This window comes from Capsicum annuum, chromosome 7, assembly GCF_002878395.1.
Source record: "Capsicum annuum cultivar UCD-10X-F1 chromosome 7, UCD10Xv1.1, whole genome shotgun sequence".
In the NCBI taxonomy this organism is placed as follows: Eukaryota; Viridiplantae; Streptophyta; class Magnoliopsida; order Solanales; family Solanaceae; genus Capsicum; species Capsicum annuum.
Genome location: NC_061117.1, coordinates 3273554 through 3339956, shown reverse-complemented (window position 1 = coordinate 3339956; position 66403 = coordinate 3273554). Strand labels below are relative to the sequence as shown.

The 66403-nt window shown below is 34.6% G+C and overlaps 5 protein-coding genes and 1 long non-coding RNA gene across 7 annotated transcripts; 5 read left to right on the top strand and 1 right to left on the bottom strand.

Moving 5' to 3' along the window:
• Window positions 1-12357: 12357 nt before the first annotated feature.
• On the bottom strand, window positions 12358-18844 carry LOC107877584. 2 transcript variants are annotated; one of them, XR_007057532.1, is made up of 2 exons: window positions 17798-18844; window positions 12358-12580 (listed from the first exon to the last, which is right to left on the bottom strand). It is a non-coding gene; the product is annotated as an uncharacterized LOC107877584 (long non-coding RNA). The 2 variants fall into 2 exon arrangements; XR_001676414.2 differs by having other exon boundaries at window positions 17870-18844.
• Window positions 18845-20825: 1981 nt separating this feature from the next.
• On the top strand, window positions 20826-22671 carry LOC124899991 (low temperature-induced protein lt101.2-like). The gene is made up of 2 exons (XM_047415122.1): window positions 20826-20997; window positions 22374-22671. Exons 1-2 carry the CDS (start codon window positions 20908-20910, stop codon window positions 22497-22499), a joined length of 216 nt encoding a protein of 71 aa, XP_047271078.1. The 5' UTR covers window positions 20826-20907; the 3' UTR covers window positions 22500-22671.
• Window positions 22672-38094: 15423 nt separating this feature from the next.
• LOC107877585 (UPF0057 membrane protein At4g30660) lies at window positions 38095-41215 on the top strand. The gene is made up of 2 exons (XM_016724262.2): window positions 38095-38369; window positions 40825-41215. Exons 1-2 carry the CDS (start codon window positions 38280-38282, stop codon window positions 40948-40950), a joined length of 216 nt encoding a protein of 71 aa, XP_016579748.1. The 5' UTR covers window positions 38095-38279; the 3' UTR covers window positions 40951-41215.
• A 2397-nt stretch (window positions 41216-43612) lies between these two features.
• LOC107877586 (pentatricopeptide repeat-containing protein At5g56310) lies at window positions 43613-45897 on the top strand. The gene has a single exon (XM_016724263.2). It carries the CDS (start codon window positions 43613-43615, stop codon window positions 45035-45037), a length of 1425 nt encoding a protein of 474 aa, XP_016579749.1. The 3' UTR covers window positions 45038-45897.
• On the top strand, window positions 45075-45668 carry LOC107876321 (pentatricopeptide repeat-containing protein At4g02750). Its single transcript, XM_016723269.1, has one exon. It carries the CDS (start codon window positions 45075-45077, stop codon window positions 45666-45668), a length of 594 nt encoding a protein of 197 aa, XP_016578755.1.
• A 1199-nt stretch (window positions 45898-47096) lies between the features above and the next one.
• LOC107877587 (F-box protein SKIP1) lies at window positions 47097-50199 on the top strand. Its single transcript, XM_016724264.2, has 2 exons — window positions 47097-47594; window positions 49511-50199. The coding sequence occupies exons 1-2, from the start codon at window positions 47245-47247 to the stop codon at window positions 50052-50054; spliced, it is 894 nt and encodes a 297-aa protein (XP_016579750.1). The 5' UTR covers window positions 47097-47244; the 3' UTR covers window positions 50055-50199.
• The last annotated feature ends 16204 nt before the right edge of the window (window positions 50200-66403 follow it).

Sequence of the window (66403 nt, the reverse complement as noted above, 5' to 3'; positions counted from 1 at the left end):
AATCTTTTTTCGGTCATAATCATTACTCATCTATAAAAGAAAAAAATGCTTCTTTATCAAATGGTTTTTACAATTACAAAGAGAGAAGAGAGGCAACAAAAATCCCATTTTCAGCACTGCTCACGTTATTAGCTGATTATGTGTGCTTAAATAGAAATTGTTCTTGAGTGAGATCTGATTTGTAATTGAACTACTCATGCTATAAGAATAGTGTTTTTCTTGGATGAGTGAAGTGCTTAGGTAGAGTTTCCTAAGCTTGATACTGATTAGAGTTAATCAGTGTAGAGGTTCCTTGACAGAGTTCTCAAGATGAGCTTGTTATTCCAAGCGAAAGGAACCTAGAGTTAGGTTCAGTGAAGGTTGTAATCAAGAGTTTGATCATAGTGGATTTTGAAGTGCTTGTGAGGGAAAACCATAGTTTTTTCGTTCCTTGAATAAAGGGGGTTTCCACGTTAAAATTTTGTGTTTTTAGTTTTCCTGCACTGTCCTTTGATTCCTGGTTATTTTACTAGTTATTTTTCTAGTTATTATCTGTGATTGATTTTGAGGGACCTGGCCCTCACTATGTGGTGCAACCCCAGGGTTTCAGCAATTGGTATTAGAGCCAAAACACTCTAAAAGATTCACACCTAGAGTGATTTGGTTATCATGGTTGCTCCACTTAATTAGGAAGAAGGGATATCTACCACTAGGCCACCTATATTTAATAAGTAGTACTATGGGTGGTCAAAAACCAGGATGTTTGACTTCATTAAGGCTGAAGATGGTGAGCTGATGGACATAATTTTTTATGTTCCTCATGTTCGTGTTAGAGAAGTCAAAGAAGGAGAAGTTACAAAAATGGCTATCAAAGGAAGGAAAGATAAAGATAAAAAGAAGATTGAAAAAAATCCTTTGGTTTGTGGTATAGGGCCTGATGAATACAATAAAATTTCTATTTGTGAAAGTGCTAAGGAGATCTGAAATTTCTTGAGGACTGCTTGTAAAGGTACTTGTAATGTGAAAGATTCAAAATTAGACATGCTAACTACTCAGTATGAGACCTTCACTATGAAAAAAGGAGAAATAATCCAAGAGATGCATACAAGATTCACTTCTATCACAAATGAGCATTACTGCCTAGGAGAAGTGATTTCTTTGTACAAACAAATGAGAAAAATTCTTGGTGTTCTTCCTAAGTCCTAGGAAAGCAAGGTAGATGCCATAACTGAAGCAAAGAACCTAATTGATTGAAAATTTGAAGACCCATGAGCTCAAAAAGCAGCAAAGGATGGAGAAGAAGGAAGTAAAAAGAGAAAAATCCCTAGCTTTGAAGGCTTCTAAACATGATCCTGATGATGGAGACATAAAAGTTGCCTATCTGGTAATCATGATTGTTAGAGCCATGAAGAAGAGTGGTCAGTTTCAAAGAAGAAGAAGCATTAACAAGAAAGGAAGTAATGTTGAGGTGTTTCACAAATGTGGAAGTCCTGAGCATTTCATTATGGATTGTCCAATACACAAAAAGGACTATCAAGATTACCTTAAAGCTACAGGTGACAAAGGAAAGTTAAGGGACCAGGTTCCTAAAAAATCAAGAAGGAAAGCTGCAGCTGGTTATGCAGTAAAGCAAAATTTAGCAAGATGGGGAGACTATTCTAGTGATTCAGGTGAAGATGAGAAGATAGGAGGTGTTTCTATGCTCGTAGTGAAAGACAATCCAGTTATCTGTGATTCTTTATTTGCATTTATGGAAGACACAGAGGATGAAAAAAGGTAACTCTATCTGATATTAAGGAGAATCTCGATAATTACACGGCTAGGAAAATAAAAAGGCTTGGAAGTGTGTTGATAGACTATGTATGTGAACTAACTACTGAGATAAAATCTAAAAATTTGAGTTTGACTAGTAATCTAAAGAAAATAAATGGTGTAGATGGAAAAGGGAAGAAAGTATCTTCAAGTTAATCTTAAGGAAAGATTGAGAGATTTCCCAAAACACTTTATGTCTGCACTTTACAGAAATGAAAAGTTAAAAAAGGACCTGGTCAGCTTAAGACAAGAGTTTAACAAGTCTCTTAAATGAACTCCTTCTTCACAGATCCTTCCTAAACTGATTAATCAGGGTGTTAATGATGGCAAATGACTGGTCTATCAAGGAGAATTCCAACTTACTAGGTGGCAAGAAAAGACTATCAATGGTGGTAGAAATAAGATTTGCATTCCTATATGTACTTATTGTGAAAAAGAATGGGCACATTAAGGCAAGTTGTCAGAGCTGGATAAGAGCTAAAATAAATGATTTCAGATATGTTCATCAGGAGAGTACACAACATAAGGGGTTCAAACCTCTGTAAAAGGTGAGGAACAATTCTCTACCTAAATGGGCCAAGAAAGTTCTGATCACACCATTGTCCTCTTTCTGAAAACTCAAACTCAAGTGGGTTCCTAAATCCGACTTGTGATCATGAATTCAGGTATGAGAAAGGGGATTGCAGTCAGGAAATGTCTATTGATAGTTGTGTTGTATACTCAATTTTCAAAGATCTAATTAAATTCTCAATCTCAAGACACTTCAACGCGGAAATGTCTCACTTTGTAAGAGATGATTACAAGGAACCTAGGTCCCAAAGAAACTCATCCTAAAAGAAGACTTGAGGCAGTATGAGTGAAAAACAAATCTAGAACCTAGTCCTCAAACCTATTCTAAAAGAGCAAATTGAGACTGAGCTTGATTAAAACGTCCTGACCTAACATCTGAGTCAGTCTCACTCCTCGAAATTGGCAATGTCAAGGAGACAGGTATTTATGATAAAGCAAGTGCATGTTAATCTAACTCAGCATCATACCTTTGCAGGTATACACCCAGAGGGACAGCTTCGGAAAAAAATAGTTTAAGCAATCACAAGTTAAAAATCCACTTAATAAAGAGAGGGACCTGGTCTTATCTCTAAGGTGAGTACCAAAATAATGTGCCTTAAAATTTTTATAAAATTTATGTTTTAAAAGGGCCACTTGTCCCATCCCATATGAACAAAAGTTGTCAATTTGGTTTAAATGTGAAGAATTACAACCTTTGTCATCAGATGCGCCATTTCAAAAAGGTATCTCTTAAATGTCAAATGGTCATCTTTTAAATTATAAATTCAAATCCTCTGAATTCATTCTCTTCTCAATTAACTCAGAACTTTATCAAAACTGGTCCCTCCTCTTTTCATCTCAAAAAATCTCAAAATGTCTGAAATTCCCTATTCTTCAAGCCCCATGAAAGATTTGCCCTCTGATCATTCTCAAGAGCTACAAAGAGTGTCACTAGTCAATCCTTCCCATAAGATTCTTGAGACCCTAAGTGAAATTATTCCAGTCGAAACTCTAAGCCCCAGCGAATGCTCTATCCAAATAGATTACCTAAACAAAGGTTATGGCTCTCCAATAGAGCAAAAGATTCTTCAATCTGAAGGACCTCATTCCTCAGAAAAATTAGAGTCCTCCAATGCCCCTCAAATCCAGGTTTTCTCTGAGAAATTGAAAGGTACTAAAATTTTAGATAATTTACAAGGACCTGGTTGTCCTACCCTGTCTGAGTCAAACTCTATATTTGCTAATCGGATTGATGAAGAGAATCTTGTAAAGAAATCTGATTCTCTCAGCAATACAAATTTGGTAGCTAAAAATTTACTTTTACTTGCAAATAATCCCAAGGAAGGTTCTGCTAGCGGCAAAGATCAAATAACAGGAGAAAAAGATGAGTTGAAAGAGGATAGAGAGTTTGTATTACTCCCAAATAAGGAAAATAAAAAGGATGAGGATGAACAACATCTGATTTGGAAAATGAAGAAACTTAAAGACAGTAAAGGAAAGGAGAAAATGATTGACAATGGTGTACAAGGCACTAGATCTTATTTCACTAGGGGATCTGAACAAAAATTACTAGTAGATGCCATGAAGGAAAGTAAGTTCTCTACCGCCAAAAGAAGAAGACTCCATAAAGCTGTCACAGTTAAGGAGGTAAATGTTGAAGTAGTGGGGGTTGGGGAAGACGAGGATACTGACACTGATATAGTAATTGCAACTAAGAAGAAAATACAAGAAGTTAATGTTGCTGAGAAGACCAGGTCATTTGATCCAAAGTCTGGCAGTCCTACTGTAAGCAAAAAGAAGCATATTGCAATCAAAGGAAAAAAAGTCTCTAAGGGGCCTGGTACTACTGAAAAACTTACAGCAGAAAATGAAAAACTCAAGGCCAAAATTACAGAGTTGACTGGCGAAATCCAAGGACTGATGTTGAAGTAAGAACCCTTACCAAACAATTACTGGATACACATGCATCTGGGGCTGTCGGAATGGACATGTTGCCAAAATCCTCTCTCCCCTAATCCCCCTTCTACCTAAGTCCTAGTGTGTCAACTTTTCTATTGTGTCCTTTGCAAACAATACTTTTTATAATTTTTTTGGGTATATTTTTATGGTATTTATCCTAATTAGAGAATGTTAAATCTAATTATTTTAGCTTTATTTTAAAGTTATTCTTTATGTTAGTGTTGCCCTAGCAGCTGTGAGTTAATTAGCTTGTACTTATCTTTACTCTTGGCATACTATTAATCCTTGTTAATGATGATAAAAGGGGGAATACTGATTTCATATATAAGGATCAGGTGTGTGTGTGCTCATGTTACTGATATGGTAAGGCACAGTGACGAGAAGAGCAAAACATGTGTTGTAAATAACAAAAGTGACATGGGGGAACAAACATATGTTGTAAATAGCAATAGTGATATGGGGAAGCAAACATGTGCTCAGAATTTTTTACTGGAAATGACAACAAGGGTCTAGGTCCTTGTATTGCATGATGATGGAAGCATGATGATAGGGGGAACATTCATCTCCAGAGTGGTAATCACACTGATTAAATATGATGGATGTGTATTGATGCTCAAAGTTGTATAGTTTGTTTGTCATCATCAAAAAGGGGGAAATTTCTATATGTAGTTTTGATAATGAGCGGCTAGCTGCAAGGGACTAGATCCCTCGATGTACATGGTACAACACAACTGGCAAGCGTGTCTGGACAAGTTTTGTCTTCTTGTGTAACAAACTTTCAGGTGTTTCTTGTACTGAATGGGGCACCTGGACCAATCTTTTTTCAGCCCTAATCATCACTCATCTATAAAAGATAAAAAAGGCTTCTTAATCAAATGGTTTTTTGCAATTACAAAGAGTGAAGAGAGGCAGCAAAAATCTAATTTTTCAACACTGCTCAAGTTCTTAGCTGATTATGTATGCTTAAATATATATTGTTCTTGAGTGAGATCTGATTTGTAATTGAACTACTCATGTTATAAGAGTAGTGTTTTTTTGTGATAAGGGAAGTGCTTAGGTAGAGTTTCCTAAGCTTGATACTAATTAGCGTTAATCAGTATACAGAATCCTTGGCAGAGTTGTCAAGATGTGCTCGTAATAGAGTTATTACAAGAAAAAGGAACCTAGAGTTAGGTTCAGTGAAGGATGAAATCAAGAGTTTGATTATAGTGAATTTTGAAGTGCTTTTGAGGACAAGCCATGGTTTTTCCCTTCCTTGATCAAGGGTGTTTCTACGTTAAAATCTTGTATTTTTACTCTTTCTGCACTGTCCTTTAATTCATGGTTATTTTACTACTTTTTCCATGTGATTGACTTTAAGGGACCTGGTCCCTCACTGTGTAGTACAACCCCCAGGGTTTCAACACGTATTCGCTTTCAGGTAACAATAATTGTCTCTCTATCCTAGTCATTTCTATCATAAATTCATAATAGCTTCTTGCATTTCACTATATTTTTGAAATCTCGGTTGCGAAATACGCAGTACCTCATCTCCATTGCTTGCTGGCGAAACTGAGCAACCAGTTGAAAAAAAAATTGAGGTGAATTTAGAGTGATTTCAAAAAATTCAACTCAAATTATGTGAAGGTTGATGAAGATTAGAAGTAACAAATTCAACTGAATCTAATACGACAACATACGATAGCAAAATCAACTCAAACTATGTGGAGGTGCACAAAGAATAGAAGTAACAAATTCAAATGAATCTAATACGACAATATACAATAGCAAAATCAACTCAAACAATGTGTGGGTGGATGAAGAATAAAAGTAATGAGTTCAACTAAATCTAATACGACAACATACGACAACAAAATCAACTCAAACAATGTACAGGTGGACGAATAATAAAAGTAATGAGTTCAACTGAATCTATACATTAGTTAGAGGCAATAGAATCAACTCAAACTATGTGCAGGCGAATGGAGAATAAAAATAACGAGTTCAACTGAATCTAATATGACAACAAAACCAACTCAAACAATGTGTAGGCGGACAAAGAATAAAAATAACGAGTTCAACTGAAATTATAAATTTGGAGAGGCAGCAGAATCAACTCAAACTATGTATAGGCGAATGGAGAATAAAAATAACGAATTCAAATGAATTTAATACTTTTGATAGAGACAACAAATTCAACGAAAACTATAAGTAGGAGGATGAAGAATAAAAATAGTGTTCAACCGAATATAATACGTTTGACAAAAAGATTCATGTGTAGGCAGACGGAGAATAAAAGTAATGGATTCAACTGGACCTAATACATTTGATAGAGACAACAGATTCAACTCAAACTATGAAAAAGTGAATGAAGAATAAAAAAGGACAAGTTCAACTGAATCTAATACTTTTGACAAAGACAACAGAAACAACTTAAACTTTAAGTAGGCGGATGAAGAATAAAAGTTAACAAGTTCAATTGAACCTAATACTTTTGACAGAGACGACTACTTTTGACAGTGACAGACAAATCAGCTCAAACTATATGGAGGTAGACGGAGAATGAAAGCAACGAATTCAAATGAATCTTATACTTTTGACAAATACAGTAGACTCAATTGAAAGTATAAGTAGGAGGAAGAAGAATAAATGTAACGGGTTCAATTGAATCAAATACATTTGACAGATATAATAGATTCAACTTAACCTTGTGTAGACTGACGAAGAATAAAAGTAACGAGTTCAACTGAATCCAATACTCTTTGACAAAGACAGTTAGATTCCACTTAAATTATATCTAACAGGCGTTGTATTTTGATTCTAAATTTTGACAATTCAAGAGACAAAGGAGTTTAATAGCCAAATGATATACATAGTAAAAAATAATAATTAAATCAACAGTAACACATCTGATGTAATCTCATAAGTAACTAAAATAGGTTACGACGTAGACAGATCTTAGTCCTATCTTTGTAGGATAAAGAGGTCTTTTTGGATATACATTGACTAAAAAAAGATGTAATCAAAGCAAAATTAAAATAAAAAAAATAATGGCAACAAAATAACAAGATACATCGAACAACTAAGTAAATGAGAAAGATACGATGAGCTGGAGGGAACTTAATAACATTGATCTATATCTTATGTTTGTCATTAAATTATTACTCCCTTCTTTACAATTGATGATTTGACACAAAGTTTAAGTAAATTAAGAAGATTTCTGAATTTTGTGATAGACATGTCAAATGTACTAAAATATCTTTAAACATGTCATGCGAGAAATTGAAATTAGAAAGTTGCTAAAAAGAAAAAATGAATTAAAAAGAAAAATAGTCAATAAATTGAATGGAATGGACTATTATTCTCATCATCATCATCATCATTGTTGTTGTTGTAATTATTGTTGTAATTATTGTTGTAATTGTGTGTTGTGCCAGCTTACGTATATTTTGACTTATTCCACTGAATGTCTTTCACCTCCTACTATCAATAGTTATCATCCATCAAGACTTGAACAGAAGGTAATAACCACCTAGTTTTTTAATTTATAATATTAAACTAACTCAGAATAGAATTTAAAATTTAAAATTCATAAGTTTAAATTCTGAATCCGTCTTGAAAAACTAAAAAGAGAAAAAGAAGAGACCTGGAATGGGTTGATTGATGAAAAAAATCAGATTAGAAGAGGGAGGCATCTACATAGTTGCTGAATATGGATAGGTTTTTGAAGATTTCGTAGCCCAAGCATTTGCAGGTTAGAAATTATCCAACAGAAACTTTTCCTTTACGTATCATCCAATATTTTATAGGCTACAGGGGGGCAGGGAAGGGGCAACAAAAATTTTGTAGTTTTCCAAAAAGTCATTTTTTGCACCTTTCTTTGCCAGAACATCCGCTACTTTGTTTTGTTCCCTGTAGCTATGTTGGACATGTGTCCACTTAGCCTTCTTAGCATCAACCTGCAATCATGAATGTAAGGGTTAAAGAGTGAATTTACATTTTTAAGCATATGGATCACGTCTTCAGAGTCAATGTTTATAACAATGGGGTTGAGATTATACTCCAAAACTAGCTGCAGGCCTTTTCTAAGAGCTAGAAGTTCCATAAAATTGTTAGTGGCATGAAAAAAATTCTGAGAGAAGCCCAAGATCCAGTCACCATTAGAGTTCCTCATAACACCTCCTATGCTACCCCTACCAAGATTTCCAAAACTAGTCCCATCTGTGTTGAGCTTATAGAAGTGCCTGGGGGAATCCAGTTGACTTCTATAGTGCTAATCATCTTAGGGGTTAGGTGAGTTTTTAGATAAAAGAATTTGACTGCCTCCGAGTAGGCAGTTTTGAAATACGGGGGTAAGGATTTGTTATTAAACATATTAGAATTTTTATTCTTCCAGATGGTCCAATGGAAAAGGGAAGTAAGGTTGCCAAGTCTAAAAGGTTGTCATAACTAGAATCCTTAAGCAACTTCCAAGTGTTATTCCATTTAGAAGGGTGGAAAAGTTGGGGGAGAATGGCTTTGTCTCCTTTATAACCTTGAATGAAGTCTTGCCAGAAGGAAACAACATGAAGACAATTGAAGAAGAGGCGAGAAATATCTCTCAGCTGATGGTTGCAATTATGACAGTAAGGAAGGATATTAAACCCCTATAGGCCAAAGTAGAATTGGTGAAAAGGTTGTCATGGTGGAGGAGCCAAGGAAAAACCTTGATTTTGTTAGGAATCTGGAGTTTCCAAATTCAACCTAGCTGAGGGTAGCTATGACTTGAATGTTGCCTTTAATAGAATATGTGATGGTAGATAATTTTGCAAGAAAGACTCTATTGCCCGTGAGAAGCCAGAGAGGAGTGTAGATTGACTTTTATATTTAGGCAGAAAGGGGTTTTGGAAGTTGAATTTAATTGAGTTGGGAATGTCAAAAGGGAAGGAATTAAGATTTCAGACTCCATTTTGCAAAAAGAAAGAAAGTTGCAAGGAGAGACAGGGTTTGGGGAGTGGTCCTTCAATAATGGAGTATAAAGGAGGGTGATTAGGGACCCATCTATCTATCCAACTATTAAATTTGTGGCAATTATAAACAAACCATTGGAAAAGATCATGACAGAGGTTTCAAGCTCTACGAACATTCCTCCAGATTCTAGAATGGGAAGAAAATGTGTATTCCGGTGTTAGGTGTGCTCTTTTGGGTAAGAACTCTTGCCCATAAGGCAGAGGGATTAGAATGCAGTCTCCAGGCTAAACTGCAAAGCAGAGTGTCATTCTTGATACTAGTTTTTTTTTATCCCCAGACCACCCAAGTGTTGGGGTTGGGTGATAATGTCCCACCTAACCATGTGCATTCTTTTTTTAGAGTCAGTAGTACCCCAGATGAAGTTTATTTAGGCCCTATCAATAAGGTTATAAATCTTTCTGGAAAGAAGGATTTATTGCATAACATGGTTGGGGATACTTCCCAAACTAACCTTGGCAAGAGTGGTCCTACCGGCCATGTTTAGGAATTTAACCTTCCAATCAGCTAATCTGGTACTTATATTATCAAGAATGAACTGGAAGTCATTGAGTTTAGGAGGGCCATGGAAAATAGGAAAGCCCAAGTACTTCCCAAAAAAGTTGTTGGCCTTAATGCCAAGAATAGATGAGAGATGATCCTTAGTAGAGGTGTGGCGGTTGGAGGAGAAAAGCACCTTAGATTTGGCCAGATTAACTTTTAGGCTAGAGTGAGTGTTGAAGATGGCAAGAGTTTTAGCAATGGTAGTATAACTGAGAATGACAGCTTTAGTAAATAGGGTAAGGTCATCCATGAAGAAAAGATGGGAGATTTTTAGGCCTCTAAGATTAATTTGAATGGGATTCCACTGAAAAGTGTCCACTTTATGATTAATCCTTCTAGACAGAAGCTCCATACAAAGGATGAAAATGTAAGGGGATAGGGGATCCCCCTGTCTTATTCCCCCAGAAGGCTTGAAACTAGATGTGTAACCCCCATTGACAAGAATGAAAATAGATTAGGTAGAGATGCAGGACATGATAAGTTTGGAGAGCCCGGGGGGAAATTGAAAATATCCAGGGCTTGCCTAGTGAAGGATCATTCCAGCCTATCAAAGGTTTTTTCAAGACATGATTGAGAAATGCTTATTATTGGTAAAGTGAAGGTCGAAAAGGAAAATGAGAAACTCCATAGACCCATTGACATAAACTTGCCCAATTTTTTAATCAATTTTAGAACTAATTTCAATTTTCCAAAAAATACAATTTCAAATGTGATTATTTTTTTATAAAAAGGTAAAATTTAATTGATAAGTTTATATTTTATAATTCGTCACCTTAAATTTTGCAAGAAAAATTATGCACGATGTAAAATAGATTGTTTATATTATATGGAAGGATTATATTAAAAAATAATCAGTTACTGTTATTGTTGAGTTTTTGAATGAGTGGATCTTTGTAAAATTATGTGTATTTAAGAAATTCATTAGGATTCTAGAAAAGGGGGTACTCGAACGGGAGTGATGTAGATAGTTTACACTAATATAAATTTTACTAGTAAATTATTTGATTGAACTCATGATCTTGATAATTATTGTGCTTGAATTTGTCACTCGGTAATTGTCTTTTCGGGTTTGTGAGCAAGTAACTGCTTACATAAAATCCGGAATAAGATTTGCCATTTCCATTCGGTTAGTGATAACTTTGTTATTACTTTATTTGAATTTGTGACCTAGTAATTACTTGCTTGAATTTGGCATCTAATAATTGCTTGTTTAAATTCGTGAGTTAGTAAGTATTTGTTCGAACTCGCGATCTATAAGTCATGACCCTTCATCTTTCATGAAAGCATGAATAAGATTTGCTAAGTTTCACTCAGTGAGTGATAGTTTAATTATTGTTTTAATGTATCTGAAGTTTTTCTAAAGTAAAATAAAAAGGGAGACCCAGCAGAATTAGAAAAAGAATGATATTGTAAGTGATACGATGTAGATATTCTATTCTAATGCTAACATCATTAGTAATGCTCGGTTGAACTCATGACCTAATAATTGTTTGGTTGAACTCGTGACTTATCGATTACACGACAATAGTCGATTGAAAGGTGTTCTTTTGAGGAAGAAGAGTTCAAGTCCAAGAGAAATGAATTGTTAAAATACGATAGCTATTTGGAGGCCCAAGTTAAAGTCTAAGAATAGAAATATTAGGGGATAAAATTTAGTTTTGAAGAGATCCAAAATTGCGTCCAAAAGAGCCCAAAAGGAAACCAACTGTAGCCTTTATGTGGAGCTAAAAACAACAGCCCAATCAAAATCCAGATAAGGCTCAAAGGCCACAACCAAAATAACCCAATACATCTTTATTTTATCTCAAATATTAGGGTTTAACTTCTAACTTCACTGCCAAACTATTATTTTTTTTTTGAAAGTTCTAGAATGACCTTTTAGGGATTTATAAGCCAAGGTTTTCTTTCATTTTCATAACCCATCAGTGCCGAAAAGTTGCTTCTTTCCTTATTCTTTCAAGCTATTCTCTCTCTCGGTATCAGAGCCATCATAGACTTCAAATCCAGTCCATTGTCTATGAAAATTCACCTAAATCCGTATATTTGAAAGTACTTCGTTCAGCTTTAACTTAGATGAAATTTGTGAGTATCTTCAATCCTCATTATTTTTCTTATATTTTGTGTGAGTCTGATCTTTCGTCTTCTTTATTTTAACCGTCAGATCCCATCTTTTATAAGCTTTGATTCTATCTTCTTTTCTTGTACAAAAATCTTTATTTAGGAAGTAATGAAATATTATCATTTAATATGTATATTTTCATTTCTATCATTTAATATCACAAGCCTTAAAAGTGAACTTAACTGAATCTTGAATGATATGTATCTTTTTATTTCTACGATTAAGATCAGTTGCAAAATCTCAAATAGAATGAAGAAAATTTGTTAAATCTATATATGATTTTTATTTGACTCGAAGAAAATATTTATTTTTTATTTAATTGAGTTTCTTTTTTTTTTGGTAAAGTAGAGATGCATTATATTAAAGCAAAGGAAGGGAGCTCAATCCGGCTCCAAAACAAACATAGTTTGACGTGTAATCGGCGTCTGAGAAGAAAAAACTGATCTAGAGAATCGTTTTCCTAACATATCATCCCAAACTGTGTGGGTTACAAAATGGGGCGGGGATACAAAAACTTTACAGTAGTCCAAAAAATTTCCTTTTGCGCCTTCCTTTGCTAGAGCATCTGCCACTCTGTTCTGTTCCCTGTAGTTATGTTGGACCGGAGGCCTTCCTAGTCTTTGCAGCATCAACCTGTAATCATGAATGTAGGAGTTAAAAAGTGTATTCCCAACTTGCAATATTTTGATGATATCCTCAGAATTAACATTGATGATAATGAGGGTTAAGTTTTGATCAATAACAAATTGAAGACCCCTCCAAAGAGCTAACAGCTCCATGAAATTATTGTTAGCGTGGAGGTAACTTTGGGAGTAGCCTAGCACCCAATTACCATTGGCATTTCGAATGACACCACCAATACCTCATTTGCCCGGATTACCCAAACTGGAGCCATCAGTATTGATCTTAAAGTGATTAGCAGGAGGGGGGTTCCAACCTGCATAAATGGTGGTATAAATTCTGGAAGTGGAGGTATGATTCAGGTGGTAGAACTCTATAGCTTCAGAATAAGCAAGTTTAAAGGAAGAGTAGGAGGATTTATTGTTGAAAGAATTTGAGTTTCTAGTATTTCAAATGTGCCAAAGGCCAAAGGGTAGCAGCGTTGACCAACTGACTAGGCTATCATAGTTGGAGTTTCATAACAGAAGTCAGGTGGTGTTCCAGTTGGAAGGGTGAAACATTAGGGAATTGATGGTAAGAGACTCTTGATAAAGTTGGAAGAGGTCTAGCCATAGAGAGTTGACATGAGGGCAGGAGAATAATAGATGGGGATGTCCTCATAAAAAAGAGAACAGTGATAACAATAGGGAGCCATGGAGAGACCCTTATAAGCAAAGGTGGAGTTAGTTTGGAGGTTGTTATGGTGAAGAGACCAGAGGAAGAATTTGAGTTTATTAGGAACAGAAAGTTTCGAAATCCACCCAACAGAAGAAGAATTATGGGTGGAAGGATGTTTAGTGGCAGCAAGGTAGTGGTAAACAGTCTTGCAAGAGAACATCCAATTGCCTGTCAAGGTCTAAAGGGGGAGATCAGTCTTGAGATGAGGGTCAGGATTGAAAGTATTAATCATACTGAGTTGAAGCTCTACAGGGATGACAAAAGGGAGGGAGCTGAGGTTCCAACTGTTGTTCTGCCAAAAAGAGTACAACCTAAGAGTGGTGCATGATTTTGGAAGGAGGCCATGGATGAGGTTAGCTAGGGGTGGATGGCAAGGAACCCATCTATCTTTCCAAATGTCAATCTTATGACCATTGAAGACAGACCATTGGATAATTCCTCTACAGAGGGACCAATCTTTTTGGATATTTCTCTAGGTTCTTGAGGAAAAAGAAGTAAGATTTCTAGTGGGATGACTTCTTTGGACCAGGACTTGAGCCCATAAGAAAGTGGGGTTAGAGTGGAGTCTTCAGGCGAGGCTACACAATGAGCCATTTTTTAGATAGGCTTATTATAAGCCTAGACCTCCCAAATGTTTGGGTTGGGTGATGGTGGTCCAGTTGACCATATGCATATTTTTTTCTCAATCCCCATATAAAGCTTCTTTGGGCTCTATCAATTAGAGTGTGGATCTTACTAAGTAGGAGGATCTATTGCATAACATGGTTGGGGATATTTCTCAAGCAGGATATGGCAAGGGTGGTCCTGCCAGCCATATTAAGAAATTTGGTTTTTCAACCAGCTAGTTTGTTACTAATGTTATCAAGAATAAAGTGAAATTCAGACAGTTTAGGAGTACCATGAAAGATAAGGAATCCAAGTTATTCCCAAAGGTAAGGCTGGATTTGATGCCCAAGGTGGAAGAAAGAAGATATTTAGTAGAAGAGAGGTAGTTAGAAGAGAAAATTACTTTAGATTTAGATAGATTAACTTTTTGGCCAGAGAAAAGACTGAAATTTTGAAGGGTTCTAATAATGGTAGCACAATTGAGGGTATCAGCTTTGGCAAAGAGAGTTAAGTCATCAACAAAGAAGACATGAGAGATCTTAGGTCCTTTATGGTTTATTTGGAGAATATGTCATTGAAGAATATCAACTTCATGGTTAATTCTTCTAGAAAGGATCTCCATGCAAAGGATAAAAAGATAAGGAGAGAGAGGATCTCCTTGTCTAATTCCTCTGGTAGGATAAAAGTAAGGAGAGAAGTTGTCATTCATAAGAATAGAGATAGAAGATGATGAGACACAAGACATAATAAGCTTAATGAGACCAGAGGAAAGGTTAAAGTAGAAGAGGGCTTGTCTAATGAAAGACCATTCTAGTCTGTCAAAGTCCTTCTCTAGATTAATTTTCAAGATCATATTGGGGGTTAAACCCTTCATTCTTCTAAAGTGGTCAATGTACTCTTGAACAATAATGACATTATCAGAGGCTCTCCTTTTAGTTAAGAAACTAACCTGGGTACTCCCTATGATGGATTGAAGGAAGTGCTTGAGTCTATTAGCAATAATCTTGGTAATGATTTTATATTGAGTATTGCAGAGACCAATAGTTCTGAAGTTCTTAAGGGTGGTAGAATTCTTGCACTTAGGGATGAGGCAAAGGTAAGTGGTGTTTACTTGTACATCCATAGTCCCATGAGTGAAAGTATGCGAGCAAAAATCCAGAAGGAGTGGGACAAAAGAATTCCAGTATTTTTGGTACATGAAAGGATGCATACCATCTGGACCAGGAGCTTTAAAGGGCTGAAAAGAGAAAACAACATTTAAAATCTCAGTTAAAGAGGGGATGGATTCTAAGATAGGGTGGCAAGAGGGGGGAAGAGATCCATTAAGGGAGGGGTTCCTCAAGCAATGTAAGTGGCCTTGAAGGTGGTCAGTTTTGAAGATGGAAATTAGTAGGAGGTGATAGCTAGCTTAATATGATCATGGGCATAGATCCATCTACCTTGGTCATGAAGGCAGTGAATGATGTTCCTTCTCCTTCTATTAAGGGTGGAGGTGTGAAAGAACCTTATGTTTTGGTCCCCTTCAATGAGCCAATTTATCCTGGATTTAAGCATCCAAAAGTCCTGCTCATTCTTAAGGATAACATTGTATTCCTTAGTGAGCTGATCCTCTAGCTTATGGAGGAAAGTACTAGTAAGGTAATTAGGGGACTATTGGATACACTTAAGCCTAGCTAGAAGATGTTTCTTTTTGTGGAAAATATTTCTAAAGGTATTCTTGTTCCAAGCTAAGGCAATGTCAGCAAAGTCCAATGTGGCTCTAGTAAGGTTGGACTCAGAGGAAAAGGATTGAGCCACAAGGTTGGGAAAGCCTGAGTGGTTGCACCATATAAACTCAACTCTAAAAGGCTTGTGAGGGATGTGAGGAGGTCTGCCAAAAGTAACCAGGAAAGGAAGTGGTCAAAATGAGTCCTAGGTAGATGGAGTATGGAGGCCTTAGGGTAAAGATGAATCCAATGGTCATTAGCAAAGCACCTATCCAGTCTCTCTAGGATAAGATTATGTCTATTCTGGTATCTCATATTGGACCAAGTGAATTTGCTACCTTTAAAAACAAGGTCTATGAGGCTGCAATGGTTCAGGCAATCCCTAAAGGTTGAAGCTTTGTAATTATTAATACTAAGACCCCCAAACTTCTCATAAGCAGTTAAGATTTCATTAAAATCACCACCTATGAACCAGATAACACTTTCAAGAGACTGAAGAGAGTCAAAAATACACCTTAATTGGTCCCAAAGGTCTCTTCTAAAGGAAAAAATATTACTAGCATAAATAACACTAAGAATCCAATAAGAAGGGGGAGAACTAACCTTGACAATCGCATGGATGACCTGGGGGGAGATGGAAATATCCTTTAAGGAGATGACATCATCCTTCCAAAAAATAACAATCCCTCCGAAAGAATCAGAAGTAGAGGATTGAAGAAATCAAGGGAAACTTAGCTCATCAGCATTCAATATTAGAAAATTCTTCATTATTGATTTTTTATAGTTTCCCTGAGAGATTTGCTTCCCCTTCTCCTGAGACCTTGAGAAGCTGGGGAAGTCCAGTCTCTTTCTTTTCCTCCAGAGAAGCGAGATCTTTGATTTGTAAGGAGCCCTATCATAGGGTTTGGCAGCTCTATACCTATTTCTACCCTTGATATATCCAGAGGGAGGATTACAACAACCAGTTCTTGAGTAGGCCCCTCGAAAACCAGGCTTACAGGTTTTTCCAAAGTGAGAACATCTGTCCTGGGTATTATCAACTGGCTGAGAGGGCTTCCATCTCCCTGTTGATCTCTTTAAGAGTTTCTAGGGTTTTATCCCTTACTAATACCTCTGTGTTCAGAATAGAGGTCTGGGGAGTAAGGTTTGGAGAGATAGTGATGGAATTGGTGGGTCTGCCCCACTGAGATTCACAGAAAGAGGGCCCATTGCCAGAAGAGAGGGGTATGGGGGTGGATAAAATTGGAGGTTTGAGCTCATGATGCTCATCATCTCTGATATTAACATTGGAGTGAGATCTTATTGGAAGGATGGATAAAAAATTTGAAAGAGTGTGGTCATCCACACATTTGGTCCAAAGTTTTGGAGACCCTAGTTGAGTCACTCCATAGCCAGGAGTGCCAAGTAGTGAGGGTCCTGAATCATCATAGTGAACTGGAATCCCCCCATTGTAGGTAAAGAGGGAAGGACCAAACTGGTAGACAAACCTCCAATCATGAGATAAAAATGTGGGTTGGAGATAGGAGAGCTGAGGTGAGAGTGATCAAAGTTGGAGTAGGAGTGCTCATTTTATGAAGTAGAAGAGTAATGCATGGCATTCTCCTCAATGAAAGTAGTTAGAGTAGAGGAGGGGATGTGAAGAGCCTCAGCGTTGGACATCTCAGAGGCAATTAATGCCTTGTCTGTGAGATGATTATTGGCCATCAAATCATTTATGGAAAGAAAAAAGATTGATGGCGTGGGGGGGAGTTCCAAGGTTGATGGGAGGTAATCATTTGAACATAAGGGTAGGTCCCATAGGACAAGTCTTTTTCTTTCTCTTTATTTGAAGGTAAAGAGGAGGAATGAGTAATAATAGGAGAAGGAGGGAAATTGGATAGCTTATTAGGTTGAAGTTGATAGGTAGGATAAGAGAAGGTTATTGGGCCGAACTTATTAAAGGCATAAGGAGGGGTGATAGTTGGGCCCAAAGTAAGACTGGGCTTAAGGTTGATTCCCAAATAGGAAAAACCCAAAAGTTGGGTAGTAGCATGGGCCTTAACAGTAGGAATAAAGTTGGGTTGGCCCCTATGAGGTTGAGGCAGCCCATCGGCAAAAGCGACCCAAGATGGCCCAATATCGTTAGAAGATCCTAGCTGGGGAGCTTTGCCGGCGTCCATGGGCGGCACCGTTGCTGAGGAGGTAGAATTAGGATACTTACCTGGAGTGGCGAGGGGCACACCGTTACCACATTGAAGGCCTATTCGGCGGTTGGGTGGATCAAAATTCTAACCAGATCTCTTGTGAAAAGATATTGTTTTCCACTCATTCTTCTCCTCTACAGCTGGAGTGTTCCCCATGGAGTCCGAAACAGCAGTTAAAAGCAGTGGAGGTGGATTTGCTGGACAAGAGGTCATCGTATGTCTCAAACAGCCACAAGATTTACACAGGATTTTCTCACCTTCATAGATGAGTTATTGTTTGTGGGAGCCAATAGTGACAGAGGTCCTTATTGGCTTTCCCAATTTGATTTGCACACAGATGTGTGCGTATCGACCACGTACAGTCGAGGATGTGCATGCGTCAACCCTGAGAAGGATCCCAATTTTTTGGTCAATTCGCTCTAGGATTGATCGATCATAAAACTCAGTGGGTAATTGCGGCAGGTGCACCCAGATTGCAGTAGAGTTAATCTTAGTGGTACTAGGGATGAAGTTGGGCTCCCATTTCCCAACGAAAATGAAGCTACCAGATACAAACCATGGATCATGATGTAGTACTAGTTCCTGGTTGTCCTTTCCTTTGAATTTCGCTGTGAAAAAATCATGACCCAAACCAATTAGGCATAATGGTTCAGAGAGTTTCCAAAGAGCATCAAGTTTAGTATTGAGATAAGGGTGGGTAAGTTTCCCTCTGAAAACCTTCAAAATGACCGAAAATTTCCAAGGAGAATAGATGCGGAGTTTTTCGTCCTGAGTGAGATCAATCGAATCTCCCTCCGACCCAAACAATTCAGTGTCAGAATCGACGAAAAACATTGGTTGATCAGATGGGATTATGGAATTTGAGGCTATATCTTTGTAGGTGGGTTTAGTCGCCATTGGAGAAGATGGTAGGTTGGGGCAGTAAAAGGAAAATAAGAGGAAAGTAGAGAGAGGAGAGGGTAGACCATCTCTCTCTACTCTATTGTATCCTTCACTTCATTTAATTGAGTTTCACTCCTATAGCAAGTTGTTGTGCTCACATTATGTTGAGAATGAATCTCAAAGTTAATAGTTGATAGTCCATATTTTTTTAATCTACATATCAACACATATTAAATAATTAGAAAATATTAATCTTATAACTTTATCTGCTTTAGATACTTAAATTGTTGGAAGAAAATGGCTCATAGTAGTGAAATTTTCGAGGACCGTGGATATAAAGGCATTAATATGATAATTGGTATAAATATGAAAATTATAGATTTTTAAGCATTCAATTTGTGCATTATCAATCAGACAATTATTTGTTTACATTAAGTTCCTCACAACTTTAATCGTATAACAGCTGCGAGGAACTTAATATAAACAAACAAGTATCTGATTGCTGATGCTCATTTTGTGTGTTTGAGAATTTATAATTTTTTCTTTTATCACGATCATCACATTTGCCTTCTTTACTATCCTCCCAAGTTTCACCAATATGAGTAATTTTTTTTTAACAGTTTAAGCATCCGAAGCAAAGTTATAAGATTTAATATAGTTCGATTGTTTAATTCATGTGTTTGATATACGGATTAGGATGATAAGAACTTCAACTGTTGATTTTGAGATTCATCCTTAACATCAATGTGAAAACAGTAATTAACTAAAGAATAAAACACAATTGAAGAAAAAGTAAATATTTTTAAGACGAAAAGATAAATTCTATTCGAGATATAGTGTAGTTCACTTTAAATTTCGTGATTGTACTTACATATTAAATAAAAATATATTATAACTTCAAAACTTGTTAAGAACCTAATAATAAAAATTTATATGCTTTTTTCACACATTAACAAGTAGAGACATGAAATTAAAAAAATATTTACTTTTTCAAATGGGTTTTGAATTGGGCCGGGTCGGGTGGGTGTTTTTAAAATTTTATTTATTGGATATATAAATTAAAAAAGAGTGAAAAAAAATAGTGGGTTGATTGGAAAAGTTATAATAATCTGGTCAATATGATTTTTGTTTTAGTTTATTCAAAGTTTAGTTATTTTTGTATTAGAAAAAATAGTTAAGTTACTTTTGTAAAAAAAAAAATGATAGTTAACTTACCATCTATAAAACTTACTTGTTACTCAGAACATGAGGATGAAAATCTCAATTTAAATTTTAAGCTTCAAAAAAACATAGATAATTGAGATATAACTTTTATCAATTTAATTAACATACGCTTTATTATTTTCCAAAGTTAGATGATTTATCTACATTTATTATTTAGGAGAAACTCAATTTTTATTTTTTAATAAGTTTAGTTTCTTATGTATAATTATATTTATCAACACGAGACATACGTGCAAAGCACGTACACTTGACTAGTAAATTTAAAAAGAGTGAAAAAAATAGTGGGTTGATCGGAAAAGTTACAATATCCTGGTCAATATGATTTTTGTGTTAGTTTATCCAAAATTTAGTTATTTTTGTGTTAGAAAAAATAGTTAAATTACTTTTGTAAAAAAAAATGATAGTTAACTTACCATCCGTAAAACTTACCTGTTACTTAGAACATGAGGAAAGCTATATATTAATCGTAGAATAAATAGTCAAAACACATTTAAATTATTATTTTTTTGTAAGTTTCACGCCTTGGCTATCAATTTTTTTTGTACTTGAATTATAACCATCTACCATCTACGTATTAAACACACCTCAAAAGTAATTACTAAGGTAAAAAAAAATATCTAAAAATATCTAACAATTAGAGTGAAAAACTTATAAAAAGTGATCAATCAGATATATTTTTTATCATTATCTCTTAGAAATGCTATATATCTAGGACATATGATTAAAAGTTGTCACATGAAGAGAAAAATAAGAAAATATAATCAAAAGAGTACTATAGTGAAGATGTTTCAATTGTCAATTAAATAAAAAAACTAGAATAGATCTTAATGTCAAATAGATCCTACATTTTGTGAGTTTGAATCTTGAATAAATTACTCCCTTAAGACTAGCAAAAACAAAAAAAATAGAAAATTCTTGTACTTATAGGAATTTGATCTATCACTTAATTAGAACTTCACTCTATTTCCGACGTTACAACGTTTATTAAAAAATTTATCAAATAAAATAAAGTATTTTAGAAATGGCTTCAAGATGTGAAGTTTTCTTGGAAATCTTGCTTGCAATCTTGCTTCCACCTCTTGGAGTTTTCTTTAGACATGGTTGTTGCAGTGTAAGCCCCCCCACCCCCCACCCCACCCCACCCACCCACCCTATTTATTTTATTTTTCATTTAATTAATTTTTTAAAAAAAAATAATACTGCATATATAAATTAAAAGTTATTTTTTAGGCATATATATTAAATCTCGACCAGCCTGATGAAATTTCTAGTTTTGACATTGTTCATGACATGTAATGTATTATTGAGTTGCACTCAGTGTGTCTTAACTGACAAGTAAAGCAGGTAAAAATCACGAGAGATGGTTCGGACGTGTTTTGGGTTAAAAATTGATTTGTGGCCCCCAGAGGGTGTGGAGCAGGTAAGGGTGGCCCGGTGGAGTCGGCGGGGCCGTTTGGGCGGTTAAATGGGTGAAACAGTGCGAACGAGCCATGCCCGGCGCACGGGCGTGTTTTGGGCTGAAAATAACTTACGGCCCCCAGATAGACTGAGGAAGGGGGGAGGGTAAGTCTAGATTATAGTGAAGAGAAAATACGATTATTAGCTGAATTGTCGATAAGAAACAACAGATATTTAATTGAATTCACAAGCACGCATATCAGATAATTTACTTTAAAAAGTTTAAATATATGAAAAGAAATTCATTTTGAAAATTGATTTCTAAGATTTCAATTAATATAAGTTATAGTCACACGAATATTTAGAACTTATTTTAAATCACAAATTTTAAAAATATATATTTTTTTTAATTTGGTGTACAATCAAATACAATAAATTTATTAATAACTTTTATTAATTTTTTTTCTTTTTGGTTTTGCAGTGTGAGTTCTTGATTTGCTTGATTTTGACCTTACTAGGTTATATTACTGGGATAATTTATGCAATTTATGCAATCGTTATCCGTGATCATGATTAAATTATATTTTGTAAAGAAAAATTTATTCAACTCTGTTGAGAATCAAAATAATAATAATAAAAAAAGTTAAATGACCATCTATAAACCAATTCGACATAGTACATACATGATTGAATCCACAAGAAAATATATCAGATAGCTTTGTACATAAATTTTCGGCAGATGACAAAAAAAAAAATCTACTTTTAATTTTGATTTTTGAAATTGATTCTCTATATTGTACATAAATGTTAAGGCGCCACGTTGAAAGTCTTCTCGAAAGAAGAGCTTCTAATAATAATACATCATGTCGCGAATTTGAATTAATCAGCGTCACAATGCATGTACCATATACTAGATGCGAAATTAAATGCTTATAATATCTTTTAACACAATAAATTTTGTTAATCACTTTGATTAATAAAATTTTAATTATATTTTTTTTATGCTTACAATCTCTTTCAACACAATAAATTTTGCTAATTACTTTGATTAATAAAATTTTAATTAATTATTTTTTTTTATTTTTGCAGTGTGAATTCTTGATTTGCTTGATTTTAACCTTATTAGGTTATATTCCTGGGATTATTTATGCAATTTATGCAATTGTGGTTCGTGGTCATGATCAAGATGAAGAATGGCGTCCTCTTACTGCCTAATTATTATTTTTTTAATTATTATTATTATTATTAATTTTTTTTTTTTTTTGGATAATAGGAAAACAATAATTCTAGATTTATTTGATCCAGAAAATATTTTTTTAGCTGATATGCTTTGGTTCTTTAACAGAAATTAATAAAAGTTTTGGCATATTGTCCCTATTTATTTTTATCTTCTTCAAAAAAAAATATGTGATTTACCTAATATAATGCAGTTTACTATTATTATGCTCATAGATATAATGTATTTCGCTACGCTCTGATATTAGGCGTTAATATTGTATATTCTACTACGGAGATATTGTATACGCTTGAATACACTTATTTGTACCATCATAACTTAAAAATCAAAACTGCGAATTTGTAAGTCTTAAAATCTCCTTAGGATGCGATCTTTTACCTGATCCTACATAAATGCGAAATGTTTTGTACACCAACCTTTTTTAAAACAATTATTCATCCTAATAAGTCCTTCATTTCCTCCTAAACTTCAAATTAAAAGGGCAGTCCGGTACACAAAAGCTATCGGCTATGCGCGGTGTTCGGGGAGGGCCCTACCACAAGGGTATATCGTACGCAGTCTTACCATGTATTTCTGCCAGAGGCTGTTTCCAAGGCTTGAACCCATGACCTCCTAGTCACATGGCAGCAACTTTACCAGTTACTTCAAGGCTCTCCTTCCCTCCTAAACTTTAAATCATTTATATTTATTCATCAAAATTAGTCATCATTGTAACTACGGAAAAGATGTGAATATACCCCTGAACTTTAATAAATATTATAGATATATCCTCCGTCATACTTTAGATATAAATATACTTTTGTCATTAATGAAAAGATACATATATACCCCTGAATTTTAATAAATGGTACAGATATACCCTCCGTCAATGAAAAGGTACATATATACCCCTGAACTTTGGTAAATGGTACAGATATACCCCCATCATATATTAAGTACAAATATATCCTTACCGTTAATGAAAAGATACATATATACCTTTCTCACTAACGGCAGGACACGTGTCACGATCTTTTTCATTTGCCATTTTCTAATTTAATTTATCCAATCCTACCCGAAAATAACTTTAATTTAACCCACAAATCGATTCGAATGTATGACGGAGAGTATATTTATACCATTTCTCAAAGTTCAGGGGTATATTTGTACCTAAAGTATGACGGTGGATATATTTGTACCATTTATTAAAGTTTAGGGGTATATATATACCTTTTTATTAATGACAAGGGTGTATTTATACTTAAAATATGATGAATGATATATTTGTATCATTTATCAAAGTTCAGAGTATATTCATACCTTTTCCATTATTATTATAATTATAAACCATAGTATATGACGACGTGTGATAGATCTTGTGTGAACAAAAATAAAAATAAAATGATGTATTTGTCATTGATATTATTTCCCTCTTCGTTTAGTCAACCCATCAACAACAACAACATATGCAGTGTATTTCCACCTAGTGGGGTCTGGAGAGGGTAGAGTGTACGCAGACCATACCACTTCCTCAAGAGAAGTAGAAAGGTTGTTTCCGATAGACCCCCGACATAGGATCAATAACAGTATAACAAATATAAAAAATAAGTGCATATAAACTAATATGGTACACAAAAACAAACTAACAGTATAACAAACACAAAAATAAGTGTATAATAAACTAGTACGGGATGCAAAAAAAAAAAACACCACTAGCCCCAAACTATAGTAGGACTGTCAAACGGGCCGGGCTGGACCAACCCGAAACCGGCCCTTTTACTTTAATCGGGTTGAGGGCCGGTTACGAGCCGAGTTTGGCGCTAGTTGAGCCGGGCCGGGTCGGGCCCAACAGTAAAAAAATTAAAGCCCAACCGAACCCGGCCCACTTAACCCAACTCAATCAAACCCACCAAAACCTGATCAAACCCGGTTAAAAAAAGGTTCAAATCTGGTAAAAAAAAAAAACTTTCTTTCAATATACATTACATATAGTCATATACCCACCTATATACTTTATAAATACATTAAGTAATATATATACACTATATATATAGTATATACTACATTAGAATTTAAAAAATATATACACATATACACAATTAGTCAATTACTCATATATACGCATCATTCAACGTATATATACTACTCTTATAAAATATACTACATTATATATACATTACAATAGATATAGATATAGTTATATACTAATTAATAAAACATATACACATGTATACGTTAAATATACACTTCTATAGAAGATATATACACGTGTATACGCACCATTCAATGTATATATACTACTACTTAAAAAATATACTACAATATATATACATTACAATATATATAGATATAGTTATATACTAATTTATAAAACATATACACATGTATACGTTAAATATACACTTCTAGATATATACTCATATATACGCACCATTCAATGTATATATACTACTACTTATAAAATATACTACAATATATATGCATTACAATATATATAGATATAGTTATATACTAATTTATAAAATATATACACATGTATACATTAAATATACACTTATATAGAAGATATATACACGTGTATACGCACCATTCAATGTATATATACTACTACTTATAAAATATACTACATTATATATACATTACAATATATATAGATATAGTTATATACTAATTTATAAAACATGTATACATGTATACGTTAAATATACACTCTATAGAAGATATATACACAAATATACAAAACATATGCTACTTAATATAATCAATTAATAATATTTGGTAGTAAATTAATAATATATTAGAAGTAAGTTTTTAATTTAAAGTAGAAATCTAGAAATTCAATTTAAAATTTTAAATTGTTAAATGAAAAAATATAAAAAGCAAGGACTAAGGAGTAAATGAATTTGGGGAATTTTATTGATTGCAAAATAATCCGAAATTTATAATTTACATGAATAAAAAATCTACAAATTATGCAGCATTTTTTCCAATTCATCCATGTTTATATTAACAGGAACTTGCATAGGATAATCGAAGTCAACGAGAGCAAAACCATGCATTGGACTTGATTCTGCTGAGTTCTCCCCTGAAGACATAATTTCTCCAAGCGTCGCTCGGCTCCGGTTCCATTCCTTGGTTTCTTCTTTCCGCTCTAATCCAATCTCTGAGGTAAACTAGAACATTCATTGCATTGCTTCTCAATGAGTGTCGGTTGTCTCCAAGCTGCTGTCGTCCCTGGCTAAAGGTGCTCTCTGATGCAACGGTTGACATTGGAATATTCAAGATATATCTAGCTAATCTTGAAAGCACAGGATATTGTGTTTCATTACTCCTCCACCATTTCAACGTGTTAATCCGTCGTCTGTGATCCTCTGGTGCCGACCGAAGATAATATTTCAGCTCTTCCCGATAAGTTGATGTGTAAGTTCTCTCATCAACACTGTTCCAACAATTTAAATCAAAAAAAGAATTAGGAAAACCACTATGTGCCAGCCTTTTAGAAGATGATGGCTCCTCGGGAGGATGAGGAGCGACAGTTGGAGTGATATTTGTAGGTATGGCTAAATAAAATAAATCAACATAGTGATTATATAATTTTTCTATGTAATCCTTTGCATCATTCGTAGCCGTCCAAAAATCAGGGTGTACTTGTTTAGAATCATAGTTAGTATTTATTTCTAAGTTAGTATAAATAAGAGTACTAAAGTGACACATATTATTATATTTCATGCACAGATTTAGCATAGCACCAACCAAGTAAATAGGCAGAATCGGAAAAAAATATTTTTAAAATTTCGTAAACATGTCACCAACAACTTCTTTATAACCTTCTTTATTTTTATATTCTTTGAGCAAACCAGAAATATCGGTTATATATGTCAAAATATTACAAATAGTAGGATAATAAGCACCGAAAAATTCAACCGTAACTTCATAATTTTTTTTTAAAAACTTAATAAGATCATTAATTACAAACCAATCAGAATCATGTAGCATGCAATCAGCAGAATCATCAAATGAACCGCAATGTTGGTTAAAAGCTAGTGTACTAGAAAATCTATATTTATAACAAGTTTTTAAAAATTCATACGTAGAATTCCATCTAGTATCAATTTCCTCAGGTATCAAAATCGGTGTAAGTCCATTTTCTTGACATTTAATTTTAAATTCTCTAATTCTCGACCTACCATTATTTCCTTGAATAAAACCAATGGCAAGACGAATTTTTTCAATATAAAACTCAAAAAACTTAAGACCATCTTTTACAATTAAATTATATATATGACATGCACACTTAATATGAAAAATTTCAGGCAAGGACGGAGATAGCGTAGATTTTTATTTTTTTATAGCACTCTTGTTGTTAGAAGCATTATCAAAAGCAATACATAAATTTTATTTTCGATACCATAATATCCGGCAATTTTAACAATAGAATCAGCAATAAATTGTCCAGTATGTTTACGATCTTCATCATATAAAAAAGCAAGAATACGTTTTTGCATCACGAAATTACTATCCATCCAATGACAAGTAACGGTTAAATAATCATTTTTATTTACAGCACGATCAAGATCAGAAGTTAGAGACAATCTACATTGAATATTTTTTAACAATGTTGATAAATAAAAATAATATTGTGAATGAAGTCTAAAAATATCAGACCGACAAGTAGTTCTAGAAATACCGTTAAACATAGGATTATAAATTGCTTGTATATAATGAATAAATGCATCAGAAGAAGGAAAACTAAAAGGCAAACAACCCACAGCTACCATTTTAGTTATTTCTTCCCGGTCCCTCAATTTATTATACTTCTTCGCTACGTGACCGGTTGCTGGGTCCATTCTAGTTTGTGTTGGCCCACCAACATCCCCACCACCTTGTGCAATATTTAACTCTCTTTTGTGATCTTCAGCTATATGTCTCATTAACGTACCCATACCCCCTTGTTTGCCTCCACTTCTATGTTTATATATTTGTTGACAAATATTGCATTGCACCTCATTATCTGATATACGTTCAAAAAATTGCCATGCAACACTAGTTTTTTTACGAGGTCTTGGGGCATTGGGAGGACGGGGAGGGAGATTAACCGATTCAGATCTAACGTTAGCATTTCTTACTGCGGGTGTCTCAGCAATATTTTCATTATCTTCGTCTAAATTAACCGCATCTACTTCATTTTCTTCTTCTATACCGTAATTTTCCTGAGCTTCTACATAATCCATATCGTGAGCACCAACACTTATTTCTTCCTCAAAAGGTGTACCAAGGGGTACCAGAGGCGAAGACACACAGGTATATCTACTACTTCAACTACCTCTAGTAATTCGCTTTTTACTACCACTACCACTTCTGGGACAAAATTTTTTAACACCTTTAGTAGCGAGGTTTCTTAATTTATCCATAATATAAATTAAATTAAACTAAAAATATTCAAAATACACAAATATAATAAAATTAAATATTAAACAATTAATACAATAAATAAAAATTAAATGTAAGAGATGGAAAGACAATACCAAATTTTGAAAGTATTCGAAGGTTGCGACTTTGGAAACTTTCGCTTGTATTTTGTAAACGAAAAATTAAAAAATTAAAGTGAACACTTTAAGAAATTAAATATATTAAATATTTGAGAATTGAGATTTGAGAGAGAATGAGATTTGAGAGAATGAAAAATTGTGTGAAAAATGATTTGGAGTTGTAGGGTACTTATAGAATTTTTTTTGGGATTAAAAAATAATTTTTAATGTAATTTTTTTTTAAAAAAATAAATGGGCCCAAACTAGCCGTTTGGATCCAAAAACGGCTATATAGCCATTGGGCCAACAGCTAGTTTGGCCCAAAATCCTTTTTTTTTAAAAAGTAATTGGGTCGGGCCAGTTAATCGGTGGGCCTGGACCGGGCTTGGTTCGGGCCGATTAACCGGCGGGCCTGGACCGGGCTTGGTCCAGGCCGGGTTAATCGGGTCCAAAATAAAAAAAATGGTTCGGAACCCAGAATCCTAAAGCCCTTGGACTTACCGGGCCGGGTCAAATCTGGCCGATTTATTATGTGGGCCGGTTAAAACGGGCCCGTTTGACACCCATAAACTACAGTCACAACACTATGAATCAGAAACTCCAGACCCAAAGGAGCACTCCTCTATTACTACCTCCGCGCTCCCACCCCCTAACCCTCTACCCTAATCCGCGCCCTCCACATCTTCCTATCAAGGGTCATGTCCTCTGTAAGTTGTAATTGCTCCATAACATGCCTAATCACCTCCCTCCAATATTTCTTTGGTCTATCTCTAGCCCGCCTAAAACCATCCCTAGCCAGAGTCTCACACCTCCGCACTGGAGCATCAGTGCCCCTCCTCATCATATGCCCGAACCAACGTTTAGTCAACCCATATATGAAAAAAAAAAAATAATACCAAAATGAGATCTCTTCCACATTAAATTAAAACCTAATACAAAGGAATATGGGTAATAAATTTCCCAAAAAACTTTCGCATTTTCTTAAGTTAGAAGCAAAAAAGAAAAAAAGAAAAGAAATAATCAAGTAGTTAGGGGTCGTTTGGTTGGATTAATACGATTTAATAGTTTCTCGACATACAAAATTAATTTTTCCTACGGATTCAATTTGTGATTTCGAAATCAGTTATGCCACAATATTTTTCCTCACTAAATTATTTATATCATAGTTGTTGTATTATTTGAATACAAATTTAATGTAAGATATCAATCTTGAGATAACTAAATCGAAAAGAAAATACCAAAATGAGAATAATACCTTGTCCAAAACTTTTATTTCAAAATTCTTTAATAAAGCCAAATGTTAAATTGAAAATCAAAGTTCATATAAATTTATCTAATGTATAATTAAGCACATATTTTATTTTATATCATATATCTAATTTTTATGTAGGAGCGTTTTAATGAGGAGATCTGAAAGGTTGACATTAGCTGAAAGGACTAAAGAGAGGTAGAAATAGATAAAAAAAGTATCAGGGAGGGGCGATCTGGTAAGACATGACAAATATTCAGGTTACCGATGACAGGACCCTTGATAAAAGATCGTGTAGGTTGAGAATTCAGATAGAAAGCTAGTAGTAAATAGTTGTGTGTGGTTCACCCGCTAGTAATAGTAATGTTATTTACTTGTCTCGTATACCTTCATAAATGTTTTTTCTACTAGCTTTATCATACATCGTACTCTCTTTAGACTCCACTTGAGAAACTATATTGAATATATTGTTGTTGTTAATTTCAATAACTAGTAGCGGAGCCACATGTATTTGAGGAGGTGTCAACCAACATCTTTTCATCGGAAAATACACTATTTTTTCTACTTACTTTATCGTATACCTTATCTTTTTTAGACTCCACTTATAAAACTATACTGAATATATTGTTATTGTTAATTTCTATAACCAGTAGCGGAGCTACATGTAATTGAGGAGGTGTCAATCAACATCTTTTCATCGGAAAATCCATTACTTTTTCTATTAACTTTATCGTACATTCTATCCTCCTTAGACTTTACTTGTGATATTATACTGAATATATTATTATTGTTAATTTCAGCAAACAGTGACGGAGTCACAAGTAATTGAGGGGGTGTCAACCAACGTCTCTTCATCGAAACATACACTATCTATCTATCTATCTATCTATCTATCTATCTATCTGTCTATCTATATCTGTATCAATATCTATACCTATATCTATATCTATATCTATATCTATATCTATATCTATATCTATATCTATATATTACATGTTGTATACCCCCTTGGATTCTTTGTGATTTTTTTTTTAATATTCTAACACTCCTTAATGAAATTTTTTGTTAAACCAATAAATTAAATAGGGAAAAATATATGTACTTAGCCGAAATTTGCAGTTACGCACCCTGAACTTTTCGAAGGTTCTATGACCCTCTAGACTATTTTTACCATATTTAACTGGTATATATTTGCCCCTTATCAAATACTTTTTTCTTACGTGCTCAATGTGCGTGAAATATACGTAGTGGTCCAAGTGACAAATATATATCAGTTAAATACGATAAAAAAAAATCTAGTAGGGTCATAGGACCCTCACAAAGTTCAGAATGCGTAACAGCAAATTTCATTAAAATATAAATATTTTTCGCACTTTTTTCCCAATTAAATATCTAAAAATAAGTTATATCCACTAAATAATTTTTCTAAAAATTATATAAACCCACAACTTAAGTTTCACTTATTACAAAAAATCTCATCTCTCTAAACATATTACAAAAATCTCATTTTTCTCTAAAAAGGCATATACATAGCTTTCTATGTATATGTGGCCCCTGTTATATATATGTCGGCTTTGTCATACTTGCTATGCATATGTATCGGCCATGTTATGTATATATCGGCCTTGTCATATACAAAGGTTTCTATATATATGTCGGTCTTGTTATGTATATGAATCGGGAGACAGAATAAAGTAATTAAAGAAGAGGGTAAGAGTGTAAATAATTCTAATAAGGTTGAGATTTATGTTATTTTTAGTTGTTGCAATCCAAACAAGCCCTTATGATGACTTAGGAAACTTCCTTGTACATATGCCAAATTGGCAAGTGCCAACTCATTACAGACATTGCTCAATATTAGTCCATCACAAAAAGAAATCCTTGTCTCTTTGCCTCTTGCATATTCAGTTCCTACCCCCACCCCCAACCCCACCCCCCAAATACCCCAAGAATGGACTCAAGATGTGTAATTCTATGTGAAGTTTTACTAGCAATCTTTCTTCCACCTCTTGGTGTTTGCCTTCGCCATGGTTGCTGCACTGTAAGATCCCCTCTTATTTTTGGCTTTGTTATCGAAAAAATTGATAAAAAGATTCAATTTTTCTTGCATATTTTTTAAAGATTTTGATTTGGGTAGTTTTTGTTTGGGATGAACTAAAAAGGGTGTTTGAGAATTGGGTCAATTGTTTAATGAGATTTAGTGATAAGGGTGTTTTTTTCTTCTTCTTGAACTTGCAAAAAGATTCATTTTTTTTTGACACTAGGTGATTATGCCCATATGTACTAGCCTTGATGGAAAAAGTTAACTGATATATATTGTTGTTGCTGTGCGGGAGGTGTCAAGTATCCCGTGGATTTAGCTTAGGTGTGCGCGTGCGGGAGGTGTCAAGTATCCCGTGGATTTAGCTTAGGTGTGCGCAAGCTGATCCAGACATCAAAAAGATTCAAATTTTTTTTTATGGACAGAGTTAACTGATATCTGTTGTTGTTGTTGTGCGGGAGGTGTCAAGTATCCCGTGGATTTAGCTTAGGTGTGCGCAAGTTGGTCCAGACACCTAAAAGATTCAAATTTTGTTTTTGTTTGTAATTATTAAAAGGGTGTTTTAGAAATGTTTCTGTACCACCCAAGCTTAAAGGCAAATTCTTCTTCAGGGTGGCAGTCTGCCCGGAAAAATGCAGATATTGCGTTGGATGTGTGGGCATACTAGGGGTGATAAAGTTCGGAATGAGATTATCCGGGAGAAGGTTGGAGTGGCTTCGGTGGAGGACAAGATGCGGGAAGTTCGATTGAGATGGTTCGGACACGTGATGAGAAGGGGCACGAATGCTCCGGTTCATAGGTATGAGAGGCTAGCTTTGGATGGTTTCAGACGGGACAGGGGTAGGCTAAAGAAATATTGGAGAGAGGTGATTTGGCGGGACATGGAGCAATTACAGCTCACTGAAGACATGACCCTAGATAGAAAGATCTGGAGGAAGGGTATTAGGATAGAAAGCTAGGGCCAGTTTTGGGTTGGTAGGGTAGGGTATTACTTAGTGGGTGTTTATTCTTGTTATGTTGCCTTGTTGCATGCTATATTACGATTGCTTACTATTCTTTATTTACTATCCCTTGTGGGTGGCGTATTTATGTCTTATCATTTTTTTTTTAAAAATTACTATTCCTTGTCTTGAGCTGGGGGTCTATCGGAAACAGCCTTGCTATTTCTCCGGAGATAGTGGTATGGACTGCGTACATCTTACCCTCCTCAGACCCCACTATGTGGGAATACACTGGGTTTGTTGTTGTTTGTTGTTGTGTTTTAGAAATGTTTCAATTGTTTTAGGTGATTTAGTAATGTGGGGTTTTTTCATTTTGGTGTATGTTTTGCAGGTGGAGTTCTTGATTTGCTTGATTTTGACGATATTGGGCTATGTACCTGGAATTATCTATGCTCTCTATGCGATCCTTTGTATTCAAACTGAACCACCACACTACCATCATTACCACTCTCTTGCTTGATACTATGGTTTTCTTTTTCATTGTGTCTTAAGTTGAATACACCACTTTTGATTTGTGGTATGTTGTCTTGTTCACTCTTGTATTGTTATTCTTTGTTTTGTAATTTAAACTTGGTACCATTGGATGAATTGTACTGTCACTTGATATAAATCAAATCTTGCAGTTTAAATTTAAAGATTGAACCTTTATAGCCTTTTGTTTTGAGGTGTGGTATTTAATTTTTGATGAGAATGTCACGCATCGGATCGAGACAGGATCTCGGGAATCTGTACATGACTTGAGCAATCCTCTTTGTTTTGAGCTAGCTTTTGGGGTATGATTAGGTTGAGGACCTAATTTGACACGGTATCAAAGTCAGAATCAGGCTTATTGGGTTCGGTGTGGTGTTATGAATATGCTCCCCGTCCATGATTGTGCACCCTCTGGTCCTATCAGAGTCCGGCCTATTGGGTCCGATGTGGTTTTATGAATATGCTCCCTGTCCATGATTGTGCACCCTTCGGTCCTATCAGAGTTAGGCCTATTGGGTCCAATGTGGAGTTATGAATATGCTCCCCGTCCATGATTGTGCACCCTCCGGTTCGGACAGTGTTTGGACTTGAGGGTGTGATGGAGTATTCCACATCGAACCGTTACAAGATCTCGGTACTTCTTATATGACTTGGATAATCCTCCTTTTGAGTAAATCTAAATGTCAATCTAGATAAGTTCTCCTAATTTAGCTATTTGCTTTGGTTGTTTGGTTGGTTGCTACCTGACTTACCTAAATTTTCACCTTGTCGGTGACCCTCGACCTTTCTTCTGAAGTAGAAAGCATTTTGCACCTCGTCTTCGTCCACATCATGTTCCAAAAAGGAGTACGTGCAATTACAGTTTAATGATCGAGTATGAGTCTTACATGTGTTAGAACATTCAAACGTGTAGCCTATGAGTCAATGAAGTGAGTTTGAGAATCATGGAGTCTTTAAGTTCAAATCCTAGTAGCGCTCAGTGGATGATTTCTTCCTATCTGTTTTAATTTTAATTGGTAGAATTACCTGATACCTATTGGTGAGTCATACATCAGTGACCACTATTATATGATCTAGAAAGATAGGTGGAAACTTCTTAAATGTTGTTGTAGCCAATCATTAATAAATATGTTTTTTTTTTGTTTTCCATGCAGTGTTCGATACTTCTTTGTGTTGATTTCTTAACTAGGAAGTTTTGGCTAAAAAGTGAGTGCATATTTGTAGGAAGTTTCACAAAGTTACGAGGATATCTCATGAAATTAGTTATTTTATTATATATATATATATATATATATATATATATATGGGGTAATTTACTAATTTATCCCATCAATACGATATAAATGGTGGGATAAATAAACCTTTACTACTATTACATCAATGGTGGGATAAATAAACTTTTACTACTACTACATCGACATATTTATATAGTCTCACAAAGTGGAGTTTGGAGAGAATTGAGTGTACGCAGCTTTTACCTCTAAGGTAGAAATTGTTTTCGATAGACCCTCGACTCAAGACAAACATGACTATAAAACTACATGAAATAATATATAGAATTAGAAAATAAAAAACAAGAAACTATAAGAATAATATGAACGCACTCCTACCTACTAACCTGATTCTAAACCACAATTCAACTAAGTCATGGAAGGACCAAGGGTACCATAAAAGAGTTTATTCGAACCTTCTTCATTAAAATATTACGTATATTGTATATATAAGATCAAAAATATTCTTTTAAACGTATGATACGATCCTAGTTGGAAAATTAAGTATTCAGATGCGGAAAACAACATAAATTAAGATAAATATCATTTAGTAAAAATTCTGGTTCCGTCAGTAAATTGAATTAGTTAATTATAAGTGTCCTAGGTGACTCCTAAAATATTTTATACAAACTATACAAGCATGATACAAGTATATAAATAATTCAAAAAAATATCATGATAAAACTTAGTAATATTTTTCATGAAATTCATCTCAAAAGTGAAATCAATTACACATTAAGTGTGTAAGTCAATAATTAGAAGGGAAAAAGTTCAAATATGCCACTGAACTATCAGAAATGACTTATTTATGTCATTCATTAAAAGTTGGGCTCATTTATGCCATCGCCGTTATAAAACTGGCTCATCCATACCATTATTTTTTAACAGCTAGTTTTTAAAAACAGTCTTGCCACGTGGCAGCTTATTAGAGGGCCACACCATTTTTTTTATTTTTATTTTTTTAAATTAATATTCTTTTTAATTTTTTTTTGATCCATTAAAAAGAATCCATCCAATTTTTTGATCCATTAAAAATTAATTTGATCTATACTTTTAAAATTTGATTAATTTTTCATGATCAAACAAATATTTAAAGAATTTTTTTTTTAAAATCTACTACTATAATTTATAACCAAACGTTATTCTAATTAAGCATATAGTATGTCTTAGCATACATGAAATATTTTGTCAGCCGAATGTAAGTAACTTTTTATTTTTTTTATTTTTTTACTAAGCCAAGAATGACATCATCAGCATCAGGGGCGGCTCAAACAAATTTATGACCTAAGGCAAAAATCAAACGGAGGCCTTGCGTTTTATTTTTTTATATAAAATTTTTCTTTTTTCTATAAATAGTATTTAATATATTTCTTAAAATTTGTAATTTATTATTACTAAAAAAAAATAGACCCCTCAAATTTTGGGGTCTTAGGCGGCTGCCTTTTCTCCTAAAGGGTTGAGCCGCCCCTAATCAGCATTCAACATTTGTACGTAACACTTTATGCATCATCATTTATCATTGCAAAAATAGGAAGACGACAACATGACGACATATATAGTATACGTAGAGTTGGCAAAATGAGAAACTAACTATTAATAATATAGTAATAATATTTGATATTTATAATCCCTTCAGTTTCAACTGAAAAATGGCAAAAGTTTTAGTTAACGTGAATCTTTTTTTAAAAAAAAAAGTCATAAAAAGCGTGGAGTGTATACTCTCTCCGTTCCCATTTAGTTACTCGCCCGTCAATTAAAATAACTATTTTATTATAATATATTTATTAAATGATGTTTACTATTGTATTTGAAATTAGTTTGAAGTAAAAAATAATTAATATTAAAGGTAAAATATGAAAACAATTTTAATATGTCAAAAATGAAAAAAAAACGAATCGAACGAGAATGTTTTAAGAATATATTCATGAAAAATTAATCAAATTTTAAAAGCATAGATCAAACTAATTTTCAATGGATCAAAAAGTTGCATCGATTCTTTTTAATGGATAAAAAAAAATTTAAATTTTTTTTTTAAAAATTAATAAATGACATGGCCCTCTAATAAGCTACCACGTGGCAAGACTGTTTTAAAAAACCGGCTGTTAAAAAGTAATAGCAATGATGAACCGGTTTTGTAATGGCGATGACATAAATAAGCTCAACTTTTAACGGATGACATAAATGAGTCATTTTTAATAGTTTAGTGAAATATTTGAGTCTTAAACTAATTGCATGTAATTATATCAAGTAAAATGATAATAATATCTTATTATCTAAGTTAAACAACTTCTGACTTTAATTTTAATATTTTGGGGTTGTTTAATAAGTCTTCCACTTCATTCCCATTCTTAAATTATTTATTATTTTTCATCAAAATTAATTAGTATAGTACACAAAGACATGTGACAAAGTCATGTGTGAACAAATTAAAAAGAATTTATAGGTGTCCTTGTTTTATACACAAACTCAAAAAAAGTTTAAAATATCTCCATCCTCATAAACATTATTGTTTTCTTTTTAATTTGGTCAACTTATATTTAGAATCCATGTGTCCTAGCAAAAATAAAAAGGATTTGGTGATTGCTTTTTCCATTTTTATTATTAGAGTTATTGTCCATGTGGTGTGGTTGGAGATTTAACATGTTATTTTGCTTTCACCTAATAAATATATGAATTATGATTTATTTATTTTATATTTATTTGATCAACTATGAAGTTTAAAAATAAAATAAATATTTTTATAATTTATAATTTAAAATAAGACGTAAATATTTATATGGCCGTAAATTATAACATTAAGAATAAAATTTTTAAAAATTCATTTTTTTATAACGACGACATATTTAGTATAACCCATAAAATGGAATGTTGGAAGGTTGGAGTATGCGTAAGTAGAATTTACTTTTATCTCGGAGGTAGAGAAACTATCGATAGACTCTTGGCTAAAAAAATATAATTCAAAATAGTTTATGACAAAGAAGTAGCAGAAGTATTCGAAATAGCAGATAGTAAATAAAATATATGATACAATAAACAATTAAAAAAATTGAAGGATCAGAAATTATCGAAGTAATACTACAATTATTAATATGAACGGATGACAAGATAATGTATCGCTATCTACTAATCATTTATCCTAGTTCGTATCCTTGACATTTTTTTACCTACAGTCATATCCTTAATAAATTAGAACTATATCAGATCTTTAACCCAATACAATAATTGAAGGATCAGAAAGTATAGGAGTACTACAACTATTTGTATGAATGAATGACAAAATGACACACTATTACCTACTAACCATCTAACGTGTCATTTATAATCCTTGTCATATTTTCTATAAACTAAAAGTTCGTTATGTCTTATCTACTCACATTTCTCAATACTTCATCGATCCAAAAAAAGAATATGCCTTTTATTTTTTTTACATGATACTATTTGACTCAAAATATTAATTAGAAAAAAAAGATTTTTAAAGTTAATAATCTAAAACAATCATTAAATATTTGTATGATTATGAATTATTTTATTAGAAGTAGAAAAAGAATTTTAAAGTTGAATTATTTTCAACTATAATAAAATGCAATTTTTTAGGATGAACAATCAAATCAATTGTGTCATACAAAATAAGACCGAGTAAATATTACTCCCTTCGTTCTATTTTATTTAGCATATTTTGATCGGATATAAAGAAATAAGAAAAGACTTGATGAGGTTTATTAAATTATCTATTATTAAAAAATATACTACTACTATTTTAATTAAGTGAGATCTTATAAATGAGATAAATAAAAATAAATTTAGAATTACGTTTTTAAATAGTTACTCTCTCAGTCTCATTTTATATGTCGTCATTTGATCGAATACGAAATTTTAAAAATAGATAATTATTTTGTATAATTTATAAAATTGCTCCTCTTAAATTTTTTTTTTTAATTATTAAATGAGACTCAATAAAAATAAAATAAAATGATAATAGTTATTAAATAAAATAAGATGAAAGAGTTTTTTTTTTTTTTTTTTTGAAACGAATAAAAAAAAACTAGTGACAGATAAAATGAGACGAAAGTAACATGTGAATGTAAATTTGAACAGATGGTGTAGAAACAAAAAAGTACTATACCAAGGATTTTTTATTTTTTTTTGGATATAAGTAAGAGTCATTAGAGAGAATTGCAATCCACCAAGAAAATAATAATATTTCAACAAAATTCAAGAATGGAGATAACATGTGCACTTGTCTGTGAAATTATAATAGCAATCTTGCTTCCTCCTCTTGGTGTTTGTCTTAGAAATGGTTGCTGCACGGTAAGATCCCCCTTTTTACCTTTTTTTTTTTTAATATTATTAAAAAATATCTCATTTTTAATAATTTTCTTGGTTTATTTAATTTGGATTATTGTTTTTGTTGATTAGCTTAAAAGGGTGTTTGAGAATAGGCTAAATTGTTTTGGGGGAGTATTTAAAAAAAAAAATGAAAAAAGATTCATTTTCTTGTAGCTCCTTTTTAAAAACTTTGATTTGGGGATCTAGTAATGTTCTTTTTAAAATAAATTTACTTTTCTTTTAGTAAATATTTGCAAAAAGATTCAATTTTTAATATATTTTTTAGTTTCTTTAATTTGGATTATTGTTTTTGTTGATTAGCTGGAAAGGGTGTTTGAGAATAGGTTAAATTGTTTTTGGGGAGTATTTGAAAAAAAAATTGAAAAAAGATTAATTTTTTTGAAGCTCCTTTTTAAAAACTTTGATTTGGGGATTTAGTAATGTTCTTTTTTGTAAATATTTGCAAAAAGATTCAATTTATATTGGATTTTTGTTAAAAACTTTGACTTGGGGTGATTGTTTTGGAAATTCTTGAAAATGCAAAAAGATTCAATTTTTTTTTTTTTTTTGTATTTTTTGTTTAGAACTTTGATTAGGTGATTGTTTTTGGTGATGAATTGGAAAGGGTGTTTGAGAATAGGGTTGATTGTTTTAGGGGATTTAGTGATTTGGGTGTTTTTTCTTATTCTTGAAATTGCAAAAAGATTCAATCTCTTTTTTGTCATAGTTGTTTATAGCTTTGATTTGGATGATTGTTTCAAGTGATGAAGTGTAAAGGGTGCTTGAGAATAGGGTTGATTGCTTTGGAGGATTCTTGAAATTGCAACAAGATTCAATTTTTGCCTTTTTTGATTACAACTTTGATATGGGTGATTGTTTTTGTAGATGAACTAAGTAGGGTGTTTGAGAATTGACTCAATTGTTTTGGGGGATTTAGTGATGTGTGTACTGTTTCTTCTTGCTCGGGGTCTATCAGAAATACCGCTCTACCTCTGAGGTAGAGGTTAGGTTTGCGTATACTCTACCTCCCCCGACCCCACTTTGTAGAACTACTCGGGGTATTTTGTTGTTGTTGGTGCTTTTTCCTCTTGAAATTGTAAAAAAGATTCAATTTTTTTGTCATTTTCGATTGCAACTTTGATACGAGTGATTGTTTTTGTGGATGAACTAAAGAGGGTGTTTGAGAATTCACTCAATTGTTTTGGGGGACTTAATGATGTGTGTGCTCTTTCTTCTTGCTGAGGTCTATCAGAAATAGCCGCTCTACCTCTGAGGTAGAGGTCAGGTCTGCGTATACGCTACCCTCTCTAGACCCCACTTTGGGGGACTACTCGGGGTATTTTGTTGTTGGTGGTGCTTTTTCTTCTTGAAATTGCATAAAAGATTCAATTTTCTTGCATAAAACTTTGACTTGGATGATTGCTTTTGTGGATGAACTAAAAAGGGTGTTTGAGAATTGACTTAATTGTTTTGGGGGACTTAGTGATTTTTGTGCTCGTTCTTCTTGCTAATGTCTATCAGAAATAGCCGTACTACCTCTGAGGTAGAGGTCAGTTTTGCGTATACTCTACCCTCCCTTGACCCCCTTGTCAATTATAACATCCTTGTCAAATTTCTGGCTCCGTCACCGGTTCCGACAGCTTCCTATATCACTATTACCCCTTCATCATTAGTCATAGGCATACTGCTTATATAATAAAAGCAAAACATCAGATGAAACAAGCAAGCAATCAGTACCAAATTATATAATTGACTGCTGGAAATTAAAATTTGAATTGTACAAAAAATCACTTACTTGTTACAGTTGTAGTTTTTATCAAGAGGAGGCATGTTATAAGAAACACCACACTTGTTAGGGAGTTCAGCTACAAGAGGGGGGATGTCTTTACTATCAAGATTAATGATCATTTTTTTTAGGCAGAGGCAGATAACAACTATCTCTTTTTGATTGTCCAAGTTTGGATACGTCACTTACCCCAGTACAACAAGCTTCTGTTGGACCATCACCCTCCGTTGATCCTCACTTTGTGGGACTACTTGGGGTATTTTGTTGTTGGTGGCTAAGTTGCTCCGACTCTCTAAAAATATTGTCGCATCCGTGTCGGATCCTTCAAAAATACACTATTTTTGGAGGATCCGACACACACCCATCGACATTTTTGAAGAGCACAACATAGGTTGGTGGTGGTGGTACTTTTTCTTCTTGAAATTGCAAAAAGATTCAATTTTTTTTTGTTTACAACTGAGATTTGGGTGAAACTAAGAAAGGTGTTTGAGGACTGGATCACTTCTTTAGGGGATTTAGTGATTTTTTTTCACAAAAAATTGGAAAAAGATTCATTTCGTTCTTAAAAAAACTTTGATTTGTGATTGAATATTAGGATGAACTAGTGCTACAGGGGATTTAGTGATTTTCTGTTTTTGAACTTTTTTCCAGGTTGAGTTCTTGATTTGCGTGGTGTTGACGATACTGGGCTATGTTCCTGGAATCATCTATGCTCTCTATGCAATCCTCTGTGTTGAACGTGAACCACGAGCGGATTATTACGACACTCTTGCTTGATCTTTGTGGAATGTACCGTTTCAGATTGTGTGTTTGTTCTCTTGTTTTGCTTGTAATCTAAACCTATGTTGCTCGGACTCTTCAAAGATGTTGAAGCGGCTGTGTCAGATCGGTGGATCTGACACGCACCTGGGATCTGACACGCACCTCTGAAGGTCCTTTTGACTCCGACTATGGATGTAATGTAATGTAATCTATGTCTCTTGTTCTGATGATCAACTGTTGCAGTTTAATGTTATGGATTGATAATTTTAGCCTTTTGTTATGAGGTGTTTAATTTCCGAGTGTTTTGGTTCTTACTTGAGCCGAGGGTCTAGCTGAAAGAGTCTATCTACCTACCTTCACTAGGGAAAGTTGTGTACACGCCACCCTCCCCAGATCCCACTTGTTGGATCCTAGCCTCTGGCCCTCCACCTCTAAGGCTTAGTTGAAGCGACAAAGGTTGGTTGACTTGTGACTTTGATCAGATGTTCGAGCTTTGTGCTATGCGAACAAAGCCTGGTGTTTAAGTGGAGAAGGGTAGAGAGGTGGACTCATTATCCTAGAGTTTTGAAGGTTGTCTTGGTCATGGAAAGAAAAGGTTGGAACTAGGTAACAAGGACTCCAGTAAGTAACGACATCAAAATAATGTGATAATCAATGCACAATAAACAAAATATGGTGATAAATATCAAAGGACTACGAGGGTAGAACTAATACTATAACAAATATCAACAAGCCAAATCGAAAAGCAAGAAAACACTACTATCTATTAACCTTCTATCCTAATATGCAATCTCCACACACAAAAAAAGTATCGGTTCATATGTCGAAAACAAGTATAAACAAGTATAAAGGGACTAAATAGATCTTATGTCGAAAACAAGTATAAAGGGGACTAAATAGATCTTACCTCTACAAAGTAGGGGGAAAGATAGATGTGTGTACGCTCTATTTTCGTTAGACTCCAACAGTAGAATTACATTGAATATGTTCAACAGTAGAATTACACTGAATATATTGTTATTGTTGTTGATTTAGATCCTCAAATCACATGTTGATGTGACATGAGGTCAATTTATCCATGTGTTTACTGGGCCCAGTGAGATATACTTGCAAGCTAGTTGTGGTGATTTGCTTGGTCCAAATTGTATACTTTAATTCTCTCAATTATTTATTTAGAAGGGTGAAATCAAGATTTAAAGTTTATGAGTTTGGATTTTATTTTTTTTAGTTGCTAGGTTTTAAATTAATAATGGGTACATATTCGATGGATATTTACGACAAATATAAAATTTGAATCAAAATTACTGAATTCGATTGATCTGTAGTTGATACTCAAGCCCCGTCTTGCTTAAATATTGGCGGAAGAGAGGGTGGTCGGAATATCCTTTTGCGAGGTATAATGTCCAATGAAGTCTAAGCATTTGAACAATAGCAAGAAGATTAGTCGGGCTTCAATACGAATATCGGACATAAAATTAGAAACGAAAAAAAATGAAATCTCTACCCTTGAAAATACTTTATGAATTGTCTCATTTGTTAACTATTTATGCTGCCCACGTCTAAATTTTATTGGCAACATGATTGTCTTCTTCAACTCTAAAATAGGTAAAATGAATTGAATTAACAATTGATGAGTTCAAATAAGTTGAGTTAATAACTTAATTTTCCCAAATCCAAGCTCAAATTATACTTCACAATTGTCATCACTGTGTCTCGTCTACACTCGATGCTGATATGACACATAAATTTTGAAGGTGTTCAAATAATCATTTCGTAAGTTAAAATATTCAACTGACACAAAAACGAATCGAGGTGTCTAAACATAGATACTCTAATCTAATTCAGTGTTTACTTACCAACTGACGATGATGGCTAGACCCTATAAAAGCTCTTTCATTTCCCTCCATTTCAACTAAGTTTCATTCAAAATCATAGTTACCAGTGACTACAAAATCATATTCACAACTCAACAACATATCAACAAAAATCCTCAATCTCCTCAACAATCCCTCCATTTCACCTTCTCAACTCATCCACCACAATCTTCATTTCAACACCACCATAAATTTCGATAGCTAAACACATCAATATATCTCGTGGACACTCGATGCTGACGTGACACATAAATTTTGAAGGTGTTCAAATAATTATTTCGTAAGAGGAATTGAGGTGCCTAAATACAGATGCTCTAAGTTAGTGTTTGCTTACCAGCTGACGACGCCACTAGGCTGTATAAAAGCTCTTTCATTTCCCTCTATTTCAACTAAGTTTCATTCAAAATCATATTTACCAATGACTTTAAAATCATACTCAAAGGTCAATAATATAGCATCAATTATCCTCAATCTCCTCAACAATCCCTCCATTTCACCTATTCAATTCTCCCAAATCCAAGCTCAACTCATCCACCACAATCTCCATTTCAACACCACCATAAATTTCGACAGCTAAACACTGAATCACTATATCTCATGGACACTCGATGCTGACGTAACACATAAATTCTGAAGAAGTCCAGATGATCATTTCGTAAGTTGGAGTATTCAACTAAAACAGTTAAAACGAGTTGACATGTCTAAACGTTGATACTCTAAGTCGGAATGTTTACTTACCAGCTGACGATGCCAGACCATGTATAAAAGATCTTTCATTTCCCTTCATTTCAACAAGTTTACCAATGACTACAAAATCATATTCACAACTCAACAACATATCAACAAAAATCCTTAATCTCCTCAACAATCCCTCCATTTCACCTTCTCACTTCTCCCAAATCCAAGCTCAACTCATTCACCACAATCTCCATTACAACACAACCATAGCCAAAAACCTCATCTCCACTTGCCAATCTTTAAGTCTCTTAAACTCCTCATTTACCCTTTACACTAAACTCATCAAGAAACCCCACATCTTCATTTGCAACACTCTCATTCAAGAACTCTCGCATTCCGAAGATCGACTACTGAAGCAGAAATCGATATCGATGTACATTCATATGTATCAAGAACGTATTTTCCCGAATATTTACACTTACCCTTTTGTTCTAAAGTCATTATCTGACCTTAAGGAGTTGAAATTAGGAAAATGTGTACATACCCACGTTGTAAAATGGGGGTTGGATTCAGATATTTACGTGCAGAACTCGTTCTTGAATTTGTATGGTTCTTGTGGTGAAATCTTGGTTTGTCGCCAACTGTTCGATGAAATGCCTCAAAGAGATGTTGTTTCGTGGACGGTGTTGGTTATGGGGTATAGAGAATGTGGAAAGTATGGCGATGCGGTTGGTGTGTTTGAGAGGATGAGAGGTTCGGGCGTGGCGCCTAATCGAGTAACGATGGTGAATGCATTGGCTGCTTGTGCTAATTGTGGTGGTTTGGATGTAGGGGTGTGGATAGATGAGTATATAAGGATGAAAGGATGGGAAATGGATGTGATTTTGGGTACTTCGTTGATCGATATGTATGGGAAATGTGGGAAGATCGAGCGTGGTTTTTGGGTGTTTCGAGAAATGAAATGTAGGAATGTGTATACTTGGAATGCCGTGATTAGGGGTTTGGCGTTGGCGAAAAGCGGGGAAGAGGCATTGCGATGGTTCTTGATAATGGAGCGCGAAAATGTCAAACCAGACGAAGTGACTTTACTAGCCGTGCTTCGTGCTTGTGCGTATGCTGGGATGGTTGAACAAGGTAGAGAAATCTTTTCGTCGTTGATGAATGGGAAGTATGGATTTCCACCTGGTGCGAAACACTACGCGTGTATGGTTGATCTGTTAGCGCGTTGTGGGCACTTAGAGGAAGCGTTAAGTATGATCAAAGAGATGCCGGTGGAACCTACAAAGAGCGTTTGGGGTGCATTGCTTGCCGGCTGCAGACTTCATGGGAATCAAGAGTTGAGCGAGTTTGCAGCGTGGAAACTTATAGCATTGGCGCCGAGAAACTCGGCCTATTACGTCGTGTTGGCTAATCTATACGGTGAAATGGGAAGGTGGAACGATGCAGAGAAAATTCGAACACTGATGAAAGAGAGTGGATTGTTGAAGGACTTGGGTAGTAGTTCAGTTGAACTTGAGGATCAAAAGGATCTACTAGACTTGTTAAGGTGACAATAAATTCGAGCGTGGTTTTTGGGTGTTTCAAGAAATGAAATGTAGGAATGTGTATACTCGGAATGCTGTGATTAGGGGGTTGGCGTTAGCGAAAAGCGGGGAAGAGGCATTGCGATGGTTCTTGATAATGGAGCGCGAAAATGTCAAGCCTGATGAAGTCACTTTACTAGCCGTGCTTTGTGCCTGTGCGTATTCCGGGATGGTTGAACAAGGTAGAGAAATCTTTTCGTCGTTGATGAGTGGGAAGTATGGATTTCCACCTGGTGCGGAACACTACGCGTGTATGGTGGATTTGTTAGCGCGTTGTGGGCATTTAGAGGACACGTTAAGTATGATCAAAGAGATGCCTGGGGAACCTACGAAGAGCGTTTGGGGTGCATTGCTTGCCGGCTGCAGGCTTCATGGGAATCGAGAGTTGAGCGAGTTTGCAGCTTGGAAACTTATAGCATTGGCACCGAGAAACTCGGCCTATTACGTCGTGTTGGCTAATCTATACGGTGAAATGGGAAGGTGGAACGATGCGGAGAAAATTCGAACATTGATGAAAGAGAGGGGATTGTTAAAGGACTTGGGTAGTAGTTCAGTTGAACTTGAGGATCAAAAGGATCTACTAGAGTTGTTAAGGTGACCTAAATTGCTCGGACTCTCCAAAAATGTTGCCGCAGCCATGTCGGATCCTTCAAAAATACACTATTTTTGGAGAATACGACACGCTCCTGGGATATTTTTGAATAGTCCAAGCAACATAGAAGGTGACAATAAGTTACATTTTGGAGAAATTTGGATTAGAATGAACGTGACATTTGGATGGTTCGATCTCTTCACTTTTAATCAAAGGTCCGAAAAGATTGAAATAATGAAAAAGAGACAAATATACCCCCAATTATAATAAATAGAATATATATATCCTTCGTGATACTTTAGTTGCACATATACTTTTACCGTTAATGAAATGACACATATATGCCTCTCACACTAACGGTAGGGGCATATGTATCACTTGCTTTGATGAAATGTATTACCAATCTCAAACATACACATTTTCTACTTGTTTTATGAATAGCTATTAGCTCAACATGATTTGAGAATAGACTGATTTTTAGATCAACGTGATATAGTAATACCTCAATATGTAAACATATAGCCTGTCTGAAATCGAGTTTTATGTGAGTCAGATAAATAACTTGCATCTGCATGACCAACAAGATCTGCACTTGCTAGTAAAATAACAAAAAATGTTATATCAGATCGTGTAGCATTAGCAAGATACATAAGTGCATCAATAGCACTGAGATGTGTTCTTTCGGGATCAAGAATCTCTTCACTCTCTTCTATAGGTCAGAACGGGTCTTTACTCATCTCAAGTAATCAAACAATCATTGGATTACTTAATGGATGTGCTTTGTTCATGTAAAATAATTTCGAGTAAGTTTGGATTAATTATTTGGGATAAAATAATCAAAATAAAAAAGGAATAAATATATCCCAAACGATGATAAATAATACGTATATGGTTATCCGTCATACTTTGGATACAAATATGTCCCTACCATTAGTGTGACTGACATATTTGTATCATTTCATATATATATATATATATATATATATATATATATCATTTATCACAGTTCGGCGTTATATTTGTCCCTTTTCCGTTGAAATAAGTTCTATTTTTTTTAACCAACATGGGTTGTGGTGCAGTGGATGGGGCTGCTCCACCCTTAACCATAGGTCGAGGTTCGACCCTGAGCATAGAGAAAACTCTGTTGGGAGCACTACCAAAACTCTGTTGGGAGCACTACCAAAACTCTGTTGGGAGCACTACCCTCGAATGGGGCCCTACCCGGCGCAAATTCAGATTAGTCAGGTTTTAATGCGGGTACCGATGTTTGTAGCCCTACTCGGCATGAATTTGGATTAATCGAGTTGCAATGCAGATACCGAATATCGGTCTGTTGGGAGCACTACCCCGAATGGGCCCCTATTTGGCACAAATCTGAATTAGTCGGGTTTCAATGTGGGTACCTATATTTGGGCCCTACTCAGCATAAATTTAGATTAGTCGGGCTGCAATATGGACCAACATCCAATGGAAAACAAAAAAAACTTCTCTTTTTTTCGTAGTTCTCTCAATCATTTTTCTATTGTTTATATACCAATTTTTTTCTCATCTTCCCTAATACTAAATCCAGGAATCACAAAAAATGGCTGATGAAGAAGCGAAAATCGAAGCACGACCTATCCATAACTGGGCAGAGTTAACACAACTATGCCTCATTAACATCCTCTCTCGTCTCTCAATTGAAGACCTATGGCGAAATGCCAGGTTTGTCTGCAAGCATTGGTTTCAAGCTTGTAAAGATCCTAAACTCAATTCAGTAATCGATCTCGAAACTCAGTTTCGTGAATCGGACAATGAGTCGAGGTCGAATCCCGAATTTGAACAGAAAATCGATTCTATGATTCGATCTGTTGTAGGTTGGAGTGATGGATCGCTAACTCATGTTCGTGTTAAGCATTGTTCTGATCGATCCATTGCTTTGATTGCAGAAAGGTAACCAAATTATCCATTTTAAAAAGTATAAATTATTCATGTTTCATATCTGAACGATGGTGTACAATTGATATTTGAGGTGTATTTTGATAAATAATCAGTGATAATTCAGGTAGAAAACTTGCAAACCTCTAATTGTTTTTCATATACGTTGAACTATATAAATGGTACGTATGTACGCTCCGTCATACTTTGGGTACACATATACCGCTATCGTTAATGAAATGGTACATATATGCCCCTCACACTAATGATGGTGAACAATTGATAGTTGAGGTGTGTTTTCATAAGTAATGAGTGATAGTTCAGGTAGGAAACTTGCGAATTTGATAATTGTTTTTCGAGTTTCATGGTTGAATTATAATGTGTGCGAGTTCCGCACCTGAATTATCACCAACTACTTATTAAAACAAATCTCAACAATCAATTGTTCATTTTTCTGCTCGAATGATGGTGATATTTCATGGAGAAAATGTGAAACTTTTTGAGTAATTTTTGTGTGCGCGGAGAAATTGGGATTAGAAATTGATAGTGTAGGTTGTTTTGATAAATAATGAGTGATAATTCAGGTAGGAAACTTGCGATTGATAGTTGTTTTTCGAGTTTCATGGTTGAATTATAACGTGTGCGAGTTCCGCACCTGAATTCTCACCGACTACGTATCAAAACAAATCTCAACAATCAATTGTTCAGTTTTGCTGCATGAATGATGGTGATGTTTCAGGGAGGAAGTGTGAAACTTTTTGAGTAATTTTTGTGTGTGCGGAGAAATTGGGATTAGAATGTATGTATGTTTGCAAGGTCTCGAAGACCCTTATTTTTTAGTTTCAATTTAGATGTTAGCATTTTGGCCGGAAATTGGCTTTGGTTTCGAGCTTTTAAGGACCCCAATATCAACTCGAAAAATGCTAGGTGATTATCTTTATCTGTCTTAGCCTCAAAAGACGGGTACTTGGTACTGGTACCTGTGCTAGTGCGAGATAAAAGGTACCCGGTGCATTTGTCGAGGTGGACAAAAGTTGGTCCGAACATGCACCACCCTTAAGATTTTTTTTTTCTTTTTATACTATGAAGGAGGAATGCACATAAATAATCGTTGTCTATTGTATTGGTGGCCATATTGAAGAATTACCAGTAAAATGTCGAGGCTGAAGACAGTGGCGCCACTAACTCTTTATGATTCGGGATACGAGTTGGGTTTTATGTGTGATCATCTTCGTCAAAGTAACCGTATTTAAGAGGAATATTGAAATGCACGCGTTGAGACTCCTCTCGAGAAGAGGACTCAAATGCAGTTAGAGCTGGACGTTGCTTTCTTGTGGTATTATGGAGTTTAAAATCTTTATTTTCGTTTGAATAAATCAGAAGCAATGGGTTGGGATCTGATAAGCTAGTTGCTCGGACTCTTCAAACATGTCGACGGGTGCGTGTCGGATCCTCCAAAAATAGTGTATTTTTGAAGGATCCGTCATGGGTGCGGCAAATTTTTGGAGAGTCCGAGCAACTTAGTTGATAAGTCTGATCAACTATTACATGGTTCCTTTCAGCAAGTAAAGGCTCGTGATAATGCTCTTGCGGAACTTGGCTCTCTTAAGATCGTGCAAAAGAGTTCTTCTTCACCGAGAATTGACATGACTTTTTCTATAGGTAATCGGATGCATAAAGTGCCGTAAGAGCACCCTTTAGTCTTCCCCATCGCCATACAAACTTGCCCATTCTATTCGTTGATGGCAAAGGACGGAAAGGCGGGCAAAGGAGTCAGAGCTGGTTTCATAGTTGGGCTAGTGTACCGATACATTCAGTTCATTTGGTTGTTCCAGTTTTGCGAAAGATGATATTTTCCTGTTATCGAAGAAGTATTCTGTTATCGTGATTGATGTTTATGAATGCTAAATATTGTCTGTCTATTTTTTCAGGTCACCGAACCTTCAAGTTCTCTCTATCCCGAGCTGTCCACATGTAACCGATAAAGCAATGTCTGAGATAGCCTTTGGTTGCCCGTTGCTTAGTGAACTCGACATCAGTTTCTGCTATCAAATATCTCACAGGTCTCTAGCTCTTATAGGACAGCATTGTCCTAGTTTGCGGATTCTGAGGCGAAATCTCATGACTCGGTTGTTTCCTTCCGAACAAGAAAGTTTTCTCCGTCCACATCATGGCGATTATGAAGCTGCTGCTATAGGGAAATTCATGCCACAACTCGTGCAACTTGAACTACGATTCTCCCCGATGACTAGTAAAGGTCTAGCTTTGATATCCGAAGGGTGTGTAAACCTCGAGCATCTGGATCTCTTTGGGTGTACGAATGTTACTAGCCGGGATATAGCAAATGCTTCGTCAAGTCTGAAGAAGTTGAAAACCTTGAAGAAGCCGAACTTGTCGTTAGAATCTAACACTGAGAGGTATGGGCACTGGCAACTATACGATGATCGATTCCAAACGGACTTCTTCCGAATCTAATCGGGCAAATAACGAGTGGCAAATCGTTGTTCCACTGCTTTTATATCATGCTTTCTGGTTGATTACTTAGTAGAAAGGTATTCAATGGACTTTAGTTGTGTTGATATATGTTAATTTCCTGTTATCTGTGATTTGTTTTTCGCAATCTTGCTTCGAAAACTTTCCTTTTTGAGTTGAGGATCTATCGAAACAACCTCTCTATCCAGCAAAAGTAGAGGTAAGGTCTGCGTCTCGATCTCACTTGTGGTATTACACTGGACATATTGTATATCCTTGCATTGAATATTCTTAGTATATCCTTTTAGTGGTGGATCCACGGAACAGGAGCGAAGCCAGGTAGGGTCGAGGGAGTTTGAAGTGAAAACTTAACGTTGATTATATATAATAGATGTTGAATCTCCTTCGACTTCTTTGTAAGATTACTTCTTTATATTTTAAACCTACAACAACAACATCAAACAAATACCCAGTTGAAACCCCACAATTAGGGTCTGAAGATGATAGAGTGTACGCAGACGTTACTATTATCTCTTGGAGGTAGCAAGGTTGTTTCAAAAGACCCTCGGCTCAAGTGCAACAAATCCATCGAGACCTTGCATTGAATATCCATTGTATATCCTTGTAGTGGTGGATCCACAGAACAGGAGCAGAGCTAGGTAGGGTCGAGGGAGTTTGAAGTGAACTTACGTTGTTTATATATATATATATATATATATATAGTAGATGTTGAACCTCCTTCGACTTCTTTGTGCAATTACTTCTTTATGTTTTAAACCTACGACAACAACAACAACAACAAACCCAGGTGAAACCCCACAATTAGGGTCTGAAGATGATAAGAGTGTACACAAATGATACTATTATCTCATGGAGGTAGAGAGGTTATTTCCAAAAGACCATCGGCTCAAGTGCAATAAATTCATGTAAAAGAAGAAGAAAATAGTGAAGAAACATAGCAATTAAAATAAGGAACCTAGTGTAGAGCCTACAAGAAAGGACTAGTAACAACATCAAAATATTGTGATAATCGACACACAATAAACAACATATGGTGATAGATATCAAAGGACTACAAGAGTACGACTAATACTCCGCCGAACATCAACAAGCCAAAATCTCCGAAAAGTGAGATAACACTACTATCTACAAACCTTCTACCCTAATACGCGATCTCCAAGTTCCACAGAACGCACAGTTCATATGTGGAAAACAAGTATACATGGGGTAAATAGATAGTTTCAACACGACTCTTGATATTTAAGTAAGATTTAGAGAAAATTAAGAATGATATTATAATCACAGAGTTTATAATTCTCTTAGTTACAAATGAAGATGCTTGTACAAATATATAACTTCAAATATTTTTTAGCAATATTACTTTACTATTTTATATAAGAGAATAATATACTTTGGTAATTATTACAAAGCTACTTTAATAATTTTAATTAATTTATTAATTCACTAAAATTATGGCATGTAGTTGATATAAATAAAACTACTTTATATCTTTATTTGTCAAATCACAAATTAAACTTTGTATGTGGTATGTCATAATATGAGAAATCATTAGTGAGTTTTTTCTTGAATTTTTAATTGTTTAACTAATTTTTTTAAAAAAAATATGGAGGAAATTACAAAGTGGAGAATCAAGCCTTCACTAATAAGGTGAGAGTTCAGGCTAACAATCAACTGAATTATTTAGAATCCCCTGCTGTTTAACTAATCGGTAAATCTATTAACTAATTGTATAAGGTTATATTTATTTCTGATGAACTAAGTATGGTTCTCAAAATTTCCTAATTACTTTTTATGAAGTGAATAGAATTTTTTTATAGATACTTTTGTCTTTGCTTTTGAAATTATCAATAAAATATTTCAATTATTGAAAGTTAATAAAGATAAAAATGAAATCAGATTATTTTTAAAAATCTTTTTTGATTAATTGAGAATTAATATTTTTAGGCATAAACTAAATATAAAGACTAATAGATTCTCGAAGTTTTTTTGATGAATTTAATTTTTTTTCTTAATTTAAAGTGAAACTAAGCTTAAATTACATATTAGCTAACTTAAATTCTTGTCACGTGAAACTATGAATAAAATTAAGACTTAATAAATATCTGAAAAAATATATTTTTGTACATTTATTGCTATAGATATATGTTCATAAATTCATAAAAATATTAATGATTTTCAATTTATGATCTTTACGAGTTATAATTATTTTATATATTTAATTATATTATTATATAAAATATTAATTTACTTGAATTTGGACCCAAACTTGGTACAGAACTTATAAAATTAATATATTACTTATCTACTTTTTATTGAAGAAGATGATTCTCGATTCCCTTTTTTTTTTTTTTTTTTTGAATATTCTGGTCAAAGAAAAGGAAAAATTTGAATCAATCATACATATAATATAAAATAATGTTGTCAAATGAGCCCACATGTTTAGGAAATTTGGACAATACACCTCCAACACTGAGACAAAATTATTTGGAACTTTTTATGAAAAGTTATTTTCATAAAAGAAATATTTCTTAAAATTTAGAGTTAACTAGTCAACCACCTGAGTTGACATAGTGATTCAACGCTATATCCCTTAAGTAAGAGGTCGGAGGTTCGATTCCGTCTCTGGCGAATGGAACAAACTCTGTGGTCAGTTCCCTACCGCAAAATGCACTGACCGAGGAACAGAGGATTAATCTAACGGCTGCCGGCTGTAGGGATACATTGGGAAACCAAAAAAAAAAACGAGTCAACTAGGGCACAAAAGTACAAAGTGGGAAACACATTCATTTCCCCCACCAATATATATATTATTCTTTTTTAAAACAGATTAAAAAACGTATAAAAATAAGTTATATTTTTTTAGGATTGAACTTGAGCCATCTGATAAGGTGAAAATTTTTATCGTTACTCTTGCATCCCGTGATAGATGTTATAATCTATCTTAATAGTGACAAGTCTTAATATAAAACCTGAGAGTTCATTCAAATCTGATAATTTTAGCTCAGATTTTATATATGTATTTAATTTAAAATTAATATATATATATATATATATATATATATATATATATATATATGTATATATATGTATATGTATATATATATACAAAAAATATAAATTCCAATAAATTAATTAAATTATAATAAAATTTTAAAATTCAAACCTATAATGTTTAAATCATGAATCTGTTTTGGCAAGAAAATTGCTTCAACTCTGTGTAGATATCAAAGATAAATAGATTACACTTCCAAATTTCATCAATAAAATTTTGATGTCATCATATTCTATTAGTAATTATAATTTTAAAAAAATATTGACCAATTTGTCTATTTATTGACAAAATGTTTTTTTCTCAATAAAATGAGTTGTCTTCCATAGACTATTGTGGATTCAAGAGAGAGCCCATGACCTAAATATGCCACAAACTTTAAAAAGTGATGAAAATATGTCATCAAAGTAAAAAGTAACAAAAATAGTCTTGGTGCACTTTTTTGTGCACCATATCATATTTTCTCTTAACGTTTGCAACTAACGGAGTTAAAAGTGGATGGTGCACTTTTTTTGTGCACCATTCATTTTTCTTTTTAATATGGTGCACAAAAAAAGTTCACCATTGTTAAAAAAATACCATCCTTACTCTACCCTACCCTTCATGTTGTTCCTCATCTTCTTTCCAATTAAAAACCCTTCTCCGATGGTCCCCTCTCCCCTTTTCTAAAGCTTCTCCGATGGTCCCCCTTCCCTCACCCTAGTCTATTTCACTTGAAAATAAAATAGTTAATCATCTTTCAACAACGTGGTGTAACAACGTAGAGGCCTTTGAATTGAAAAATCAACTTCTCTCCTTCAATTGGTATGCTAACTTCTCTATTTTTTTTTTGTATTAAAAAATAGCATTTTGTGACAGTTTATTGCATCAATTACGACAATGCTGATTCATTTCTAATTAGATGAAGAACATAAGATATATTTCCAATTGACTCTCTCAGAAATTACTAGATGAAACTTTCTTGGAGGAATTCTTTATTGAATCCATTAAAAGACCACTTATGTGAAAGCATAGAAGTCAGAAGAAGATTGCATTGGAAAGCCATATAAAAGCAACATTGCCTTCACTTTGCGCCCTTCAACCAGATGCTCTACTTCTTTCAACACTTGAATATTTTCACCCTTTTGTTTTGACCTTGACACCTAGCATGAGTGAATTGAATGCAGAATGAGAGAGTAGATACTTCACACCATATGTAACATGGTCTCTTCACTTCATTATACAGTAAAGTCATTGAACTTTACTCATTATAACAGAAGACATCGACCCATCTAACAAAAGTCTATAATAGAAGTAGATGTACTCAAATAAGTTACGACGTTCAATTTAGGTTTATCTTTGCTTGGAAGTGAGATAAAAAATTCCATGGGATATCCTTGCTTATTCCACCCGCATATAAAACGCCCCCTGACAGTATATAAATCTAGTTACTTATTTATTTATTTATTTATTTATTTATTTATTTATTCCAGTCAATCAATCAATGCTTATTAAATGACCTACAATTCTCCTAATGAAATGTGCTACAATCATAGAAGGAGCCATTGGGAAGTTAGATGTGAAGATGGTAAATGTGTAGGAGAATTAACAAAATGGACTATTGCTACATCTCTACCAAATTCATCTTATCAATTATATCGTAGACATAGAAGCAGTTTATATTCTTGAAGTTACGAGTTTATATCTACTATTTATTGCAATGAATTAACAAATAAATTTATACTTCGCGTTAAAAGTGTTGCATCTTTCCCTGCGTAGAAGTTCAAGAACTAGACTAGAACTATATTGCACCCTGCTAGCTATAACCAAATTTAAGGTTTGAGTTGGTGTGGCATAATGCTTCAGACATTAGGCATTGTTGATGGTTGGGGTCCATTTGTTTTCTTTTGGTGTAACGCGCTAGGCAGAAAGAGTAAATCTAATAGCTTTGGAAATTAAAGTTGATGATAGTCGATGTATTATAGGTGAATTCAGCCAAGTATTAAGGAGGTAACATGTTAAACCAACATCACAGTTTAAAAAAAGTTGTTTGCAACATCCTTCCTGCTACTTTGTAAATTTTTAGTAGCTTCGAGTGTAAAGTTAGATGTCTATGCAAATGAAATGTCTATTGAACATGTGAGGGACAAAAATATACTCTAGTACTGGATAGGACTTTGTTTAGACACCATTACTTAACTCTGAGTTGGTGTTGTTTTATTGAGGTTAAAATTGTGCTTCATTTTCCTCTAGGCAAGCATTTATCGGCAGGAGAACAACATCATTGATCTGTACATTTTGCTTCTCAGATATGCTGGGTAAACAAACATTTTTACCATATTGATCGATAACTTCTTGAGGCGTTAAAGCGCCATATATATATATATATATATAAAAGTAATTTCATAAATATTTATGTTCTTGTTTACAGTCTTATAACAGAAACTATACCTTTCCACCGAGAGTACAGTACTTCAAATCATAGAGAAAAGATATATTACAAGAAGGTAATTTAAGCAGTATCTCTAATGTTTAATTCACGAAACTTGCACTACTTCATGTTAGAAGATTTGGTTTTGAAAATATTCTGGGATGCAAGCTGTATTTGTAATTTGGTCAGTGTTTGTTTTTTTTAGTTCAAACTCATAGGGGTAAAAGCATAAATCAAGATCTATCTGCTATATTATTAGCATAACAATGTTTTATGTAAACTCTATGTAACAAGGTCAATATGTTAATATTGCATGCTTGGGTTTGATGTTAGTCCTAATGAAATTTGGTGTACACGTATATATTATGCAACAGATCTTGCATCTTGGACCCTTTGATGGGTCATTACTTACTTTACAAATGATTCACAGGTCACAAAGATTGTGGATAGGGAAGCTTGATTGTAATGAGACTGTCTGTCCAAAAATAATTGATATAGCAAGGGCGATTTTAAAAAAAAAAATCAGCGCGTTATAGAGTATATTTCCAGGGCGGGGTTATGGGACGTTGTTAGGGTAGGTAAGATACAGCTCGATCACAAGCTTGTCACGGCCATGATTGAGCGGTGGAGGCCAGAGATGCACACTTTCCATCTACCCTTTGGAGAGGTCACTTTGACCTTGCAAGACATCCAAATTTTGTTTGGACTGTGTGTTGAGGGAAATGCTGTGACATATCGAGATCTAATGCTCCGTAGTTTAGATTGGTCTACGTTACTACTAGATCTTACTGGCTTCACTCCTGCACCAGGGGATTTTTCAGGGACTAGCCGTCTTTACATACGTGCATTAGTCAAGTATATTCAGCAACAGGTTGTTCAAGATCCCATTACAGATGATACTCCTGATGATAGAGTTCAGAGGATTGCTCGAATATACATGTTGTTGATTTTAGGAGCTATCCTATTTCTGAACACATCATGGAATCACTTAAGTCTGCGGTTCTTGTACTTTCTTGTTGATCTCAACGAGACGGGGACCTACAGCTGGGGCAGCGCTGTTCTAGCTTATCTTTACCATTGTCTTTGTCAGATATCTATTGAGAAGAAAAACTTGGAGGATTCGTTCCTCTCCTCTAGGTATCTCATTTATTATGTTAGCTTCAGTTTGATTATTCATTACTTTGGTTAACACTAACTAATATGTAACATGTAGATATGGACTTGGGAGAGGGTCCTGCCTTTCCGACCAATGCCAAGAGATATTAATAGGGTTGAGCCGTTGATTCCCTATGGTAGAAAGTGGACGCGAGGGGTTAAGCGCGATACAGAGACACACCACGCCCTAGTCCCCGTGAGAGATCAGGTTGATCATTTGACGTCGGAGCAGGTATGTTTCTTTATGTTCCGGCATATTAAGTTACCTTATTATGTATCGTGTCGTGTTGGTCATATTTTTAGTGTGAACTCTATTAGCAACTAGTAGTATGAACTCTTGTTTGTATGTTTTCAAGCAACATTGGGGTATGTTTGACTCGTATGTGCAACAAGTGATCGATCGTCTATAGATAGTTTTTGAAAACTTAGCAAGCAGCTGATTGATAGACGGTTTGTATTTAGTAAAAGTACAATCATAAACTTCCTTTTTTTCCCTGTATCAAGTATGGAATATTGGAATATTCTTAACCATTATATGATATATTCTAAACAGACACCTTACTAGCTAATTATTAAGGAAAAAATTAGTTACTCAGTTTGGAAATTGTTTCTTCTCCTTCCTTTCTTTGATTCTTTTTTCTTTTCTAGTGCTTCTATTTTGGTATATGATCTTTTTTTCCAGCCGGAAAGGATAAATAGTGCTCCCACTTACCCTCTTCTAATATTTCATGTCCACAATGCCATATAAACAGAAATGGAGGGAGTATTATCTTTTAAAAGTCTAGCCAGTGAATCTTTTATGAAGGATAGCAGTGAGATGATTGCAGGACCGCAAACTAGTCCTATACGATGTAAAATTGTGTATGGTACACCATGTACAAGTTTAAACTATTAGAAAATAAACACTTATGTTTATTTGAAGTAGTCTCTTAAGTGAATCAAAAGTAAAAGGCATACATAATACTGATGAATTTTTATTCTATCTACTTTTGGAATATTTTGTGTCTTAGGTGTGATGAGCTAATTACCATTGAAAGTCTACCAAGAAGTCACGGTTTTGATCTTGCTAGTATCATTCTCCTCTCTCTGCCTAATTAAATTAAAGGAAAAAGCAACATGTTAATCTTAGATTGCATTCTCTCGTCTCGATGTTATCACTGCTGCATGGAAAATAGTTTCCTTTTGTATTAAATTCACTCTCAATTTTTCTTTGTTTTATATCCATTCTCATTTTTTATTAACTATTTTGTTTTAATTTAGTTTGTTTGGACACCTCATGATGACATTCTTCATACCTTACCTCCCTGTTGCACAACTGGTGAGCTGATGTGGCGAACGAGGGTGCCGATGTTGTGTTTAGAAGTCATAGAGTGGCACCCAGCTAATAGAGTGATGCGAGAGCTCGGGGTTTCACAACACATTCCAGAAGCTCCTCTATGGCTAGCTGACCACACTAGGCATGATGGTCGATCTACAGTAGACCAAGATTTCATTTCAGAGCATATGCATTGTGTTGGTTTGTGGATTCATTGGCAGCCTAGATTTGTGGCGGAACATGATAATGCCAACTTAGATGCCTATATGAGATGGTATTTGCAACACGATCGATTGTTATTGGGCAACCGTACTCTCAGTGATTCTAGGTACGTGGCGATTGCGCTTGCATATGAGGCGATGCGTAGAGGCCTTCACCAGATGTATGATAAGGTGTTATTATGGATGGAGAGACTAGAGACTAGAGTTGAGGGAATCGAGATGGCTAATGATATTAGAAGGATCTGTGATCAGGCAAATCAAGGCTTACAGGGGACCATAGTTCCGGATGAACAATATCAGCAGCCACTCGAGATGCATGGAAGAGGTGGGGAAGGACATGGACTTGGACGTTCACGTGGACGTGGACGTGGTGACGCAACTGTGCGTAGAGGAGTACGTGATCGTGGACGTGGACGTAGACATGTCCTCATACACGAGCGAGTAGGTGACCCTGTTGATGACCCTGTTGGACATTATGAGCCAGAGCCTCAGGCAGTGGCAGATGACCCGCCTTTTCATCCATCACCGTCGATGCCAGGTTGTTCATCCATGCCTGAGCCGCATAATTTCTCCACATATGTTGCACCGGCTTGGGTTGAAGAACCCAACCGACAGTCATATTGCGACATGCCTTCTCGAAACCTGACTTGTACTCTACGTTTGAGTTTTGGCTTGCCAGAATTTGGAGATATGGCGGTTAGTATTAACAATGACTTCATAATTTTTTTTATTTTTGTTTTTTGATTATCTAATTCTTTTTCTAACAGTAAATTATTAATTAGTTTCAGGATTTTCTTTGATCGTCGTCACCCATTCCGGTTCACACCTCTGACATGGATGCATCTCGTGGACCAATGAATATTACGGAGGAGACACGGGTAATTATTACAATATATGCACAAATATTCATAATTACCTTGAAATTATTTATTTATGTGTTTAGTTTTTGTAGATTTCGGCACGTAAGAACAATCATAAAAGCAATCATTGTGTTGATCCGGTTGCTGCTATGAATAAGCGATGGAGACGATGCTGCGAATGGGGAGCTCAGGCCGCGAGCGTTGATACGACATAGGAGTTGTAGCACGTAGTTGTGTTGTCCGTTTAAAAATAAAACTAATTATTTATTTTTGGATACTTCTTTGTACATACATGCCTTTGTGACTTATTTTGTAGTTGAAAGTTGTAATATATATATATATATATATATATTTCTGAATATTTTATGTTCGATTTATCTTTGAAAGCATGGTGTCTTAAAGTTGGTGGTGGTGGAGACTTGTAATATTTAGTTGGTGAAGGTGACTTGTATGCCACTTTGGAAGAAAGTATGCCACTTTAAATACAAGAGATCTCTGGAGATTAAACAAGCAGGAAAGAAACTTCCCACCAAAATAGATTTTACTTATTTTACACTTTGTATTAATCAATACATGATACAAGCAGGTGTTTACAAAATAAAAAAGAAAAATGAATGTGCAAATAATATGGTTTCATTCTATACTTCTCTACATGATTAATATGGTGAAAACGATTAGAATCTCTAAAGATTATCTCTCTTCCTTCCGATACTGATATAAACTTCATTGTGTTATGGCAATCTCCACATACTCGAAGATTTTTGAATATCCTGATAGGCTTTTGTTCAGATGTGTTAATAAGACCAAATGCCATAGCAATTTTCTCACCGTGTTGGAAAAGATATTGTTCCTTTTGTTCATTCTTGTGCATGGTCCATTTTTCTAAGTCGTTATTCATCAACCACTCTTATACTGGAAAGTGTGTCTCCTTGATCAATTTCATTTGTAACAAGAAATTTTTCTCTTGGGTAGCAGTTGCAGCAGCCCATAGTAGATTGTTCAGTCAGACACTTTTTAAGCCCTCTGATAATTGGCCTTCAAATGCCTTAAGCAATAACGGTGATAGGCAAAAGGAGCTTGCTAGTTATGCTCTATAGAGACACTTTCAAGTATGTCGTGATGTCTTTCAGATATGAACGTAATACCTTGACGACCACGCACAACATGTTGATGCAAATCGCTCAAAAATTTGGTCCATGTATCAAGACTTTCATTCGCTGCTATTACAAAAGTCAAAGGAAAAATGAATTCATTGCCATCCGTACCAACCGCAATCAAAAACTTGATATCATACTTACCATATACATGTGTTCCGTCTATTGATATAACCGATCGACAATAACAAAAGCCATCAACACATGGCTTAAACGTCTAAAACACATAATTGAAAATGCATACATTAACTCCCTCATGGTGTTCGAATGGCCATTCATCGACAAAGCCTAGATTGAATATTTCATAGCAGCGATGTACCTTGGCAATTCACGAAATGAACTCTTCCAATTTCCATAGACTTTTTCAAAGGCACGCTTTCATCCAAGATGTGCCTTTCGCCGACTAATTATTTTGTGGTACTTAGTGAGAACGAAGATTTGACATTCTTTGATAGGATACCTGTGAACAACAACGCTTAATAATTATAAACGAAAAGATAAGTATTTTTTTATAGTCAAATGAACTCGATAAGAATTAGTACCTCGGTGTTTTATTAATATACTACACAAGAACAGTTACAATCATGTCTATATCCAAATTTACGTGAGCTCCGCGACAATCACCCATATTACAAGTGTGTTCGCCGATGTATTTTCTGATTTTCCACAAGTTCTTACTACTATCCTTGGTAGCACAAAGTTTGAAAGAACAACCTTGATCTACACGTTGGCAATAAATTCTAAAGATTTCTTTTCCCTATTTAACAATAAAAAACTTCCTCCCTTCTTTAATATGATAGAGTTTAACCATTCGTTGTAAATCTTTTTTTGATTTGAACAACATCTGACTAGCAAAAAAAAAAATTATCAATTAAAAAATCAGTTGGTTCACGCGACACACCTGCAGGGACTAAAGCATTTTCATGCATAACCACAAACACATCGGATCCTTCCTGAAAATAATCAAGAAATGAAATTTCATTAGAATAAAAATGGAGTCTATTATTTGATTGTGACATTGGTGGTGGTCTTTGAATCAATGTCCGTGGAATTGATTCCTGTTGAGGATAAGGGCTCATGGACATGGATCTTTGTTCAGAATTGAACCTCACACCATCATCAGTTGATGACGAGTCATAGGGGCATTCACCTCCATCGGCATTATTAGGTGCACTATCATCACTCTGTGACAATTCACCATAATTTGCTTGATCATCATTTTCAATATCTTCTGGAACAACATGTTGATCTCACATGACATTATCCCTGTATTTTATATAGTTAAATATTTTCAATGCATGTCAAAAAAATACAAATTAATATAAGCTCGATTATATTTTTCATTCTGATAATAGTCAATAGCATCAAAATTCAATGATAGAGGAATATTTGAAGATGTTCCAACATTGTCCATCAATTCAAGCTATGATGATTGGCCATAATTATAATTTCGTCCAAAAAATTCATCATTATTCATCTCACATAGAGTTAAGCTCCTGAAAAAAAATATAACAAACATATGACATAACAACGTTTAACAAAGCAGTGAGAATAAAAATTATTAATAATAAAATGAATTCATGGACGTTACCGGTCATTTTCATTCAAAGTTTCGTTCAGATCGAGTATTGAAGATTGTGTTGCCATGTTACCCGACATAATGTATTGAGAACATTCATATCAAAAAAATTACTATAATGAGTTAAACGGGCATCACCAACACTAGCTGGATTCTCAAGTTGTGTATAGACATTCGTTTTTGCAAGAGACTGAGCACGACGAGTCGTCCGCTCCTTCTTCACATAAACTTGAAGAATGCTTAACTTTAATTGACTGGCATAATCACAAGGAGCCCTTAAAAATTCAGTCAATGACTCATCGTCACTGATAACTATTCCCCATAATTTATCAGCCCTTGTGATGTGAAGGAATTTGGGTATTGTCCGATTATAAATAGATCATAATCACCACGTTTAATTTTTATCCTTCTAAAAATTGAATCAACAAATTCTTCATAACCGATTGAAATTGGATACTTGACGTTGCACTTGGGAGAAATACTATAATATATTGTATTACCCTCGTGGACAACTTCACCGTCCCAAAAAAATACAACTTTAACACGTTCACTCATTCTCTAAGACTCAAATGAATAAAAATTCAATTGAATTATAAAAAATTTGAAGATGTTGAAGTGATGAAGATAAAGTATGCTCTATAGATGTTCTCTTTATATAGAATTTTTTAATATCCGTTGAAGAAACTAAACTATTGATATAGTGCACAAAAAATATGTACCATATTGACATGTTAGAGTAAGATGTGTCAGAATATCTGGATAGTGCACAAATATTATGCGCTATCTGTTATATAAAATATTAAACAGTGCACAAATTTAGTGTATTGTGTAAAAAAGATTATACACAAAGTGCAAATTTAATATATACAATAAAAGAAAGTGTCAATTTAGTATATACAAAATAAAAAATTTGCGATGTTGTATGAAAAATATAGATATTGTATCAAAATGCTAGATAGTGCACTATTCGAATGCACAAAATTAAAAAAATAAATTCAAATTTTAGAACAATATATGACCAAAAAAATAGTGCACTATATTAAATAAATTAAATAAGTACTAAATAAAAAACCTACAATAAATACCTTTATATAAAATAAATAAAGAAAATAGAAAAAGTACACTCAAATCACTATATATTAAAAAAAATCCATTTAAATAATACAATATATGAAATAAATAAATAAATAAAATAGAATGGATAATGTACAATGTCACACCCCTTTTTCAACCAAAAAAGATTATATTAAAGTTTGAAAGGGTTTTTGTTATTAAAGTGATAAAAGATGAAAGTTCGTTTCGAAAAAGGATTGTTTACGTTTTTTATTCAGAGTCGCCACTTGACATAAATTCGGTGTGCCAAGTCACCTTTGGAAATCCTTTTCAAAACTGTTTGACTCTTTTAAAACCGGTTTGCGAACAGAGATTCCGGCTAAGGAATTCTGTTGACCGAGGGGAAGGTGTTAGGCATCCCTCGATCCCGTGGTTCGACCACGGTCGTTTAGTAGAGCGTATCGGCTAACTTTGACATTACAAGTGCATAAACTACACAAAGCACGCAAAAACAAATAAGCAAGCAAACAAAACAAAATAATTCAAAATTTTGTGTCCAGTCCAATTATACAATCCGAAATAAAAAATGCGAAAATATAAATCATATACTAAATTAATCCTAAACTATGCTCCTATTCTTTACCCGATGTCCCAGGCCTTGATCACGAACCTCCTTTGCGTACATGATACGTCGGGGCATTCCCCGAATAAATCAATACAAATCCCTCGAGGCATTCCCCGGCCAAATGAATATATTTTTAGTGTGAGAAAATCAAACTATTCAACAAAATTTCAAACATTCCACAAAATTTCCAACATTCAATCAAACAGAGCTTAGTCCTTAATTTGCCTACCCGAACCTACATTGGCCTATTCATTTCAACTTATCATAATAATATCACGTTTCATATCAATAATCAATCAAACTTGATCCAATCTAACCTTTTCGTTAATTTTCAATTCCACCCCCCAACTTCTTTTTTTATCAATCGCCATTAAAACATGATCAAATTCATTCCTCAAACCACCAAAATCGAATCAACAAGCATCATGGTCATAGCATCAACAACATCAAACAATCATAATCACCCAACAAAGAAATAAAAAGATGAAAGGAGTAGAATCGGACCTCAATTTGAAGCTTTTGAAATTTAGTATTAACTGGGTGAAGAGACGAAACCCGTGACCGAACCTCGAATTGAACCTCAATCGACTAACCCGCCTTAACTTTCAACTCGAACCTCGAACAATGAACCAAATCCATGGAAACATCTCGAAACTCGATCCGAGCAAGACATCACGAAGAACAAACAAATTGGTGGCCGGAATTAGCATTTTTTTTGTGAAGTTTAAACTGAAAATGAAGAAGAGGTGGCTGTCAACGTGGGTTTGGTCGGAATAGAGTCGGAAGTGTCGTTCTCCGGCGGGTTTCGCTGTAGCAATAACCTAACAGTGGTCTTTGGAGTACCTGGCGACGATTCTAGTGTGTTTCCGGTGAAGAACTCGCCGAAAACAGTCCGGCCAACCTGTTTTCTCCCTCTCTTTCTCGATTTTAGCTCTCTCTCTCCTGATTTCCTCTCTTTTGTATGGGTATCTTCAGTGAGAGAGTGCATGTCTATGGATTGGTGTGTGATGGTGTTGATGATGAAGAGGTAAAAATGTGCCCCCCCCCCCTTTTTGATTTGTTGTCTATTCTGTGTGTCCTATGTATTGCTCTTTCCATGGAAAATTAAAGAATCAACCAAGGTCCCTCTTTATTTGGAAATCTTTTCCTTTTCTGGAGTGGGTGTCCTTTTCCAACCCCCAAAAATGGCATGTGTTGCTAAGTAAGGTGTATATGAATTGTGGGGGGTCCACTGTGTATGCGTGAATCAACCAAGAAGACACCTAGCTCCCTTTTTTCTCCCTCCTTCCCCTTTTTTTGTGCTCTTTTTGTTGAATTCTTTTTGTATTATTATTAAAGGAAAAAAATAGAAAAACGTGTAAGGGCATAGGGCAGTTGGGTAGGGTAGTGAGGTGTCCTATTTTGATTGGGTAGGTTCTTAGGATAAGATAAAATTAGCTAGGGGTTGTTATTTTTGTCATTTTGTAGAGGGATCATTACATGGTTGAGGGTACACGGTAGGATAAGGTAAAAATGAGTAGAAGTGATATCGTGGAGGGAAAAAATTAGGTGTCTACATCATGCCCCCTTTGATTGTAAACACAAAGTGTTTTCAGACAAAGAAGTAGACTACGAGATCAAATTTTGACCCGACCATTATTTAAGGAAAGAAGCAGAAGGAAGAAGAGCAACCGGATCTTGACTTAGGACATCCTACCTACCCAAGTTATGAAGGAATCAATTGACATGCATCTCAAAGGATTCGACAGAAATGGACTATACCGAGTTGGAGAGTCGAGTGAGGTTCTATCGAGGTTCCGTTCCGCGGCTCTGTCATTACATCAAAATAAAAATTACAAGTTAAAACATAAATGAAATTACAAAATCCTATCTATGCAGCTTCCTTTGGACACCTGACTTAAGTTCCATCACCCAATTCTTCAGGTGGGTTCCTAACTTGCAATTTCTTCAACTTGTTGCTTGGCTTGCAATTGCTTTACCCTATTTTTCAGGCGGGCTCCTGACATGCTATTTTTTACTTTTGATTTCTTGGCCTTGTTGCTTGACTTTCATCTGTTAACTTTATTACTTGACTTCCAATTTCATCCCCTTATTGCTTGACTTTCGATTTCTTCACCATGTTCTCCAAGCGGGCTCCTGACTTGCAATTTTCTCACCCTGTTCTTCAGAAGGGCTCCTGAAACTGGAATCAAAACTAGAAAAAAACTTATCTCGAACAAAGATTATAGTAAAGAAGGATTTTATTGTGTTGAAAGTATATTCCCATTCTTCAGGAGGGTCCTGGACATGAAGTAACCTCTCATTTTTCAGGAAGGTCCCGAACATAAAAGTAAATTTCCATTTTCCAGGAGGGTCCCAAACAAAAAAGTAAATTCCCATTTTCCAGGAGGGTCTTGAACAGAAAGTAAAGTCTCATTTTTCAGGAGGGTCCTGAACAGAAAGTAAAATTCCATTTTTCAGGAGGGTCTTGAACAAAAGTAAAATCTCATTTTTCAGGAGGGTCCTAAACAGAAACTAAAATCCCATTTTTAGGACGGTCCTGAACAAAAGTAAAATCCCATTTTTCAGGAGGGTCCTGAACAGAAACTAAAATCCCATTTTTTAGGAGGGTCCTGAACAGAAAGTAAAATCCCATTTTTCAGGAGGGTCCTGAACATAACGTGAAATCCCATTTTTCAGGAGGGCCCTAAACATAAAGTTAAATCTCATTTTTCAGGAGGATCTTGAACAGAAAGTGAATTTCCATTTTTTAGGAAGGTCCTGAACAAAAGTAAAGTCTCATTTTTCATGGGGGTCCTGAATAGAAAGTAAAATCCCATTTTCTAGGAGGGTCCTGAACATAAAGTAAATTTTCATTTTTCAGGAGGGTCCTGAACAGAAAGTAAATTCCCATTTTTCAGGAGGGTCCTG

What these genes read in the sequence shown, in the direction of transcription:
- LOC124899991 (XM_047415122.1), top strand. Translation starts at nt 20,908, where the DNA reads ATGGCTTCAAGATGTGAAGTTTTCTTGGAAATCTTGCTTGCAATCTTG. An exon ending in TTAGACATGGTTGTTGCAGT is followed by an intron (nt 20,998 to 22,373) that starts GTAAGCCCCCCC and finishes TTATTTTTGCAG; the next exon opens with TGTGAATTCTTGATTTGCTT.
- LOC107876321 (XM_016723269.1), top strand. Translation starts at nt 45,075, where the DNA reads ATGAAATGTAGGAATGTGTATACTCGGAATGCTGTGATTAGGGGGTTG.
- LOC107877585 (XM_016724262.2), top strand. Translation starts at nt 38,280, where the DNA reads ATGGAGATAACATGTGCACTTGTCTGTGAAATTATAATAGCAATCTTG. An exon ending in TTAGAAATGGTTGCTGCACG is followed by an intron (nt 38,370 to 40,824) that starts GTAAGATCCCCC and finishes ACTTTTTTCCAG; the next exon opens with GTTGAGTTCTTGATTTGCGT.
- LOC107877586 (XM_016724263.2), top strand. Translation starts at nt 43,613, where the DNA reads ATGACTACAAAATCATATTCACAACTCAACAACATATCAACAAAAATC.
- LOC107877587 (XM_016724264.2), top strand. Translation starts at nt 47,245, where the DNA reads ATGGCTGATGAAGAAGCGAAAATCGAAGCACGACCTATCCATAACTGG. An exon ending in ATTGCTTTGATTGCAGAAAG is followed by an intron (nt 47,595 to 49,510) that starts GTAACCAAATTA and finishes CTATTTTTTCAG; the next exon opens with GTCACCGAACCTTCAAGTTC.